Raw genomic sequence first — 50,767 nt, forward strand, 5'->3', positions numbered from 1 at the left:
TGTAACGACCCAGATCCACTGCTAGTAGATATTGTCTTTTTTGGGTTTTCCCTTCCGAGCTTCCCCTCAAGGCTTTAAAACGCGTCTGCTAGGGGAAGGTTTCCACGCTCTTATAAATGATGTTTTGTTCTCCTTCACAACCAATGTGGGACATCACAATCCACCCGCTTTGGGGCCCAGCATCCTCGCTAGCACTCTTTCCTTCCTCTAATCGATGTGGGACTGCCCCAAAATCTACCCCCTTCGGGATCCAGCGTCCTTACTGGCACACCGCCTCGTGTCTACCCCCTTCGGGGAAGAGCGAGAAAGCTAACACATAGTGAACTCTATTCAAGTTGCTACCCAAAAATAGAAGGTTTGGTTCGGTTCCATCTTGAACTCTATTCAAGTTGCTATGATTGTCAACCCAACTAACCCAAAATTTGACCTTTCATATTCTTTCTCATCTTATTTTATTTTGTTTATTATTTTTTTTTTTTGTTTTTCATAATTAAAACCCTTCAAATTCTCCTAAAAGCACTATAAAAAAAATTATATATATATAAATAGAAATAAAGGTAAAGGCTTTCCTACGATTCTATAAATTATTAATAATACCAATAACAGCTGGTTCCATTAAAATAAGGTTTTTAAAATCAAAATTAATAAAATCATATTTGTGTTCAACTTGTTAAAAGAAATACTAAATATATCAGCAATTTTGTGTTTTACAATATTGTCCAAGATCTAACCATTATTTATTATTTATTATTTGTATTTTTATTTCTTGTGCTTAGTTTGTGACATCTTTAGTACCATAAATAACACCAGCTTGATTGCTTCATTATTGCCTAAACAATTTTAGTCAATTGTTTGTTCAATAATGCCCAAAATGGCAAAGAAGCCATTCTTTAGTTACATTCTAAGGAAGGAAAGCATAAGGAATCAAATATAAAAAATAAAAGGATATTTCAATTATTTAGGTTCTAATTAGGTGGGTTCGTATGACTCAATTACATGACTAACATGGACTGTCCAATCCAAACTATAATTTTTTTTTTTCTATTCAATTTAGGTTGAGTTGAATTTTTGAAAAATCGAAAATTAGGGTTGATTTGTGGGTTTGACCAATTTGAAAATAGAGTTACAACCTAACCTACTTTTAAGAGTATTACAAAGATTATATATATATATATATATATATATATATATATATATATATATATATATATATATATATATATATCAAGATTCTACTCGTGCAAAGTCTCTAATGCTCGCATGAAATCTAACACATTGACCATCGTAAAATTTAGAGAATTGAACTTGAAATTGATGTCATGGGTTCATATAGGTTGACTTTGATACAAAGAAAAATATCGAACATTTATTAAGGATAAATTGGTGATACCAGTATAAGTTAATCAGGTAAATGACCTTGCTATCGGTTTGGTTAGAAGTTGATGTTTGTATGATGACACGTGTCCCGTGATTCTGCACGTGTTATATGTTTGATATATGTGAAGTGTTTACGAAACGATATGATCAGGATATGTTTATGAAATGAAATGACTATGATATGTTTACAAAACGACATGACTATGGTATATTATGTGAATGATATGATATATGTTATGGTATGATGCGTTTGACGAGATGTTTGAGATATGATATGCGAATGGATGTTATGGTACGATGCGTTTGACGAAATGATATGTTATGTGAATGATGTGATATATGTTATGGTATGATACGATACATATTGTGATATGTTTTATGATATGATATGTATATGGTATGACATGATATGTTGGGAGACAAGAATGTTTATGATATGATACACATAACATGATAAGATGTATGATATGCATGACATGCAATAAGACATGATATACAACCCTGAAATTACATGAAAAGTTATGATAACGATATGATATGAAGGAAAACGCTAGAAGGGTTGTCATAATGAAAAAGGAAAAAGGTTGGGATCTCATACATCATTATGTGTATATGCATTGGAGAATACCCCTTTTTACGATGGTACAGACTCGTACGTTACGAGGCAGAAAACGATCAATAAGGTTATCTGCGAGGACTAGGTAGGAAAACGATCCTTATATTTATCCTAATGCTGCGACGGTCGCTATTCCTAAACGGGTGTCCGACATCATAGCTACCAAAGAATGGTTGCCCGATAAGAAGGGGGCCTAGGAGGTGTGCGAACCGACTGACGGGTCCATACTCACACGTGTAGACCATGTGTAGAACAGTCAATACATATCCAATTAGCCCATTTAGGATAGTCGCCTAAGGAATATAGACTGATATGATAGGTATCACTCATGACTGTGTGTTTCCATCTAACCCAATAGTAGGTCCTCAGTATTTCTTAAAATATTTAAGTCATTTGCTACTTCTATTTGTGTGCAAAGAGAAGACATCCCTGTATATCTAATGACGACATTGCAAGTCAGACCATGACACATGCATAGATAGTTGTACTTATTTTCTTAGATTTAGGTCAGAACAGAGTGTTTTAAATTTTAACACTTATTTATTTCATTTAGTATTTTATTGTGTCGTTTTGAAGACGTTTTCTAATACGCAAGAACATGACAGTGATTTAAGATGAAATTTATGTTTTATGATAAAATTTAAACGCTTATTTCCGCATAAAATGATTACGTTATGATGACGGTAGCAACTCTCGGTAATTAGAAATCTAAGGTCGTTATAACTCTAACCAATCCATCATTACCTAACATTTTGAGTTGGTCCAAAAGATTTTTCTAATTCAACCCAACTGAACTGATGTACATTAGTAGTTCTAATCACTCACCTTATTCACATTCTAAGTTTTTTCATTATTAAATAATACTTTCTCAAGCGTTAGAACCTATTTATAAACCATACGTCTTTCTAACTTGATAACTAGTATCGTCTCTCACTTTTTTCATGATCAATTTCTTATCACAACCTTTTTGAACATTGAATTCGGCTCGATCAACTGGTTTTTTTCTTCTTCAAGAAATGGAAGTCAAAAGGAAGAATTTGGATAGAATTGAGAAACTATTTAGTTTAGTTAGTATTTTAAAAAGTTTGAGATAAGGAAATTTATATTATCTTTAAACATCCCAACTTGGAAATCTCAAGTATTTTTATTATAAAATTGAGAGGTATATCGACTTTCTTTATTTTTTAGAATTTTAATTTAATTTTTCTTTAGAAAGTTCAAATCCTAATATGAATTCCGGGTATTGGACGTTTATAAATGATCAATCAGTACTTCTCCTAGTAAGATATGGTTTGGGGACGAATGAAAGTGGAAGCTAGTAGGCATGTAACGCTCGAGTAAAGGAGGGATACAGGAATGAACCAAGACCATATCTGAATAAGAGCGATCCTACCGATAAAATGATTAATAAAGACTTATATGTCACTATTAAGAAGTGAAGAGTAGGTAACGTAATCATTTCGCAGGGGATGGACATGGGGCATTACAGAAGCCTAGAAATCAGGTCGCGCCGTCATCCGAGGATGTCAATTTTTATGAATTTTGTAATCTTTGTAATTGTTTTAATTTGTATCCGGAACCCTCTTCCCCATTTATAAATAACTTTGAATAGCACCCGTTTATAATTGATGCCGTTTTGTCTTTTAATTGTGGAGCTATTTGGTTTTAAATTATGCAAAATATTTATGTTTTCTTATATGTATTTTATTTGGGTTCGTTTTGTCTTTTTCGTCGATAAATTTTAATAAATGATAAATAAGTCACATTAAGGTATCAACTCGTACCCACTCCTAGATAATGAGGTTATTAATAATTTAAGCACTATTCATACTATAATGAATGAGTTGATGGCATAAGTTGGCACTATAAAAGACTCGCTAGTGTGGCTTTGGAGATATATTCATAGCACAAACCTATAGACAATGGAAACGATTAATGTTTGTGTCATTATTGGATTTGTTTTAGGGGTTTATATGTTTGTGAGGAAACTCAATGAAATATGGTATTTGGTTAAGTTGGGAAGAAAGGCTTACAAATCTCTTCCTCCTGGTGATATGGGATGGCCTCTTCTTGGCTCGTCCTTCTCCTTTTACAAAGCATTTACAGTCGGAGGTGATCCCGACTCTTTCATTAATCACCTTCTTTCCAGGTATGTTTCTTCATCTATCTTTATCACATCATGTGTGCTGTTATTATGTACATATCATGAAAGACTTCTCAAAACTAATTTAACTAGATTTTTTAAAGAACAAGCACAATTGGTTACAAAAAACGTCTTTGTCCTTGTCCTTACCTAGAAAAAAAAAATTAAGTTTTGGAAAAGGTTGATGGGTCGGAAAATTCAAATATATACATATATGATATATGATTATGACTCTCATGACTTATCGAACCTAAAATATGACATTTGACCTTGAACTCTACATAAGGATAAATAAAAAGTATATGTGCATTACCTTTCATGTTCTCGAGGCATGACGCAGCCGAAATGATCAAAAGAAAATAAATTGTTTCTCAAGTGGTATGTCAATTATATTAAAAGTGTTTGTAAATAATAATTTAACCAATCTTACCGACACCTAATTAAGAATTGTTAATATGTTTGATGAAATCGAGGATTATTATAATAGTCTAAAGTCATTGCTGGTAGATATTGTGTTTGCCTATTAAGTTTGGAGAGGTTTCAATACTCTTAATGCTTCGTTCCACTCTCCAACCGATATGGGATTTCACAATCCACTCTCCTTGGGGACCCAACGTCATTCTCCTCTCCAACCCTTATAAAGAATGCTTCTTTCCCCTCTTCAACCGATATGGGATCTCACAAAACACCCTCTTTGGGGACCTAGCGTCCTTCCCCTCTCCAACCCTTATAAAGAATGCTTCTTTCCCCTCTCCAATCGATATGAGATCTCACAAAACACCCTCCTTGGCAACCTAGCATCCTTCCCCTCTCCAACCAACGTGGGATCTCACAATCCCTCTCCGTGAACCTCCTTGGGGACCCATCATCCTTCCCCTCTCCAATTTTTATAAAGAATGCTTTGTTCCCCTCCCATATTGATATGATCTCTCACAATCCATCTTCCTTGGAGACCTAGCATCCTTCCCCACTCTCAAATTGATGTGGGATCTTACAATCCCTCCCTTGGAGACCCACCGTCCTTCCCCTCTCCAACCGATCTGGGATCTTACAATCCCTCCCTTGAGGACCTAACATCCTTCCCCTCTCCAACCCATGTGGGATCTCAAATTCCCTCCCTTGGGGATCCAACATCCTCGTTGGCACACCGTCTGATATCTAGCTCTAAAAGCATATATAATAACCCAAGCCCACTGTTAGTAGATATTATCCGCTTCGGCCCGTTACGTATCGCCTTCAACCTCGATTTTTAAAACGCGTTTGCTAAGAAGAGATTTTTAAAACGCGTTTGCTAAAGTTCCCTTCTCCAACTGATGTATGATCTCACTGTTATAAAAGATTATTGACTATGGGATATGCTTTGCTTCGACCATTGGAAGGAAAAAAAATTGAAAACAATAATTATGTCATATAATCCTTTCCTCTAAAGTTGGGGAATAATAATTGTGGGCATTCTTGCATAGGAACGGAAGAGTCGGGATGTATAAAAGTCATCTCTATGGAAGACCAACAATCATCGTAACAGATCTAGAGATATGTCGACGCATATACTTAGATGATGAAATCTTCAAACCAAATTATCCAAAGTCGGTGAAGATATTAGAAGTAAATGGTTTTTTCACAAGGGCTGATCACAAATCTGCATATAGAATCATGGCAGCTCCCATGAATGGCTATGAGGTATTGTCTCATTATGTGGACTTCATTGATCAAGTAATGGCAAAAGGCTTGGAGGAATGGAGCAGCATGAAAGAGCCCATTGAGTTGTTGGGTGAGATTGGAAGCCTCTTTTTTAAAGTAATTTCACGTATTTTCTTGGGGACTGACATTGGAGCATCTCGCATGGCTGAGCTTGAGACATTATATAAAGATTTGGGTCCTGCAATCTTGTCCATTCTTCCTTATGACGTGCCTGGACTCGTTTATCATCGGGCACTTAAGGTACTATTATTAGTGTGATAAGAGTTCATAGGTTCGTGCATTTATTTGATTCATAACCCTTCTGGTTCATTTTCTCATTTATTTGATTATCTTTCGTTTATTTGGTTCATAATTTTTTTGGTTCATTTTCTCATTTATTTGATAATCTCTTGTTTATTTGGTTCATAACCCTTTTGGTTCGTCTTCCAGTGTGACATTAATGTTTCTAATGCCTATATAAATAGTTGTCTAGAATGGTGACCTTTCGGAATAATTTTTTCAAGAGACTTTGTAGTGTGAGTATGAGATATATACTTAGTAAATACTTTGATTATTGAGATTGGTTGTTACCTGTGTATTTAGGAAAATTTCTTCTCTCCAAACTACGTAAATCTTTGTGTTTCTTCATTTAAATTTTGTTTGTGGGTGTGTGAATGCAATCGATCTTATTTCCACTTCCGTCCAACTGTTAGTTCATCTTGAATACTTATTCTTTTTCCGGGTGCATTATTGATTTAATTATGCTAATGGATGTGATTGGAAGATATTAAACATTATTTTGTACGCAACCAATTGGCAGGCAAGAAAAAAGATTGAAAATGTTCTAGAATGTGTGATAGAGGAGAAAAGAAGAGCCCTAGAAAAGAAGGAAACAAGAGAAGTGCATAGCCAAATGGACAAATTGATTATGGCAAGGGATGAGAATGGGATGAAATTATATGATAACAATGCCATTATAGACCTGCTTCTTGGATTGCTACATGGTGGCCATCATACCCCAGCTTATGCTGCTATGTGGGCTCTCGTACACATCTCTGAGAACCCTCATATCTTCTACGAGGCCAAGGTTAGTTCATTCTTTCAAAAATCACTTTTAGTTCCTTTTGTAATTGTTTTGAGTTATGTTTTACAGGAAGAGCAAGAGTCGATTCTAAAGCAAAGACCATCCACTCAAAAGGGATTAACTTTTCAAGAAATCAAGCAGATGAAATATCTTATGAAGGTATGTCGTTTTTTTTTTTTATAAATTTTCTTAGAAATCAAGCGAGTAAAAACAAAACATGCTAAAAGAACTTGAGTTAGTTTTGAAGGACATTTTTAATTTCGTAAATCGTTCAAGACAACTAAGGTATCGTGACTAGGTTGCACGAAAATGCAAAAGGGTTTACCTCCTACTAAAAAATTCTTCTACCAGGTACAAAGTAGGTTAATGAACACAGTTTAACAAGAACTTAGAGTCAGCCATCTCATTCCATGTAATGCTCCATACTCAAAATTTGGAATTCTAATTCGATACCTGTGTGCCTTGACGTTTTCCTGCATCTCCTGCAACATGGTCATATTACTTTTCACTTCTAAGAGTGAAAGCTATCCCAACAGACCAACACAGGTCCTTTCGTCATGTTTTATTCTCACTCATGAATTTTAAAAAAAATCACGAGGGTCCACTTCTAAGAGTGAAAGCTATCCCAACAGACCAACACAGGTACTTTCGTCATGTTTTATTCTCACTCATATGAATTTAAAAAAAAATCACGAGGGTCCACCCAACATATAATTACTTCAAGTAATTCATGCTTAAATTTGAAGTTTCTATGATGAAGTCACCCAAAATGAAAGAGCACTTTGTTAGTATGAGTATTTACTTTAAATTCTTTTAAGTTTTTCTTAGTCATTCTATCCTTAGCATCACTCTCATGCAAATGTTGTATTGGTTCATTTATGCATCCTTATCTTATTTGAGTGTCACATTCCATCCAAGTTTCGGTGATTTATTTTTTATTGTTTCAGTTTATTAACGAGCTGTTGAGAAGAAATACCATTGCCGTCGCAAGTTTCCGCAAAGCAAAAACAGATATAAACATCAATGGTGAGTTGTTGTATTATATTGTCAAATATATAACCACATGACCTTTATAATTCCTTTGTTGATCTTTTCGTATTTGTTTAGACTACACCATACCAAAGGGATGGAACGTACTAATTTGGACAAGAGCTATTCATATGGACCCTCACTTATATTCAAATCCACAAGAGTTTGATCCTTCGAGATGGGAGGTATGATTCATGATCCCAATCAATTCATTAACATGTTTATCATAAAGATATTAATATGTGTGGTGTTCATAAGCAGAATCATTCACCAAAGCCAGGAACATTCATCCCTTTTGGAATCGGAACTAGGTTTTGTCCTGGAAGTGAACTTACCAAGCTTGAGATTACAATTTTACTTCATCATTTTATCCTCAATTACAAGTAAATTCCCATCCAAATCTATTTTTTTTACTGTTTAATCAAGATAAAAATGCATAAGTGATGGAATTGTTTTGTTTGTGTTGTTGTAGAATGGAACGTGTCAATCCAAAATGCTACATCAGTCACTTGCCTGCTCCCAAGCTCGTAGACAATTGCCTTTGCACAATTACCAAGCTCCCATAGTCAGAGATGGTTCTAGTGTTTGGAAATAACAAAAAGTGATTCCCAATGAATTTATGTTGTCTCCTTATTATAATTCCCTCTCTTGGAAGAGTTGCATACCATTTATTCCAATAATTCTCACATAAATGGTAAGAATTTGTATTAGGATATGTAGTAAAACATTAATGTCACAACTCTTATTCGGGTAAGACGTGACTGATAGACTATACAATGCAACATGGGTGTATGGGCAAACAATAGAAAAACCTCCATAAAATTTCGCGCGATTTTAAACCATTGAACAACGTTTTCAAAATCAATTTAATAACATATACGGGTACAAATGTTCAGTTTGTTCATAAAAGAGAGAACGAGATTGAGATACAAAAGAAGTATACGATATGACATACTACAAAAATGTGTGGACAAGACAAATGCCCCTGGTCGACACCCCTCTGTGGCTACTAAGCTCCAAAACACCCATTCACTTCAACCAGCAGCATCATGCACCTGAAAAAGAGAAGGTAGAAAGAGTTGAGAATATAAATTGTACCTAATAAGCGACCTACTTATTGGCTCTCATCGCATTCTTGACCTAGCAGGTACTCACAGACTGTACTCGAATTAGATCAATAAACACACCAACTAGTCTTGAAAGTATACATCTTCTCTAGTTCAAATTACACAATTACTACACCATTATTTCACCATCTAGGTTGTAACACTCCGAGCCCCGACGAGAAACTTAAAACCAAATTTTTTCCCTTAAAGTCAAACTTTCGGGATCTTATTGAGGGTCTTAGAGACCGAATTTTGAGATAAGGTAGAAGAGAAAAATGCTTATAAATACTTCACTAACTCAAAGAAAAATATAAAAGAAAAATAATGAAAAATTAGAAAAATGGTCAAGTCAACTCGAGAGGGGCAATTTGGTCGAAAATAGTGGAAGAAGGTTCCAAAGAGAGAAGGAGAAGTAACCGCCACAAGGAGTCAGACTCCGGTCGAGATTTCTTCACAAATCCTTCACAGAACCTATAGAAAGCATTCTGGACTTTTGAATCGTCCAAAACCGTCAAGGAACAAAGAAAATTGGTAAGTAGGTTCTTGAACTTTTGCTTTCGAATTTTCTTCAGATTTGTGAGAAATATGAGGTGTTAGATTCTAAAATTTGAGTATGTTAATCTAGAGAGGATTTCACTCATAATCCATGAAGGAAGCCTTGATCGATTCTGATTGAAAATAGGAGTTCCGATTTCCAGGAGGTAGGTATTGATGTTTCTTGTCAACTTTAAACTAGCTTAATTATCTCTATAGTTAGAAATAAATTACAAAAAAAAGAAAAACTACTTGTAGATGAATATAAACTCTATAAATCTGGTAAAGGAATCGTGTTCATCCAAGTTATGTAGAAAGAAATTCGAAAATGCAAAGAAAATAGAAAATAATCGATTTTCCGAAAAATCAGTAAGCTGAGATGTAACACCCGAGCAACAACAATGAGAAACCTAAAACTTAACTTTTTCGCTTAGGTTGAAGTTACAAGATTTTGTCGAGGATCTTAGAGATCGAATTTTGAGATGAGATAGAAAGAAAAATGCTTATAAATATCTTAGGAACTCAAGAAAATTATAAAAAGAAAAAGGGTGGAAAAATTAGAAAAATGGTCAAAGTCAACTCTAGAGGGGTAATTTGGTCATTCTACCATCTTCTTCGTTAAGGACGTGAAGGGGAGGTTAGTAAAAGATAAATAAAATAAAAGAAAACAAAAAAGAAAGAAAAGAAAGGAAGGAGAGGAAAAGAAAAGAAAAACAAAATAGATAGAGAAAGAAGGTTGTAGAGAGAAGGAGAAGTAACCGACACTTCCGATCCGGCCATGAGGAGTCTGATTCCAGCCGAGATTTCTTCACAAATCCACCACATAGAATTCTGGATCCTTGCATCGTCCAAAACCGTCAAGGACTGAAGAAATTTCGTAGGTAAGTTTTTGACCTTTTGCTTTTGGATTTTCCTTAGATATGTGAGAAATATGAGGATTTAGACTCTGAAATTTGAGTACGTTAATCTAGAGAGGATTGCACTCATAATCCGTGAAGGAAGTCTTGATCGATTCAGATCAGAAATAGGAGTTTCGGAGCTCGCCAAAGAATGTAGGTATTAATGTTTCTCGATAACTTTAGACTAAGTTAATTATCACTGTGATTAGAAATAAATTACAAGAAAAATACCTACTTGTTGATGGATCTAAACTCTACAAATCTTGTCGTGTTAATGCTAGTGATGTAGAAAGAGATACGAAAATACAAAGAAAATAGAAAATTATCGGTTTTTTGGAAAATCGCAGGATCGAGGGACACGTGTCAGGCGTGTTATGCGCGGAGGAAAATAATGGAAATTCATGCGTTGGGTAGGATTTGAAGGTCGGCGCCCGCTACCAGACCCGTGAACTCGCGCGCAACCTGAACCCGTCTCCGCGTTCGCCACGCGTCAGCGTGGGAAAAATCATAGCTCGATTTGACTCTCGTTCATCGATGGGTTATTCATCCAGTCGTGGGCACGTGCATCGATGCGTGAGCCTCCTTTTTAGCTCGATTTGACTCTCGTTCGAATGTTCGTTCTGATTTGGATATGGACTTGAATTTAACTTGATTCAAGATCTACCAGCGAGCTTTCAAGAGATTTAGGGCTCCCAACTAATGGTAAAGCATGCTCTGAAGGGCACGCTTCAGTCCGATAAGTAACCACCTGAATTTTAGGCTATTAATACTTGTAGGGACCACTGGGACAAGCTAGCATGCGAACATGATTGATCTTAGATGGTTAGAATATGTAAATAGAACCGAAAATGAATAATTTTGGTGATTATGACATGTAAATAATGAGATTACGAAATTGCCCTTACAACAAGAGAATTGAGAAACATGCTTAGTAGAAATCTAGGGTCAGTTATAGGGTATTTCTTAAACTACTTAAGTCACGTGCTACTTCTATTTTAGGTAAAGACAAGACATCCTTGTATGGCTGACGACGACATCACAAGTCGAGACCATGACACATGCATATGATAGTTGTACTTATTCTCTTAGACTTAGGTTAGAATATGATATTTTTAATTTTAAAGATTTTTTTCTAATCTGTAAGTCCATGGTAGTGTTTTAAGATGACATTTATATTTTATGATAAAGTTAAAACGCTTATTTCCGCACAAAATGATTACGTTATGATGAGGGTAGCAACTCTAGGTAATTAGAAATCTAGAGGCGTTACAACTCTCATAACCAATCCATCATTACCTGACATTTTGAGTTGATCTAAAAGACTTTTTTAATTGAACCCAACTTAATCGATCTACCCACGTGTTTCTAATGATTCACATTATAAATCTTTTCATTATTAAATAATACTTTTTCAAAAGTGAGAACCTATTTATGAGCCATACGTCTTTCTAACATGATAACTAAATCCAATTTCTTATCACAACCTTTTTGACCATTGAATTGGGCTGGAGATAAAGATTGAGAGAGATCAACTGGTTTAAGGAAGAATTTGGATAGGGTTGAGAGAATGTTTAGTTTAGTTAGTTTATTAAAAAGTTTGAGATAAAGGACAATTTATATTATCTTAAAACTTCCGAAGTATCTTTATTAGGAAATTCAAAGGTGTACTTTAACTTTTGGTTAGAAAGTTCAAGTTTAATTTGGATGCATACATTCATAATTGTCAAGTTCTTCTAACAGTTAATTACTAAGTTAAAAATTAATTGATTCAATTTTGTGTTGGCTTTCGTCTGGTCTGCTACCATTTGAGATTTGAAGTTGTAACACCCGAATAAAGGAGGGTTACATGAATGAATTGGGACCACATTCGAAAAAGAGCACTCTGAGTATAAAATTACTAAGAAAGACTTAAAAAAGTGAAACAAGATGTACCTTCCGGTTCGGTGGCTTAAACATAGGAACACCATAATTCTGTGTGCTTTACTCGGAGTAATTCTGTGTTGGGCGACCTCGATACAGGAGGATGCCGAGACCATCAGGTGCCGAATTTAAACTTCGAATCCTAATCCGAATTCTAGGTATTGGACGTTTACAAATGGTATTAGAGTGGTACCTCTCCCAGTAAGATGTGGTTTGAGGACAAACGAAAATGAAAATTAGTGGACATGTACACCGAGTAAAGGACGGGTACATGAATGAACCAAGACCACATCCAAATGCTAATTATCTTGTATATAAGATGATTAAGAAAGACTTAAATATCAATATTAAAAAGCAAGGAGCAGGTAACATAACCATATCGTAGGGGATAAGCATGGGGCATTATAGAAGCCTTGAAATCAGAGAATTAGGGAGCGACATGGTTAAGTCAGAGCGTTAATTTCTGTAAATTTTGGAGTCTTTGTAATTATTTTAATTTGTATCCTGAATCTTATTCTCCGTTTTTAAATAACTTTGAATAGCACGAGCTTGTTATTCATTCTGTTTTAAATTACTCCAAATATTTATGTTTTCGTGTTTTTTTTTTTTTTTTTTTTTGGATAAATTTTAATAAATGTTAAAAGAGTCAAATTAAGGTATAAGCTCCTACCCACTCCCACAAAAAGTGATGTTATTAATAATTTAAGCAATGTTCATACTATAATGAATGAGTTGATGGCATAAGTTGGCACTATAAAAGACTCGCTAGTGTGGCTTTGGAGATATATTCATAGCACAAACCTATACACAATGGAAACGATTAATGTTTGTGTCATTATTGGATTTGTTTTAGGGGTTTATATGTTTGTGAGGAAACTCAATGAAATATGGTATTTGGTTAAGTTGGGAAGAAAGGCTTACAAATCTCTTCCTCCCGGTGATATGGGATGGCCTCTTCTTGGCTCGTCCTTCTCCTTTTACAAAGCATTTACAATCGGAGGTGATCCCGACTCTTTCATTAATCACCTTCTTTCCAGGTATGTTTCTTCATCTCTCTTTATTAGATCATGTGTGCTGTTATTATGTGCATATCATGAAAGACTTCTCAAAACTAGTTTAAATAGAAGTATTTAAAAGCTGACACGTTTTGAAAACGCCTTAGATTTATGTTTGAAATGCTAGAAAAAATTAAGATCTTATTGTCAAATAACCTAAAATCTAAAAATAAAAGTAAAAAGCTCGACCATGACTAACTATTTAATGATCGCTACAACAAGTACTATTGGCCACCGAAAAGGTCTTTATCCTTACCCAAAAAAATTCAGGTTTAGAAAAGATTGGTGGGTCGAAAGCTTTAAATATTTAGGTATATGATATATGATTATGACTATTTATGGGACCTAAAATTTGATATTGGGCTCCACTTATTATTTGGATAGAAAGTATATGTGTCTTATCTTCATGCTCTCGAGGCATGACGCAGCCGAAATGATCAAAAGAAAATAAATTATTTCTTACGTGGTATGTCAATTATCTAAAAAGTGTTTATAAATAATAATTTAATGAGACTTATTTATTTATTTATTTATTATTATTACAAACACCTCACATTAAGAATTTTTAATATGTTGGAACAAATCGAGGATTATTGTAATAGTCCAAATCGATCGTTAGTAGATATTGTCTGTATTTATCTGTTAGGTAGGGAGAGGTGTCCACACCTAGTAGATGTTCTCTCTGTTTGCCTGTTATTTAGGAAGAGGTTCCTACCGCTAGTAGATATTGTTTGTGTTTGCCCGTTATGTAAGAAGAGGTGTCCACTGCGAGTAGATATTGTATGTGTTTACCCGTTTTGTAGGAGAGATTTCTACACCCTTAATATTTTGTTGCCCTCTCCAACTGATATGAGATCTCACAATTCACCCTCCTTGGGGACTTAGCATCCTTCCCTCTCCAACCGATGTAGGATCTCACAATCCCTCCCTTGGTGACTCAACATTCTTCCTCTCTTTAACCTTTAGAAAGAATGTTTCGTTCACCTATCCTACCAATATGAGATCTCACAATCCACCCTCTTTAGGAACCTAGTGTCCTTCCCCTCTCCAATCGATGTACGATCTTACAACCCCTCCCTTGGGGACCCAGCGTCCTTCCCCTCTTCAATCGATGTGGGATCTAACATTCTCTCCCTTGGGGGTCTAACGTCCTCGCTGACACACTGCCCGATATCTAGCTCTAATACCATTTGTAATAGTCCAAACCCACCGTTAGTAGATATTATCCGCTCCGGCCCGTTATGTATCGCCTTTAGCTTCACAGTTTTTAAAACGCGTCTGCTAGGGAGAGGTTTCTACACACTTATAAAGAATGTTTCGTTCAATTCTCCAACTGATATAGGATCTCCCAATTATAAATGATTATTGACCACGTGATATGAAAATTAGAAGGAAAAAACTTGGAAAACAATAATTTATGTTATCATCCTTTCCTCTAAAGTTGGGAAATTAAAATTGAGGGCATTCTTGTACAGGGATGGAAGAATTGGGATGTATAAAAGTCACCTCTATGGAAGTCCAACCATCATCGTAACCGATCCAGAAATATGTCGACGCATATACTTAGATGATGAAATCTTCAAGCCAAATTATCCAAAATCGGTGAAGATATTAGAAGTAAATGGCCTTTTCTCAAGGATGGATCACAAATGTGCATATAGAATCATGGCAGCTCCCATAAATGGCTATAATGTATTATCTCATTATGTGGACTTCATTGATCAAATAATGGCAAAAGGCTTGGAGGAATGGAGCACCAAGAAAGAGCCCATTGAGTTGTTTGGTGAGATTGGAAGTCTCTTTTTTAGAGTAATTTCACGTATTTTCTTGGGGACTGACATTGGAGAATCTCGCATGGCTGAGCTTGAAACATTATATAAAGATTTGGGTCCTGCAATCTTGTCCATTCTTCCTTATGATTTGCCTGGACTCACTTTTCATCGCGCACTGAAGGTACCATTATTTGTGTTGTAAGTTATCATAAAAAATAAGTTCATGCATGTATTGACAATATTTGGTTGATAATTCTCATTTATTTGGATCGGCTCTCATTTATTTGGTTTATAACTCTCATTTATTTGGTTCATAACCGTTTTAGTTAGTAACTTTCATTTGTATGAATGACCTCTCATTTATTTGGTTTATAACCGTCTTGGTTCACATCTTTCAATTATTTGGTTCATAACCCGGGTTAGTTGATCTTTCATTTTGTATAACATTAATGTTTTATTGTCTATATAAAGGGTTGTCTAGGAAGATTGAGATATATTGAGTTTTAGTGTCTGTTGAGTGACATTTAGGAGGAACTTTATTGAGAAATTTTGTGGGTGAGATATACATTTTGTAAACACTTTGATTATTAAGATTGGTTGTTACTCGTGGATCTAGGGGAATTTCTTTTCTCTGAACCACGTAAATCTTTGTCTTTTCGTTTAATTTCGGTTTGTGGGTGTGTGAGTGTGATCGATCTTACTTCTACTTCCATCTTCGGTCCAAATATTACTTCATCTTGAACACTTTTTTTTTGCATTATTTATACTTATGCTAATGGATGTGCTTGGAGGATATTAAATGTTATTTTGTATACAACAATTGGCAGGCAAGAAAAAAGATAGAAAATATTCTACAATGTGTGATAGAGGAGAAACGAAGAGCCCTAGAAAAGCAAGAAAGAGAGGTGGAGAGCCAGATGGACAAATTGATTATGGCAAGGGATGAGAATGGGATGAAATTATATGATAACAATGCCATTATAGACTTGCTTCTTGGATTGCTACATGGTGGCCATCATACCCCAGCTTATGCTGCTATGTGGGCTCTTGTGCACATCTCTGAGACACCTCATATCTTCCACAAGGCCAAGGTTTGCTTATTCTTTCAAAAACCACTTTTAATTCTTTTTTAATTCCTTTTTATAATCGTTTTGAGCTACGTTTTATAGGAAGAGCAAGAGTCGATTCTAAAACAAAGACCATCAACTCAAAAAGGATTAACTTTTCAAGAAATCAAGCAAATGAAATATCTTATGAAGGTATGTTTTTTTTTTTCCTTTAATTTTCTTAGAAAGCAACCGAGTGAAAAAAAAAATGCTATAAGAACTTGAGTTAGTGTTGAAGAACATTTTTCGCTCTCGCAAGTTGTTTGATACTGTTAGCTCCTACTAAAAAATTCTTCCACCAAGCAAAAAGATTAGGTTAATGAACACAGTTTAACGAGAACTTAAAGTTAGTCATCTCATTCCATGTAATGCCCCGTACTCAAAATTCAGAATCCTATTTCGATACCTGTGTGCCTCGACATTCTCCTACATCCCTTGTAACATGGTCACATTACTTATTTCTCGCTTCTAAGAGTAAAAGCTATCCCAACAGACCAACATAGGTCCTTTCGTCATGTTTTGCTCTCACTTACATGCATCTAATGAAAATTCACCAAAGATCACTCAACATATAATTACTCCAAGTAAAACACACTTAACTTTGAAGTTCATATGATTGAGCTACCCAAAATAAAAGTGCATCTTGTTAGTATAGGTATTTACTTTCAATTCTTTTCCGTTTTTCTTAGTCATTCTATCCTCAAAATCTCTCATTCAAATGTGATATCAGTTCATTCATGTATCCTTCTTCCATCTCTATATTAGAAATAAAATAGAGAATATAAAGATAATTTAATTTATTTATTGTTTCAGTTTATTAACGAGCTATTGAGAAGAAATACCATCGCCGTTGCAAGTTTCCGCGAAGCAAAAACAGATATAAACATCAATGGTGAGTTATTCTATTATATTGTCTAATATATAATCACATGACATTCATAATTTTTTTTTTTTTTTTGATCTTTTCATATTTGTTTTAGACTACACCATACCAAAAGGATGGACCGTACTGATTTGGACAAGAGCTATTCATATGGACCCTCAATTATATTCAAATCCACAAGAGTTTGATCCTTCAAGATGGGAGGTATGATTTATGATCCCAATCAATTCATTAACATGTTTATCATAAAGATATTAATGTTGGTGGTGTTCATAAGCAGAATCATTCACCAAAGCCAGGAACATTCATACCTTTTGGAATCGGAACTAGATTTTGTCCTGGAAGTGAGCTTACCAAGCTAGAGCTTACAATTTTACTTCATCACTTTATCCTCAATTACAAGTAAATACCCATCCAAATCTATTTTTTTACTGTTTAATCAAGATAAAAATGCATAAGTGATGGAATTGTTTTGTTTGTGTTGTTGTAGAATGGAACGTGTCAATCCAAAATGCTGCATCACTCACTTGCCTGCCCCCAAGCTCCTAGACAATTGCCTTTGCACAATTACCAAGCTCCCATGATCAGAGATGGTTGTAGTTTGGAAACAACAAAAAGTGATGTCTCCTTACGATAGTGCACTCTGTCTAGGGATAAAGTTTAATGAATAATTTTATACATCTATCTCATTTCACAATTATACAATTATACTGATATGTATACCTATACCTAGTAAACAACCTAAAATTAAAGATCAGAGACATTGATGAAAAAATGAGTATTCCAATTTAGAGAAGAGGAATACTTATAAATTAATTCATGATCGTTAGACAAATTAGTTATTGTTAGTGAAAGAGAGGGTGATTGAATAGTTGATGAGAAGATTGTATTACGAAGAGCAAGAATGCTCTCTATATATACAGAGAATACAAAAAGATATTTAGAAAATCTACCTAAAAAATCAGCACAAAATCGGGTAACAAACCAGTAAACAAATCAAATCAAAATTAAATCAAATTAAAACTAAATCTAACTCCTAACGATTTAATCAAATACAACAATCTAAACAAATACAAATACGTGATCTTTAACACTCCTCCTTGTTTAGATGCTGTGAACTCCCAATTTTTTCCTGAACACCAATCTTACTCCAATTATCTTTCTGTTTAGAGGTCGATCAACCAACTCCCTGGTTTTGTTTTTCTCCATCACCGAAGTCTCCTCCTCTGACAGGTGCATCATCAACCAAAGCATCTTGTTGTTCATCTTCAGACTCTTTTAGTCGTTCATCTTCAGACTCTTCTAACATGCTACCAAAGATTAAATTGTTTGGTGCATTTGAAATTTGATTCACCTTCCATCAGTTCTTCTCAATTCTATTGTTCATTTCCAGCAAAATGAACATCTTGGCTCACAATAACAGGACTTGTGTGTGGTTGAAAAACTCTATAAGCTTTGGATATAGTGCTATACCCAACAAAGATGCCAGCTTCTGCCTTTTTGTCAAGCTTATCACGCTTGACCTGTGGAATATAAGTGAAGCAAAGACACCCAAATACTCTAAGGAACTTTAAAGAAGGTTTGTAACCATACCAAACTTCAAATGGTGTCAGGTCATTCACAGATTTTGTTGAAATTCGATTTTGCAAGCACACAGCAGTGTTTGCTGCTTTTCCCCAAAAACATTTTGGAAGATCCTTCTCATGAAGCATGCATCTCGTCATCTTCATTATGAATCTATTCCTCCTTTCACTAACATCATTCTGTTGAGGAGTGTATGGTGCTGTCAATTGATGTTCAATTCCAGCCTCTTCACAAAACCTGTTAAAAGTTTCTAAAGTGTACTCCTTGCCATTATCTGATCTTATAGTCTGAATCAAGCATGCACTTTCATTCTCAACTCTGCCTTTGAATTCCCGAAATATACCCACAACTTCTCACTTTTGCTTCAGCAAGAAGATCCACATTCTTGTTAGATCATCAATAAAACCAGTGTAATAAAGATTACCATGTAATGATGGTGTTCGCTGAGAACCACAAAGATCAGTATAAACCAGTTGCAGCTTTTTCGAGCCTCTCCATGCCTGTTTAGAAAAGGGTTGCCTATGTTGCTTCCCAAAATTACAAGTACGGCAAGGAGGCATGTCCTCATCAATGTCAGTGAGTTCTTCTACCAGCTTCTTTGATTGCATCTGAAGCAAACCTCGATGATGAAAGTGTCTAAGCCTTTTGTGTCAAATCTCAGTGGCACTAACTCTGGATATAAAGGTCGTCGGATTTAGAGCAAAGCTTTTTCCTTTCATTTTGACATTGAACAAGTCTTTGCCACTAGCATCTTTGATCAAGCACTGCTTATTCTCAAACAATACTTTATAGCCTTTATCAAGTAATTGACCAACGCTTAACAGATTTTGATCAATTTTAGGTACAAATAAAACATCTGGAATAAATTTTGTACCTTCATAGCTTGTTATAGCTACTGTGCCTTTTCCCTTGACTTCCAAGTGTTCACCATTGCCAATCCTCACTCTCTTGACTTCAGTGTCTCCTAATTCCTCAAAAAAAACAAAAAAAAAAAAATCCTTGTCATATGTCATGTGATTTGTGCACCCACTGTCAATCAACCAGCTCTCGCTTGATTCTTTGCCTGAGGAAGAAGTGACCATAAACAATTGATTTTCTTCTTCTTCTTGATCAACTACCTGTGCATCTACTTCTTTCCCCTGATCTTTGGCTTTGCAGATCACAGCTTCATGTCCAAGTTGATTGCATTTGGAGCAGAATGCATCAGGTCTTCTCCAACACTTGTATGGTGGATGAACTTTCTTCTCACAATGGCGGCAAGGTGGATAGAATTTTTTGAAACCTCCTCCTTTTGTCTTCTGATAATTGGCAGATGAATCTCCATACGTCAATTGATTTTTGAAATTTTTGTTGTTTTTATACCTGCTGCTGATGCTTAACAAGTAAGGCACCTTCAATCACCCCTTCTTGCCTCATAGACCTCCTTTGCTCTTGTGCTTGTAAAACATTCAAGAGTTCTATAAGAGAAATCTTTGACAGGTCTTTGGTGTTCTCTAGAGTAGTAATGGTGGCTTCAAACTTTTATCTTTGACAGGTCTTTGGTGTTCTCCAGAGTAGTAATGGTGGCTTCAAACTTCTCTGGAACAGTGACTAGCAGCTTTTCAACGATCCTGGAATCATTTAATACAGAACCAAGCAATCTCACCTTGTTGGCGATGCTGAGAAGTCTGCCAGAGTACTCTTTCACCGACTCTGACTCCTTTATCTTCTGCAACTCAAAATCCCTAATCAAATTCAGGACTTTCATTCCACGAATCCTCTCATCTCCTTTATATTCAGCCTTGAGATAATCCCAGATTTCCTTTGCTGTTTTGAGGGACATTATTCGCATGAAGATCATTTGAGATACAGCGGCAAATAGGCAAGCTTTCGCCTTTGATTTCCTTGTCTTCCTTACCTTCTGTAATTTGATTTGTGCTACAGTAGGATTTGCTGGAAGCGGAGGGACCTCGTAATCCTCTTCTATTGCTTCCCAAAGATCCAGGGCCTCCAGATAAGTCTCCATATGAACTGCCCACATTTGATAATTGTCTCCATCGAAGACTGGTGGTGCAACCGCTAAAAAACTGGATTCTCCTCTCATTTTGATCTCACAGATCCCTTAAGAAGATAGCTCTGATACCAATTGTTAGTGAAAGAGAGAGTGATTGAATAGTTGATGAGAAGATTGTATTACGAAGAGCAAGAATGCTCTCTATATATACAGAGAATGCAAAAAGATATTTAAAAAATCTACCTAAAAAATCTACATAAAATCTGGTAACAAACCAGTAAACAAATCAAAAACTAAATCAAATCAAAACTAAATCAAATCAAAATTAAATCAAATTAAAACTAAATCTAACTCCTTACGATTTAAACAGATACAGCAATCTAAGCAATCTAAACAAATACGTGATCTTTTAACAGTTATAAAATAAAAAGGATTGACTATTAGTGAAGGAAGACAATTCATGGATGTGAAAAGGATGCAACTCTCTTAGAAGAGTTGCATACCATTTATTGGAACGAGATCCCCACATAAATGGTAAGAATTTATATCAAGATAAGTAATAAAAATAGACTATGCAATGCAATATGAATGTATGAAAAAACAATAGAAAAACTATCATAAAATTTCGTGTCATTTTAAACCATTCAACTTTTGCAAATTATCATAAGTTTTTATTTAATTTAGTTATTACCTCTCATCGGATTAAATAGGAATATTATTAATTTGGTTATAAATTTTGTAACCATTTTAATATTAATCCTTATTTAATTCTATAATTTTGACAATTCAAACAATTGTTTCTATATAATGGATTTGTCTAGGAGGTTGATGATATCAGAATTTGTATCGAAATTTGATTGAGTTTTGTGTGTCACATTGTATTCTTGAGTGACATTTTGGTAGGAGTCTTTGTAGTGTAAGAGTGAGGTATTCAGTTGTAACACTTTGATTATTAGTGATTGGTTGCTACTCGTGGATGTAGGGGAACTTCTTCTCTCCAAACCACGTAAATATCTTGGTATCTATTTGTGTAATTCCGTTCATAGTGGTTGTGAGTACATTCGTTCCGCTTTTGTTACAACAATCGGTATCATAGTTTTGTAGTTGTAGCATTTGGCGCACAACATCAACAACGGTTCCAAAATCAATGTAATAACATATACATATACAAATGCTCAGTTTATTCATAAAAGAGAGAACAAAATCGGGATACAAAAATTGTATACGATATGACAGACTACAAAAATATATGGGCAAGGCAAACGCTCCGAGTCGACACCCCTTTGTAGCTACCGAGTTCTCGAGCACCCCTTCACCTCGACCAACAACATCATGCACTTGAAAAACGAAAATGTAGAAAGAGTTGAGTATATGAATATACCTAGTAAGCAACCTACTTCTTGGCTTCCATCGCATCCTTAACCTAGCAGGTAACCACAAACTTTGGCTCCATATAAATGATCTTGTTATTCACATGCTTGAGTAGCTAGCTTAGCCTACACAGTGATATTCGATACCTAAGGCTAATCTAATACCAAAGGTTACTACATAATCCCTTTCTTGGCTTATTGCAAGATATGATATCAGAAAAGGGTTAACTAGTTGTCCTGCCAAGCTACTAGCTTCATCGATCACTGTTTGGATAAAATTGTTAACTACCCTATGCTCTTTGTCTTTGTTCTTGCTCCGTTGATCTCAAGTTAAATCAGGTTAGAAATTTCAATCTAAATTTTTGTTTAAGGCTACATTCACATTCTAGTCGTCGAATTATCTTTCACACAATATTCGAAGTTTTGGGCCAAACTAACTTGACAAAGATTATTTTATGCATGTGTTTATAATGAGAATAATTGAGCAGACAATAAGCATTTTCATTTAAGTAAAAAAAAAATAATTACATAGGGAAAGAAATCATAGACACAAAACCTTCTTGGTTGCCCTCATTGTCGCTCAAATGGGAGAATGGGAGAAGAGAAGAAAGGAAATGAAAGGGTAGAAGAATGGGACCTATTATGAGACATACAATGCATTACAGACGTATGATCATTAGGCTTCAACAGAATTATTTTATTCCACTCCTTAGAAATTTACCATCTATTTATTGAAAACTTTTACCTCTTGAGCAGCATTTTTTTTGGAAAGTGGTATATTAAAAAGGTATAAAATGTCCTTTTTCTTGTAGTTTGTGTGAAAGTCGTTTTGTTTTCTTTTGGTGCATTAATGATTAACCTTGTGATAATGGATGTGATGGGAAGATATGACATGGCCGGCGGCTAATATTATTGGCAGACAAGAAAAAAGATAGAAAATATTCTACCACGTGTGATAGAGGTAAAAAAAAAAACAAAAAAAAAAAAAAAAAAAAAAAAAAGAAAAGAAAAGAAAAGAAAAAAAAGCTTGTAAACTTGATTATGGTAACCGATCCCAATGTGATGAAATTATATGATAACAATGTCACTATAAACTTGTTACTTGGACTGTTACATGCTGGCCATCATATCCCGGCTTATGCTACTATGTGGGCTCTTATACACATCTCGGACAAACCTCATATCTTCCGCAAGGCTAAGGTTAGCTCATTCTTTCAAAAGAAGAAACCACTTTAATTCCTTTTGTGATCCGTTTGAGTTTCATTTTACCGAAATAGTAAGAGCCGACTATAAAATAAAGATCATCTACTCAAAAGGAATTAACTTTTCAAGAAATCAAGCAAATGAAATATCTTTATAAGATTTGTCTTTTTTTCTTTTTTTTAATTTGGTTTAGAAAGTAAGTGGGTGAAAATAAAACAGGCTAAAAGAATTGGGTTGAGTCATTCAAGATAAGTAAGATGTTCGGGCTAAGTTGGATTCTAAATCTAAGGTTTAGGAGAGTTATCTCCTACTAAAAAAATCTTCACTCTTAAGAAGTATAGGAGTAAGTAACATGACCATGTCTCAGGGGATGCAAACTGATGTCGGGGCCATCATGTATCCCGAACCCTATTCCTCTTTTGTAAATAATTTTGAACAATACTATCGCTTGTAATTGATTTCATTTTTTGTTTTAAATTGCACAAAATATATATGTATCTTTCTTTTTTTTTTTTTTTTTTTTTTTTTTTTTTTTTTTTTTTTTTTTTTTGTCAATAACTTTTAATAAATGTTGAAAAGGTGAAAGGTATAGCTCTTACCCACTCCCACTTAGTAATGTCATTAATAATTTAAGCAATATTCTTACCATAATGAATGAGTTGATGGCATAAGTTGACACTATAAAAGACTCGCTAGTGTGGCTTTGGAGATATATTCATAGCACAAACCTATAGACAATGGAAACGATTAATGTTTGTGTTATTATTGGATTTGTTTTAGGGGTTTATATGTTTGTGAGGAAACTCAATGAAATATGGTATTTGGTTAAGTTGGGAAGAAAGGCTTACAAATCTCTTCCTCCTGGTGATATGGGATGGCCTCTTCTTGGCTCCTCCTTCTCCTTTTACAAAGCATTTACGGTCGGAGGTGATCCCGACTCTTTTATTTATCACCTTCTTACCAGGTATATCTCTTCATCTCTCTTTATCGGATTATGTATATCGTTATCACGTGCATGTCATGAAAGACTTCTCAAAATTAATTTAAATAGATTTCTCAAGAAACAAGCACCATTGGCCACCAAAAACGTCTTTATCCTTACCTAGAAAAACAATTAAGTTTTGGAAAAGGTTGCTTGGTTGGAAAATTCAAATATATACATATATGATATATGATTATGACTATCATGAACTAAACTTTGACATTTGAACTTGGACTCTCCTTATTATTGGGATAAATAAAAAGTATATGTGCCTTACCTTCTTCATGCTCTCGAGGCATGAGGCAGCCAAAATGATCAAAAGAAAATAAATTGTTTCTCAAGTGGTATGTCAATTATATCTGTGTATAAATAATAATTTAATGAGACCTTTTTTTTTTTCAACAAATTACTACTTGTTTCTTACCATCACCTAATTAAGAATTTTTAATAGATTTGATGAAATCGATGAGTACTATAATAGTTTAAGTCCACCGCTAGTAGATATTGTTTTTATTTCTCCGTTATGTAAGGAGAGGTGCTCACGACTAATAGATATTGTCTGTGTTTGGGTGTTAGGTATGAAGAGAGATGCTGATCATTAGTAGATATTGCCTGTGTTTAACTATTATGTCCATCGTACCCTTAATGCTTCTTTTCTCTCTCCCACCAATATGAGATCTCACAATCCACTCTTTTCGAGAAAACTACCCTTGTGACCCCATGTCTTCCTGTTATGTAGGGAGAGGTTTCCACACTATTAATGTTTCGTTCCCCTTTCCAACCGATATGAGATTTCACAGTCCACTCTTCTTGTAGAATCAATTGTCCTTGGGGACCCAGCGTCCTTCCCCTTCTCAACCCTTATAAATAATGTTTTGTTTCCCTCTCCAACCGACATAGGATCTCACAATCCACCCTCCTTAGAGACTTAGCGTCCTTCCCCTCTCCAACCGATGTGGGATCTCACATTCCCTTCCTTGGGGACTCAGAGTCCTTCCCCTCTACAATCTTTATAAAGAATATTTCATTCCCCTCTCTTACTAATATGGAATGTCAAAATTCACCCTCCTTGGAGACCTAACGTCCTTCCCCTCTCCAACCGATATGGGATCTTACAATTCCTCCCTTGAGGAATCAGCATCCTTCCCCTTTTAAACCGACGTGGGATCTCACATTCCCTCTCTTGGGGGTCTAGCGCCCTCGTTGGCACACCGCCCGATATTTAGCTCTAATATCATTTGTAATAACTCAAGCACACCATTAGTAGATTCTGCTTCAGCCTGTTACATATCGCCTTCAACCTCACGGTTTTTAAAACGTGTCGGCTAGGGAGAGGTTTCCACACCCTTATAAGAAATGCTTCGTTCCCTTCTCCAACTAATGTGAGACCTCACAATTATAAAAGACTTTTGACCGTGTGATATGTTTAGCGTGGAAAATTGGAGGGGAAAAACTTGAAATCAATAATTTGTCATATAATCCTTTCCTCTAAAGTTGGGAAATTATAATTGTGGGCATTCTTGCATAGGAATGGAAGAGTCGGGATGTATAAAAGTCACCTCTATGGAAAGCCAACAATCATCGTAACAGATCCAGAGATATGTCGACGCATCTACTTAGATGATGAAATCTTTAAGCCAAATTATCCAAAGTCAGTAAAGATATTAGAAGTAAATGGCCTTTTCTCAAGGATGGATCACAAATCTGCATATAGAATCATGGCAGCTCCCATGAATGGCTATGAGGTATTGTCTCATTATGTGGACTTCATTGATCAAGAAAGGAATTTCACGTATGTGCTCCCATGAATCTGCATATAGAATCATGGCAGAAGGCTTGGAGAAATGGAGCACCAAGAAAGAGCCCATTGAGTTGTTGGGTGAGATTGGAAGCCTCTTTTTTAAAGTAATTTCACGTATTTTCTTGGGACTGACATTGGTGCCTCTCGCATGGCTGAGCTTGAGACATTATATAAAGATTTGGGTCCTGCAATCTTGTCAATTCTTCCCTATGACTTGCCTGGATTCACTTTTCATCGCGCACTTAAGGTACTATCACACTTAAGGTACCATTATTTGTGTTCTAACTTGTGATGACAAATAGGTTCATGCATCTCGTGTGCATATATTGACATTTATTTAGTTCATAGTTATTGTTTATTTAGATCACTCTCACTTATTTACTTCATAACTTTCATTTATTTGATTTATTTCTTCTTTATTTGGTTTATTTCTCCTTTATTTGGTTTATCTTTCCTTTATTTAGTTCACTTTTTTTTTTTTTTTTTGTTCATCTTCCAATTTAATACCGGCTTGTGCTTATATAAAAGGTTGTCTAGAATGGTTGAGATATATAAAGTTTGATTGAGTTTGAGAGTCATTTTGTATTGTTGAATGACATTTGAGATGGTTGAGATATATAAAGTTTGATTGAGTTTGAGTGTTATTTTGTATAGTTGAGTGACATTTGCGAGGAACTTTGTTGAGAGACTTTGTAGTGGAAGAGTGTGAGATATACACTTTATAAATATTTTGATTATTGAGATTGGTAGCTACCCATAAATGTAGAAGAATTTCTTCGTTTCGAATTGCGTAAATCTTTAAATCTCTTCGTTTAATTCCTGTTTGTTCGTGGGTGAGTGCAATCGATCTTTCTTCCACTTTCATTTACACTTTCATCTTCGTTTAATTCCTGTTTTTTTTTTTTTTTTTATTCCTTTTTGGTGCATTATTGATTTACTTATGCCAATGGATGTGATTGGAAGATACTAAATGTTATTTTGTACACAACATATTGGCAGGCAAGAAAAAAGATAGAAAATATTCTACAATGTGTGATAGAGGAGAAAAGAAGAGCCCTAGAAAAGGAAGAAAGAGAAGTGGAGAGCCAAATGGACAAATTGATTATGGCAAGGGATGAGAATGGGATGAAATTATATGATAACAATGCCATTATAGACTTGCTTCTTGGATTGCTGCATGCTGGCCATCATACCCCATCCTATGTTGCTATGTGGGCTCTTGTGTACATCTCTCATAAACCTCATATCTTCCATTAGGCCAAGGTTTGCTCATTCTTTCCAAAAACCACTTTTAATTCCTTTTAGGATCGTTTTGACTTGCATTTTACAGGAAGAGCAAGAGTCGATTCTACAACAAAGACTATCTACCCAAAAGGGATTAACTTTTCAAGAAATCAAGCAAATGAAATATCTTATAAAGGTATGTCTTTTTTTTATCTAACCTGCATTTTAAAATCTTCTTAGAAAGTGAGCGAGTCGCTTAAGAGAAGTAAGATGTTGTGATTAGGTTGCAGGAAAGTGTTGAGGTTGTGTGTCGAATCTGAATTCTAAATCTAGGTTCTAGGAGAGTTCCTCTACTGAAAAAATCTTCTCCCAAGTAAAAAGATTAGGTTAATGAACACAATTTAACAACTTAAAGCTAGCCATCTCATTCCATGTAGTGTCCCATACCCAAGATTCGGAATCCTATTTCGATACGTGTGTGCCTCGACATTCCGTTGCATTCTTGTAACATGGTCACGTTAATTACTTCTCGCTTCTAAGAGTAAAAGTTATCCCAAACAATCAACACAAGTCCTTTCGTCGTGTTTTATTCTCACTCACATGCATTTTAAGAAAATTTTCAAGAGATCACCCAACATATAATTACTAAGTAAAACACACTTAACTTTGGAGTTCCCATGGTCACCCGAAATGAAAGTGCAACTTGTTAGTATAGATATTTACTTTCAATTCTTTTAAGTTTTTATGAGTCATTCTATTCTCGAGATCACTCTCATTTAAATGTGGTCGCGTTTTATTCATGTATCTCTCCTTTATTCAGTGTCATGAGTTTGATTTATTTATTGTTTCAGTTAATTAACGAGCTATTGAGAAGAAATACCATCGCCGTTGCAAGTTTCCGCAAAGCAAAAAAAGATGTAAACATCAATGGTCAGTTATTCTATCGTTCTATGATATATAATCACGTGACATTTATAATTTCTTTGTTGATCTTTTCGTATTTGTTTTAGACTACACCATACCAAAGGGATGGAACGTACTAATTTGGACCAGAGCTATTCATATGGACCCTCACTTATATTCAAATCCACAAGAGTTTGATCCTTCAAGATGGGAGGTATGATTTATGATACCTACCAATTCATTAACATGTTTATCATAAAGATATTAACGTGGGTGGTGTTTATAAGCAGAATTATTCACCAAAGCCAGGAACATTCATCCCTTTTGGAATCGGAACTAGGTTTTGTCCTGGAAGTGAGCTTACCAAGCTTGAGATTACAATTTTACTTCATCACTTTATCCTCAATTACAAGTAAATACCCATCCAAATCTATCTTTTTACTGTTTAATCAAAATAAAAATGCACAAGTGATGGAGTTGTTTTGTTTGTATTATTGTAGAATGGAACGTGTCAATCCAAAATGCTGCATCACTCACTTGCCTGCCCCCAAGCTCGTAGACAATTGCCTTTGCACAATTACCAAGCTCCCATGATCAGAGATGGTTGTAGTGTTTGGAAATAACAAATAGTGATTCCCAATGAATTTATGTTGTCTCCTTATGATAATTCACTCTATAAAGTGCTAGAGTTTAATGAATAATTTTATACAACATCTCATTTCACAAGATCTACATTGTAGATCATGGAGTAAACCAAATTTCCACAAATTTTGATCGTAAAAAAAGTGTTGGATGAAAAAATGAGTGTTCCAATTTAGAGAAGAAAAATATTTATAAACTAATAAATGACCCTTCGACAATTATGTCATTTATATATATTGTAATCTGTATATGTCTTATTTTGTATCTAAATTTCATATATCTAAGCTTCTAGGGTCTACTAGTTTACTCAAGCTCAACTTAAAGTTCTAATTCTATAACTTCATAGTTTTTCATTGTCTAGCCATGTCGAGACTCTTGTAGTTTCATCTCCTTGGAACTCATTTTTCTTTTTAAGAATATTCCAAAGTTTTAGGATAATTTGGTTAGCTCTTTTCTAGTCCATACATTTGTAGTCTACCTATATACAATATGTAGTCTACCCATATACAATAAGTACTCAATGAACACCCTCATAATAGTTTCAACAAATAAATTCAAAATAATATATATTGGGACCCCAATAAGTTCATAATATAATCATCATCAAGGAGGGAGGGACCCTCGTGCCTACCACCTATCATATATTCGCATGGTCCCTTGCCCTTATCCAAACTAGTTCACAATCAAGAAACAAATTCACCCTCATGCTTTGACGTCGCAATTTGGGTTAGGGCAAGACCTCGTTAGCATTGTAGCACCGACCGATTGATCAAAAAGGAGAAAGGCCACCAGAGAGTGAGGGAGTTGAGAGTCGAGAGAACATGACGAGAATGAGAAAAATCATAGATTATTTTTTCTTTAAAAGAACTTGAAATATATCTATATATATAACATACCCAACCTATAACCTAAACTCATTAGGAATTCATAATCTATTCAAATCGAAAGGTTTTTTGATTAGTTCATTACCTTGTCTTTCCCATCATTATTCTTTTAGAAACTCCGATTTTCTCCAATTACTTCATGCCTATAAAAATCTAAACGATAGCATACTATGTACGCTATTGAGTTCGAACGTGTACACTAATGGATCATATATAATCTTGAAAGTATAGATCTCCTCTAGTTCAAATTATACCATTATTTTTCCAACCTAGTTGTCTTTATTTCTAAATTTATTACACAATTATTTATTTCAATTATTATTGCATAATCTAATGGTAGAGTTGCAAGAGCCCCCACTCTAAAAGGAACTGAACTAATCTCAATGAGAAAACGTAAGCAAGAGAGCGTTGGACGAATGATCGGGCCACAATGAAGGCAGTGGTTGGGAACTAAAGCCTAAATTAAGAAGACATAGCTCATCATCGAGTACGTCCTCCTATGAAAATAAACTTTTGAGTGCATGGTAACAATTGACTATCAACATGATCAATGCCCAATCACATGATGGATCTACTGCGTAGGATAATCGATCAAATCACTGACTCACACGTCCTTAGTTAGTCTCACACTTAGCTCAACGGTATTGTACCAAAGTGGAAAGAAAAGTGTAAGTCCTCATACACCCGACCGACTAATAGGAATTAAATTGACCCCAAATTAACATACAACCACCATGATAAAATAGGAAAGTGAGAATTTGAGTGAATCTGTCCTTGTGTGATGGAGAATCCAACCACCACGATAAAGTAGTGTGTTTGCTAGAGGCTGAGCGTGAGAGGAAAATGAAAGAGGCAAGCATGCTAAAAGAACTTGGGTTGACATTTTTTGCTTTCGCATGTCGTTTAAGATAAGTAAGGTGTTGTGGCTAAGTTGTAGGAAAATGTTGAGACTGTGTACCAAATCTAGATTCTAAATCTACGGGATAGGAGCGTTATCTCCTATTAAAAAAAATCTTTAACTCTTAAAAAACGAGGGAATAGGTAACGTGACCATATCGTAGGGGATGTCGGGACCATCATCTATCCCAAACCCTATTCCCATTTTGTAAATAATTTGGAACAATAATATAATTTGTAATTGATTTCATTTTTTCTTAATTATGATGTTTAATTTTAATTGTGATGCTGTTTTGTATTTTATTTGCTTTCGTTTTGTCTTGTTCGTCGATAAATTTTAATAAACGTTAAAGAAGTCAAATTAAGATATCAGCTTCTACCCACTCCCACGTTTTTAATAATTTACGCAATATTCATACCATAATGAATAAGTTGATGGCATAAGTTGACACCATAAAAGACTCGCTAGTGTGGCTTTGGAGATACATTCATAGCACAAACCTATAGACAATGGAAACGATTAATGTTTGTGTTATTATTGGATTTGTTTTAGGGGTTTATATGTTTGTGAGGAAACTCAATGAAATATGGTATTTGGTTAAGTTGGGAAGAAAGGCTTACAAATCTCTTCCTCCTGGTGATATGGGATGGCCTCTTCTTGGCTCCTCCTTCTCCTTTTACAAAGCATTTACGGTCGGAGGTGATCCCGACTCTTTTATTTATCACCTTCTTACCAGGTATATCTCTTCATCTCTCTTTATCGGATTATGTATATCGTTATCACATGCATATCATGAAAGACTTCTCAAAACTAATTTGAATAGAGGTATCTGAAAGCTTAAACGTTTTAAAACTCCTTAGATTTATGTTTGGAATTCTAGAAAAAATCTTAAAATGATAAATGATACGCTTTAAACATCATAATCAAAATTTTAGTATTCATCAAAACATTAAAAATATTATTGTCAAATACCCTAACTAAAATCTAAAAATAAAAATAAAAAGGTGAACCATGACCACCAAAAACGTCCTTGTCCTTGTCCTTACCTAAAAAAAATTAAGTTTTGAAAATGGTGGTTGGATCAAAAAATTCAAACATATACAAATATGATTATGACCATCCTTACTTGTGGGACCTAAACGAACTCAACTTATTATGTTGATAAAAAGTATATGTGCATTACTTACATATACCTGATTCATATACATGCACATGAACTCGCTAGGCAAGCATTACCTTCATTCTCTCGAGGCATGACACCGCCGAAATGATCAAAGGAAAAGAATTTATTTCTTAAGTGGATTGTGAGATCTTTTTTTTTTTCTCGACAAATTACTATTTGTTTCTTACAAACACCTAATTGATCATTTTTAATAAGTTTGATGAAATCGAGAATTATTGTAATAGCTCAAGTCCACTGCTATTAGATATTGTCCGCTTTTGCCTGTTACATTATCATAGGGATAAGTTTCCCCACTCTTATAAAAAATGGTTCCCTTCATTCCATCAACTTCACGATATTTAAAACACGTCTACAAAGGAGAGATTTTCACACCCTTTTAAGGAATGGTTCCTTTTTTCGTTTCCCTCTCCAACCAATGTGAGATCTCACAATCTACCCCCTTGGGGGCCAATGTCCTCGTTGACACACTGTTCGGTATCAACCTCATGATTTTTAAAACCTCACAATCCACCCTCCTGGAAGCCAACGTCATTGCTGGCACACCGCCTAGTAAAATCTCACGATTTTTAAAACGCGTCTGCTAGAAAGAAATTTCTACACATTTATAGGGCGTTTGGTTCCCCTCTCCAATCGAAACGAGATCTCATTTATAAAAGATTATTGCATTCTTGCATAGGAATGGAAGAGTCGGGATGTATAAAAGTCACCTCTATGGAAGGCCAACAATCATCGTAACAGATCCAGAGATATGTCGACGCATATATTTAGATGATGAAATCTTCAAACCAAATTATCCAAAGTCGGTGAAGATATTAGAAGTAAATGGCCTTTTCTCAAGGATTGATCACAAATCTGTATATAGAATCATGGTAGCTCCCATGAATGGCTATGAGGTATTGTCTCATTATGTGGACTTCATTGATCAAGTAATGGCAAAAGGCTTGGAGGAATGGAGCAGCATGAAAGAGCCCATTGAGTTGTTGGGTGAGATTGGAAGCCTCTTTTTTAAAGTAATTTCACGTATTTTCTTGGGGACTGACATTGGAGCATCTCGCATGGCTGAACTTGAGACATTATATAAAGATTTGGGTCCTGCAATCTTGTCCATTCTTCCTTATGACTTGCCTGGACTCACTTTTCATCGCGCACTTAAGGTACCATTATTAGTGTTGTAAGTTGTGGTAAAGAATAAGTTCATGCATCTCCTATGTATGTATTGACATTTATTTGGTTCGTAATTTCATTTATTTGGATCACCTTTTATTTATTTGGTTCATAATTCTTTTGGTTCACATCTCTCATTTATTTGGTTCATCTCTCATTTATTTGGTTTATCTTCCATTTTGATACATGAATCATCTTGATTCATGTATGATAATAATGCTTCTATGCCTATATAAAGAGTTGTCTAGGATGATTGAGATATGTATAAAGTTTGTTTGAGTTGAAGTGTCATTTTGTATTTGTTGAATGACATTTGAGAAGAACTTTATTGAGAGACTTTGGGTGTGTGATATAGACTTTGTAAATACTTTGATTATTAAGATTGGTTGCTACCCATGGATGCAGGGGAATTTCTTCTCTCTGAACCATATAAATCTTTGTGTCTCTTCGTTTAATTTCTGTTTGTGGGTATGTGAGTGTGACCGATCTTACTTCTGCTTCCGTCTTCCGTCCAACAATTACATCATATTTAATACGTTTTTTGGTGCATTATTTAATTACTTATGCTAATGGATGTGATGGGAAGATATTAAATGTTATTTTGTATACAACATATTGGCAGGCAAGAAAAAAGATAGAAAATATTCTACAATGTGTGATAGAGGAGAAAAGAAGAGCCCTAGAAAAGGAAGAAAGAGAAGTGGAGAGCCAAATGGACAAATTGATTATGGCAAGGGATGAGAATGGGATGAAATTATATGATAACAATGCCATTATAGACTTGCTTCTTGGATTGCTGCATGCTGGCCATCATACCCCAGCTTATGCTGCTATGTGGGCTCTTGTCCACATCTCTGAGAAACCTCATGTCTTTCACAACGCTAAGGTTAGCTCATTCATTTAAAAACCACTTTCAATTTCTTTTGTAATCGTTTTGAGTTACGCTTTACAGGAAGAGCAAAAGTCGATTATAAAACAAAGACCATCTATTCAAAAGGGATTAACTTTTCAAGAAATCAAGCAGATGAAATATCTTATGAAGGTATGTCTTTTTTCTAGAAAAAAAAAATCGTAGAAAGTAAACAAGTGAAAACCAAACAAGCTATAAGAACCTGGATCAGTTTTAAAGGACATTTTTCGCTCACACAAGTCATTCGAGACATGTAAAGTGCTCTAACTAAGTTGTAGGAAAACGTCGAGGTTGTGTATCGAATCTGGATTCTAAATCTAGGGCTTAGGAGCGTTACCTCCTACTAAAAAAATCTTCTACCAAGTAGAAAAATTAGGTTAATGAACACATTCTAACAAGAACGTAGAGTCAGTCATCACATTTCAAGTAACACCTCATGTCCAAGATTCATAATCTTTTTTTTTATACCTGTGTGCCTTCTGCAACATGGTCACATTACTTACTTCTTGGTTCTAAAAGTGAAAACTATCCCAATAGATCAACACGAATTTTGTCGTCGTGTTTTATTCTCTCTCCCATGCATTTTAGGAAAATTCTCAAGAGATAACCAAACATATAATTACTCAAAGTTTCTATGATTGAGTCACCCAAAAAGAAAGTAAACATATAATTACTCAAAAGTATTAACTTTCCATTTTTTAAAAAAGTTTTTCATAGTCATTCTATCCTCACGATCACTCTCATTCAAATATAGTATCGGTTCATTCATGCATCCCTCCTTTATTCGGGTATCACATTTCATCGACATTAAAGATAAAATAGAGAATATAAAGTTTGAGTTTGATTAATTTATCGTTTCAGTTTATTAACGAGCTATTGAGAAGAAACACCATCGCCGTTGCAAGTTTCCGCAAAGCAAAAAAAGATGTAAACATCAATGGTAAATTATTCTATTAATGTTTTATATATAATTACATTACATTTATAATTTGTTTGTTGATGTTTTCGTATTTGTTTTAGACTACACCATACCAAAGGGATGGAACGTACTAATTTGGACAAGAGCTATTCATATGGACCCTCAATTATATTCAAATCCACAAGAGTTTGATCCTTCAAGATGGGAGGTATGATTTATGATCCTAATCAATTCATCAATTCATTAAGATTGTTGGATGTCCAACATCCGCTAATTTAGGAAATGATAAAAGAATACTATCTCTATTAGTAGGAGGCATTTTGGGGAAGCCCAAAGCAAAGCCATGAGAGTTTATGCTCAAAGTGGACAATATCATACCATTGTGGAGAGTCGTGTTCATCTAACATGGTATCAGAGTCATGCCCCAAACTTAGCCATGTCAATAGAATTCTCAAATGTCGAACAAAGGACTCCAAAAGAAAATGAGTCGAGCCTCAATTAAAGGGAGGTATACTTTGTTCGAGAGGAGGTGTAATTTAGGGAATGATCATGGGTTTATAAAAAAATATTATACTCAAAGTAGACAATATTATACTATTGTAGAGAGTCGTGTTCATTTAACAAAGATGATACTTTATCATTAAGATATTAACGTGGGTTGTGTTTATAAGCAGAATTATTCACCAAAGCCAGGAACATTCATCCCTTTTGGAATCGGAACTAGGTTTTGTCCTGGAAGTGAGCTTACCAAGCTTGAGCTTACAATTTTACTTCATCATTTTATCCTGAATTACAAGTAAATACCCATCCAAATCTATCTTTTTACTGTTTAATCAAAATAAAAATGCATAAGTGATGGAGTTGTTTTGTTTGTGTTGTTGTAGAATGGAACGAGTCAATCCAAAATGCTGCATCACTCACTTACCTGCCCCCAAGCTCGTAGACAACTGCCTTTGCACAATTACCAAGCTCCCATAGTGAATACTACTGCTTGAGTTATGAACTCGAGGAATTAGCATTCTCCTTAAGATCGAGTTTAATGAGTAATTGTCCTTAAGATCGAGTTTATTGAGTAATTGTCTTATATGATCGATCAGATTACCTTCATATGGATGTAATGTCTTGTTTAATAAGATTGTGGAGTAAACTGAACTTCAATAAATTTTAACTTAGGAAAAAATGGTCATGAAAAAAGTGAGTGTTCTAATATCACGGCCCGATTTTTTGAGTAGTCTAAAAATCGAACCATAATGAAAAGACGAAAGCGAAAACAAATACAAAAATATATGGTAAAATTTCGCACGAATTTAAAAATATACAACACCATTATCAAATCTTAAATGAAAATCCAAAACAATGCAAAACCGGTGTTGCTCAAGTTATTTACAAACCGAAAACAAGATACAAAATGTGCCAGAGAAAACATACATGTAATTAGCATAGGTACATAGTTCTAGCGATTTCAAGACCATTTTCAATGTAAAATTCGTAATTCTCGTTCTAAAATCAATATTTATCGTAATTATTTATTTATTCTAAAAATCATACTTACTACCAGCTTCATAAATCTCTACATAAATAAAAAATGGTTCTAGATTCTCAAATTAACAATGAAATATATCAAACATTTAAAAAAAAAAAAAATTTTGAGCTAAAAGATGAAGTTACTACAAATTTCATAAACAATTTCTAATCTCAATCATCTCTAAATTCCAACTTAACTATAGATTTCTCCTATAAATCATTGAGTAAAAATAAGCCACACATCAGATAATTTCGACAAGATCGTCTATTCATGTTATTACTCTAAGTAACATGCATGCATTGGTTTTCATACGTTCATCATTTGCATTGGTTTTCATACGTTCATCATCATTAACATTAATTAGGGTTATGTCCTACAAAAATATTAGTTATAATGTGTCATGGAATTTAATACATGTACATCATCTTAATATGAAATATCTTCATATTCAGATATTTCATCATCATACGTCTTACATCATCATGCATATTATCACATCATCGCATCATCATATAACATCATCACATCGTCATATAATGTTATCAAATCATCATATAACATAATCATGTTATCATATTCATAAAGCATAAATGCGTGCAAGGGCCACTGGGCACGTGTCGTCATACATAAGATAAGTCTTCCGATTGAGTCAATAGTAAAGTTACTTACTTGGTTGGCATTAGCCAAAGTTCTATCTAACTCCAAATTTGCTTAGTTTTATCCTTTGAATTCATTCTCACTTATATCAAGACTCCACCTATTTTAAATATTCACTTAGTTGCCTCGTTAAAAGTCAATTCCATGTTTTTATTCACTTAGTTGCCTCATTAAAAGTCAATTGTTTTTATTGTTTCTATTTTTTTTTTTTTTTCTTTTCTAATAGCATTTTCTTTAAATTGCTCTAAAGAAAACCAATTATATAGTATATTTCTTGTAGGATCCTCATTGACAAATCCACATTTTTATTGTTTTTAAAAAATATGAAGTGATTTCCTCCTGTTGAACAAAGGACGAATCGTGTCTATTTAACATGGTATCAGAGTCATGCCCTAGACTTAATCATGTCAATAGAATTCTCAAATGTTGAACAAAAAACTCCAAAAGAAAAAAATGAGTCAAGGCTCCTCGAAGACATAGTAAAAAATGACTAAGACTCCAAAAGAAAAAGAGTCGAACCTCAATTAAGGGGAGGCGTACTTTGTTTGAGACGAGGTGTTGGATGAAAGACCCAGATCGGCTCATTTAGGGAATGATCATGAGTTTATAATCAAATAATACTATCTCCATTTAGGTGAGGCCTTTTGGGGAAGTCTAAAGCAAAACCATGAGAGTTTATGCTTAAAGTGGACAATATCATACCATTGTGAGGAGTCATCTAATACCTCCCACTCATAAATAACTCAACGCCAAATAATTGCAATGAAATTATGATAAAAGAAACATAAAATCTAAAATATAACTTAATGTAACAAACTGAGACATTATGCTTAAAGACCATCCTCATTTTTCTTAAATCTCCCATTTTTGTTTTGTTTTGTCTTTTTTTCAAAAATCTTTGTCTGGTGTCTTTTAGGGAAGAGAGACGTTAGGGGAGAGATTGGGAATCTGTTACTATTAATCTTTTTTTTACATTGTTACGCCTCAATTCAAAAGTCAAATCCAAAAAATGTCAAAGCAGCTATTATGAAGACGAATTTAAAGAGTCAAAAACTTATGAAGAAGCATTACAAAATATGGCATTGCAAAAGACACTAGAGGAACAATTTATAGCCTTGAAGCAAAATCAAACTTGAAAACTAGTGTTGAGACTAGGAGATGTCAAACTCATCTCTTCAAAATGGGTTTACAAAATAAACTGTAACGACCCGAAATTTTCTCCTTCATTTAAGGTCGCTACTGTATATATACCATAAACATTGAATGCGGAAGACTTCATTTAAATTTCATAAAACATAACCTTTAACTTAAAAACACGGCCATGGACTTACGTGCTTCGAAAACATCTTTAAAACCACAACAAAAGACCCAAAATAAAATAAATAAGCGTTTAAGTTTAAAACATCCTATTCTATCCTAAGTCTAAGAAAATAAATACCACTATCCTATGCATGTGTCATGATCTCGAGTTGCGATGCCGTCGTCAGCCGTACAGGAATGCCTTGCCTTAACCTGAAAAATGTAGTAGCACATGGCTTGAGTATTTAAAGAAATACTTAGTAAGTGACCCCACTATTGGGGTTAAATGCAACAATCACATGCAATGAAATGATGGGACCTATCTTTCGTTTCGTTTCATTTCGCTTCGTTTCGTTTCGTTTTCCCTACGGTGTAATCCTAACAGGTAATCGTGGACGTGTACCATATACTCTACACGCAGCCCATACATGCGAGTATAGACTCACCAGCTAGTTCGCACACCGCTGGGCCCCTGTCCCTAGCCGGTGGGCATGCTCTGGGGGCCCACCGGGACCCGTTAAAACTAAAACCGTCACGGCAGCGCTATGCAGGGCATAACGATCGTTGTCCTGCCATTTGGATGTACGCGTCCATACCCTCGTGATGGGATAGGGGTATCCCCCCAAATGCATGATCACACAATATGCATGAGGTCCCACTAGTCCTACAGTCATCATTTAATGAACATAACCCCGTGTCACGTTTTCATGCTTACATGTCATTCTCATTCTCATTTCGTTACATATCATACATATTCCTAGCGGGGTTATGTATCATGCAATTTATCGTATTTCATGTCATACAATTCATTCAGTTACATTTCAATACTCATACAACAAGCCATAATCGTACAAGGGCCACACATCGTCACATGCATTCATATCACATCAACTAAGCAGCATAAATAACATACATTCACGTTCATATGATTTCGTACTTAAGCACAATAATCTAGCATACAATGTATCATATCATAACCAAGTCAATAACGTACACTTCATAGTCATATCGTTCTCTAACTTACCATAGCCTTAACGTTCTTATACCTATCACAGACATATCATTACGTGACGTACCTTAGTCATATCATCACAAGAACGTACCCTAATGCTATCGTTCTATCAATCTATCACAAACCTATCCCTTTCTACCCATAACCTAACCGTATTCTTTCATCGATCTCTCCTATCCATAGCACTCTGGTATGTAACCTAACTCTAACGTTTCATGAACATATCTTACTCCTATTATTACATTTCGTTTTGTGCATCCTTCTCGTACCCTATCTCAAACATATCCTTGAGCACATCGTACTATAATTATTATCATATAAACCACATATTATAACATAACATAACATATAGGAAGCATATCAATCCACAGACAATTCACACATATCAATATATATGACACGTGCAGAACCACAGGGCACGTGTCAACATCAAATATAACCACGCTGATAGTAAGGTCACTTACCTGGATAGCTTAAGTCGTTGTCACGTATATATCCTTACTGAAAGTTCGATTCCGTCCTTTGAAATCCAAGTCAACCTATGTGAGCCCATGACATTAGTTTCAAGTTTGAACTCTACAACATTATTTCTCTAATTTACATTAGTCCATTGTTAAAAGTCTGAAATGTTATATATCTATAATTATATTTTTATTAAAAATCTTATTTTTCCTACTGTTGTATAAGAAAGTAGATACAGCTTTATCAAGTTATTATGTGCTTTACTACTCTCTGTATTTACACTCTGTGTTTACCTTTTTCCCTCTATATTTAGTTTGTGGTTTTTAATTCCCTAATCTTATTTATTTATTTTTTTTTATCTATTTCCTTTTCATTATGTTGTCGTGCCTTCCAAATTTCCATGATCTCATTTTCCAAATCTTTCCTTATCTGAGTGTTTCCTATTCAAAAGTTTTCTTGGCCATTTTATCTTTAATCTATTCATTTGGCTACTGATAAAAATTAATCTAATATTACTAATCTGACGTGATTGACTAGAATTGTATAAATGATTGACATTTAGTTTCTAACTCAAACCTAGATCATTGTAATAATTCAATGAAGATCTAGTTGTGATTTCTAAAAAAAATAGGATAAAAGAAAATAAAGATTTAATATATACCTTGTTGATTAGATTTATCTTCAGGTAAATCTACGGTGAATCTCAACTGGGTAGAGGTCATTCTCATTTTTTTCTCAAGTAAATCGTAATTATTGATTTTTTTTCTTTTTTGTGGTAACTGCATAAGGATAGGTTGAGAAGAGATAATTGTGAGAAGGGATGAGAGGTTAGTGGAGAGGAGTGCAGAAGGTTTTTTTTTTTTTTTTTTTAATTTTTAAATTAATTAATTAATTTTTTTTAATTATTATTTTAACTATTTTTATAATTATGTTTATTCGTTTATTTCTTTATTTATTTTTGGGCTATTACACAGAGCGTGTCTCCAATGGATCAATCGATAGGTACATGGCTCGAATTGTAGCTCAATGAGTCTCAATAATATGGACTAAGCTGTGATAAAACTTATGTTTAGTGGCAAAGATCACTACCATACGAGTCCCACTAACACTTCGATAAGTAAAGATTGGAAATTATGGCAGATGGATGTGAAGAATGTTTTCTTACACAAAGTTGGACGGGAAGATCTACATGAACAAATAGAAAGAATTTAAGAATGCAATTGGAATCATGAGTCCGAACGTGAAAAGTCTGAAGCAACCTAACTTAGATGCGACTAGACAGATCCTGAGATATGTCAAAGATACAATCAACTACGATCTTTTGTACAAAAGAAGTGAAGACTGCAAGCTAGTTGTATACTGCAAGCTAGTCCTATTGCCATCTAATGGCATCCCTCTCACAACAATTAAACGAGTGGAAATTAATACTAATAACCATATAAACATGTTCAAAACACAACACCACAAACTATAAACTAAAGTTTACCATTAATAAAAAAAACACATGTTTACAACAAAGGAAAATCACATATTCACAATAGAAACGCTACTTCACCACTTTTTAGAACACTTAACTTATCAATGAAGGATTTGTAATTAGGATGGAGGGCTAGGAGCTCACTAGGGAGAAACTCGTATAGCCCCAAAACTTGTAAACGTCCTTATTTTCGTTGCACAACTTTATTTGCATCGGAAAATAAAGGGTAGAGTATTATTAAATATAAAAATATTCAGCAAGTAGTTTATGCTTTAATCATTTTTAAATCTTATGTCATTCATATATACTATAACATGAACAAGTATTAATGTTATATGAATTTTATGTATCTAAATCATAGGCCCTTTTAGACAAGCATCTACGTTCTACAAGTTAGAACAAGTTTACTCAAGTTTAACTTAAGATTCCAGTTCTATAACTTTATAGTTTCTCATCGTCTAACTTTGTCGGGGCTATTTTCCTGTTGGTTCTCATCATTCAACTCCGTGAAGTTCATCAATCATTTTAAGAATATCTCATAGTTCCAAGATAATTTGGTTAGCTCTTTACTAGTCCACGCATTTGCAATCGACCTATATATAATAGGTACTCAATAATAGGTACTCAATAGGCAACCTCATCCTAATTTAAACTCATAAACTCACAACAATATATGTTGGACTCCCAAATAAGTTCATAAATTCATATTTAAGCTTAACCCACCAAGATAAGCTTAATATATCTAAATTCATCCAATTCAATCATGTTCCAAGTTTATATTAGATATAAATTCAATAATTATTCATAAATGTGTTTATATTTTAGTGATGCTTAACTGATCCAAATAGCTACATACAATACTCAATATCAATTCAATCATACTTCAAACATTGGATCATGTTTCATCTATAAGTTTAGTTCGAATGAAAATTTCAAAAAGCTACTTGCCTCCTTCAAAGATTCATTTTCTAACGAAATTAGCCTATATTTTGATCTAAATTCTTTCAAACCTCTTAAATAAGTCATAAAATAAGAGAATGGATTAGCACATACGAAATCAGCTCAAAAAAATAAAGAAAATGAGATCGAACCGTGCTAAGTAAACAAAACTGGTTCAATTGGACCGAATCGAGTTGGCCAAAACATGTCTACTTCTTCTCGTTGTCAAGTTCATTATGTGGACTATCGAAATCAAGTACCACCGAGATCATTACATACCAATTGCTATCTCGTTGTCAAGTTCCACTGAGACTCCCTAAATGGCTATAAGGTAGTGTCTCATTGTGTGGACTTCATTGATCAAATAATGGCAAAAGGCTTGGAGGAATGGAGCACCAAGAAAGAGCCCATTGAGTTGTTTGGTGAGATTGGAAGTCTCTTTTTTAAAGTAATTTCAATTATTTTCTTGGGACAGACATGGGTGGCCCTCGCATAGCTGAGTTTGGGACAATGTATAAAGATGGTCCTCCACCAAAAAGAATTTGAGGAGAGAGATCTTTTTAAATAAATAGACCTTAAACACTTTGTGCTTTTTAATTATCGTTGTTGTTGTGAATAAAGCATACATTTGACGAGTATCTACGTACAAAAAGCATCAATAAATTTCCTAAACTTTCTTTCGAAATTAAAACTGTTAAAGATCACGTATTTGTTTAGATTGTTGTCAGTTAGTATCTGATTAAATCTCTTATAGTTAGGAGTTGATTTAGTTTTGATTTGATTTAGTTTTTTATTTGTTTACTGTTTGTTACCAGATTTTCAGATTTTTAGATAGATTTTTTAAATATCTTTTTGTATTCTTTGTGTATATACAGAGCATTCTTGCTCTTCATAACATAATTTTTTTATCAACTATTCAATCACTCACTCTTTCACAAACAATTGATATCAGAGCTATCTTCTTAAGGGATCTGTGAGATCAAAATGGGAGGCGAATCAAATTTTTCAGCGTTGCACCACCCGTCTTCGATGGAGACAATTATCAAATGTGGGCAGTTCGTATGGAGACTTATTTGGAAGCTTTGGATCTTTGGGAAGCAATAGAAGAGGATTACGAGGTCCCTCCACTTCCACCAAATCCTACCGTAGCACAAATCAAAGTACAGAAGGAAAAGAAGACAAGGAAATCAAAGGCAAAAGCTTGCCTATTGCCGCTGTATCTCAGATGATCTTCATGCGAATAATGTCCCTCAAAACAGCAAAGAAAATCTGAGATTATCTCAAGGCTGATTATGAAGGAGATGAGAGGATTCGTGGAATGAAAGTTCTGAATTTGATTAGGGATTTCGAGTTGCAGAAGATGAAGGAGTCGGTGAAAGAGTACTCTAACAGACTTCTCAACATTGCCAACAAGGTGAGATTGCTTGGTTCTGTGTTAAATGATTCCAGAATCGTTGAAAAGCTGCTAGTCACTGTTCCAGAGAAGTTTGAAGCCACCATTACTACTCTAGAGAATACCAAAGACCTGTCAAAAATTTCTCTTACATAGCTCTTGAATGCTTTACAAGCACAAGAGCAAAGGAGGTCTATGAGGCAAGAAGGAGTGATTGAAGATGCCTTACCTGTTAAGCATCAAGCAATAGTAGGTATAAAAACAAGAAAATTTTCAAAATTCAATCGACGAATGGAGATTCATCTGCCAATTATCAGAAGATAAAAGGAGGAGGTTTCAAAAAATTCTATCCACCTTGCCGCCATTGTGAGAAGAAAGGTCATCCACCATACAAGTGTTGGAGAAGACCTGACGCCAAATGCTTCAAATGCAATCAACTTGGACATGAAGCTGTGATCCGCAAAGTTAAAGGACAGGTGAAAGAAGTAGATGCATAGGTAGTTGATCAAGAAGAAGAAGATCAATTGGTTGTGGTCACTTGTTTCTCAGGCAAAGAATCAAGCGAGAGCTGGTTGATTGACAGTGGGTGCACAAACCATATGACATATGACAATGAGTTTTTTGAGGAATTAAGAGACATTGAAGTCAAGAGAGTGAGGATTGGCAATGGTGAACACTTGGAAGTCAAAAGAAAAGGCACAATAGCTATAACAAGTTATGAAGGTACAAAATTTATTTCAGATGTTTTATTTGTACCTAAAATTGATCAAAACCTCTTAAGTATTGGTCAGTTACTTGATAAAGGCTATAAAATGTTGTTTGAGAATAAGCAGTATTTGATCAAAGATGCTAGTGGCAAAGACTTGTTCAATGTCAAAATGAAAGGAAAAAGCTTTGCTCTAAATCCGATGGAGAAAGAGCAGATGACCTTTATATCCAGAGCTACTGCCACTGAGATTTGGCACAAAAGACTTGGACACTTTCATCATCGAGGTTTGCTTCAGATGCAGTCAAAGAAGTTGGTAGAAGGACTCGCTGACATTGATGATGACATGCCTCCTTGTCGTGCTTGTAATTTTGGGAAACAACATAGGCAACTCTTTCCTAAACAGGCATGGAGAGCCTCGAAAAAACTGCAACTGGTTCATACTTGATAAGATAAGGAAATCAACTACAAGAAGAGTAAGATTCGGATTACCTTGTTAATCGAATATCTCAAGGCAAGAACACTTGATTGAGATTCGAATCACTCCACAAGCAAGATCGATCATGTCTAGCTTGAATGATTCTTGTTGATCAAATATCTCAAATACTTGTTTGAGATTCGAATCACTCCACAAGCAAGATTGATCATGTCGAGCTTGAATGATTCTACATGCAACCTAAACTACATAGAATTGCAAAGAAATTTAGCCATTGGCTAAAGAAAAGCACAAATGCTTCTTTTACTATATTTTTCAAGTCTGCTTACAAATAACATATAAGGCTTTATATAACCTCAAAAATGAAACTGTTAAAGGTATTCCAAGAGTTGTAACATTCATATGGCCAAAATTAGTTAAGTGTAACCGAAATTAAATAAAAAGTCTTAAAATACAATAACTCTAAATTACTCTAAATTGTAACCCACCCAAAATTTACAACAATCAAACTTCATTCTTCTTCAATGTAGCATGAATTGAAACATCTTTTGATAATTTTGACAACCTTCTCTTCACATCTTCATTGAAGTATATTGTATGATTGATGTCTCTTGGTTCATATCAATACTGGTCTTTGTGGTCCTCAGTAAATACCATCGTTAAATGGTAATCTTTATTACATTATTTTTATTGATGATCTAACAAGAATGTGTTGGATCTTCTTTATGAAGCAAAAGTCAGAAGTTGCGGGTGTATTTTGGAAATTCAAAGCCAGAGTTGAGAATGAAAGTGCATGCTTGATTCAGACTGTAAGATAAGATAATGGCAAGGAGTACACTTCAGAAACTTTTAACAGGTTTTGTGAAGAGGCTGGAATTGAATATCAGTTGACAGCACCATACACTCCTCAACAAAATGGCGTCAGTGAATAGAGGAATAGATTTATAATGGAGATGACGAGATGCATACTTCTTGAGAAGGATCTTCCAAAACGTTTTTGGGGAAAAGCAGCAAACACTGTTGTGTGCTTGCAAAATCGAATTTCAATAAAAGTTGTAAGGGACCAGACACCATTTGAAGTTTGGTATGGTTACAAACGTTCTTTAAAGTTCCTTAAAGTATTTGGGTGTCTTTGCTTCACTTACATTCCACAGGTCAAGCGTGATAAGCTTGACAAAAAGGCAGAAGCCGACATATTTGTTGGATATAGCACTATACTTATAGGGTTTTTCAACCACACACTAGTCGCGTTATTGTGAGCCAAAATTTTCTTTTTGCTGGAAATGAGCAATGGAATTGGGAAGAACTGACGAAGGTGAATAAGATTTCTAATGCACCAAACAATTTAGTCTTTGGTAGCATGTTAGAAGAGTCTGAAGATGAACGACAAGAAGAGTAGATGCTTTGGTTGATGATGCACCTGTCAAAGGAGAAGCTTTCGGTGATCAAGAAAAACAAAACCTGGGAGTTGGTTGATCGACCTCTAAACAGAAAGATAATTGGAGTAAGATGGGTGTTTAGAAAAAAGCTTGGAGTTCACAGCATCTAAACGAGGAAAAGTGTTAAAGATTACGTATTTGTTTAGATTGCTGTTAGTTAGTATCTGATTAAATCTCTAGTTAGGAGTTAGTTTTGATTTGATTTAGTTTTTGATTTGTTTACTGGTTTGTTACCAGATTTTCGGCAGATTTTCTAAATATCTTCTGTATTCTTTTTATATATATAGCTCTTCATAATATAATTTTCTTATCAACCCTTCAATCACTCGCTCCTTCACTAACAAAAACCACTAACAATTCTCCTAAATAAAACACGGACTATTTCTTAACCTTATTTAAGTTAATAGCTATTTTTACCGAGTCAAGCTTAATGACTCACATTCTCCTCGATAAGTTTGACTTTGCTTGAGATTCTTGACTTCAAACAACTCCGACATATTTGCAAAGCTTAACCCTTGCGAGGTCCTTGGTGAAAATATTTGCATGTTGGTCTGTAGTGTCAGTGTTGCTTGGTTCCTAGCACACTCCATATTTTCATAAGAAATTTTAATTCCACAACATGCATTTTAATTCCACTACATGCAATTTGTCCCAATCTCTCTTTTGTGCACGTACTTCTTCATCGTGTAGCTTGCTCTTTTGTCTTCCAACCTTCTAACCTTCTTTCTAGACATGCCTCTAGCCTTCTTTGATTGGGAGGACAAGTTTGATGTCCCATCTTTCTTACGTCCTGGTGACCTTTTTTAATATGTTAACCATAGAGCATACTAAGAATTCCAAGAGATCAGACAATCTACGCAACGTCAATCTGATACCAGATTGTTGAAGAAAACGCTCACACTATTTATTAACACAAATCAAAGAAATTACAAGACACTATGTACCAATAGGGTAGAGAGTTATTTATATCAGGAGAATCTATTACTAGAATATTTAAATTTTTTTTCATAAAATATCGGGATATTTTTGTTTTAAAATACCTAAATCATTTTACTAAAATAAATATAAGTTTCGACATACAAATTAACAAAGAAGCATTTTATTGTTTTTAAATAAGTTAATATTATTCCTAGGTAATATTATGTTTATATAGTTATATTTTGTTGATATTTTTTTTATACTTATTAAATTGTTTTAAGAAAATATAAATTCAAAATGAATGATTGAAATTATACGATTTTACAATAGGCTCAACTTTAGTATAGCTAGGATTACCGGCGGGTCATTATCAGGCCATAACTCTTCAGATGATGATATGGAAGAAAAAGAAAAAAATGGAGCAAAAAGCAGTTTTTAGATGAGGCAGTCACTGCCCACCATCCATCGAAGATAAAGCAATGTCATCGTCTTTTAATCTTTGCTGGTAGCAGAGGCAAAGCAAAACAGAGGAGCAAGAAGAAGAAAACAGAGGAAGTTAAACAAAGAAAACTATGGCGCTTAGAATGTGGGCTTCTTCTACTGCTAATGCACTCAGACTTTCATCTGCATCTAAAACCCATCTCTCTTCTCCATTCTCTCTCTCCAGATGCTTTTCCACCGGTAATTTTTGCTCTTTTCTTCTTTGCCTGCAAACTGTTTGTGGAAATGCCTGTATGAAGTTGGATTTTGTTTTTTTTGCTGTTGGATCTCGTTTCCGTTCTGTAGTGTTGTTTGGTTGTTGAGTATGTTTAATTTGTTATCTGGGTATGATAAAAGAGGGGAGTTTTTTGTTCTTAGTTGAATTTAAAGTATGTTGGTTGGGTTTGCAGTTTTGGATGGACTGAAGTATGCTTCTTCTCATGAGTGGGTGAAGCATGAGGGTGAGGTTGCTACTGTTGGCATCACTGACCATGCTCAGGTACTTTCTCTTTTTTCCATCACTGAACGTCCATTAATGACGATCATCCTTTAAATTTTGTCTAATAGGTTTATGTTGTTAACTCCACTACTTTAATGCTGACATGATATGCTTTTACTATGAGGGTTGCATTGGTAATAGGTCAAATAATACACAATTTGTGTGAGATTCCACCTCGGTTGGGGAGGAGAACAAAGCATTTTTTATAAAGGTGTGGAGACGGTCACGAGGCGGTGTGCTAGTAAGGACGCTGGGCTCCGAAGGGGGTGAATTGGAGAAGGGAACGAGTGTCAGCGAGGACGCTAGGCCCCGAAGGGGAGTGGATTGTAAGATCCCACGTCGGTTGGGGAGGAGAACAAATCATTCTTTATAAAGGTGTGGAAACCTCCCCTAACAGACACGTTTTAAAAACCTTAAAGGGAGACCTGAGAGGGAAAGCCCAAAGAGAACAATATCTGCTAGCGGTGGACTTTGGATCTTACTATCAGCGTGTCTTGTTATCGTTAGACGAGTTAGTTGTTGGACCTTATTAGAACAAGATTGAAAAATTTGAGACCTATTAGAAACTTTCTCAAGACTAAATAGACACAATCCTAAAAGATTATGTCAGAGGAACTAAGCTTCTAATTGTATGTAAATTTTATTTGTGAGGTCCCAAATCGGTTGGAGAGGAGAACGAAACATTCTTTATAAGGGTGTAGAAACTTCTCCCGCTGGGCTTCGAAGGGGGGTGAATTGCGAGATCGCACATCGGTTGGGGAGGTGAACGAAACATTCTTTATAAGGGTGTGGAAACCTCTCCCTAGCAAATACGTTTTAAAAACCTTGAAGGCAACCCCGAAAAGGAAAGCCGAAAAAGGACAATATCTACTGACGGGGGCTTGAGCCGTTACATTATTACTTGGGATGATGTTTAGATAAGAATCTTGATAGTTACCATTCCTTTTGCTGCTACACACCCATGGAAACTGATTCAATCTTCTATTTTAGTAACTTTTACATTAATCCATTCTAGAAATTATGCATTTATCTTGATATTCAAACATGGGTTGGAAGCGTTTTGTTTGATGCATCTTCACAGGACCATCTGGGAGAAGTGGTGTTTGTGGATCTGCCAGAATCAGGTGGTTCAGTTTCTCAAGGTAAGAGCTTTGGAGCAGTGGAAAGTGTAAAAGCAACAAGTGATATCAACTCCCCAATCTCTGGTGAAATTGTTGAAGTTAACCCACAGCTTAAGGATTCTCCTGGTTTGGTAATTCCAAATCCCAAACTCTTTTTGCCAATTCTTTGGACTTTGCATTTGATCGGTTCGATTCTTAGATACTCGTGTTTCATTTTGGTTCATGTGCTTCTTTCGACGGTACTTAATCTAGTCTTTGTACGTCTGTTATTGTACAACGGGATATTTAACATCGGGATTAGGTTATTGCATTCATAAAATTATATGTTAGGAATCACGAACCTCCACGATGGTATGACATTGTCCACTTTGAGCATAAGCTCACATGGTTTTGTTCTCGGGCTTCCCCAAAAGGCCTCATACCAATGGAGATGTATTCCTAACTTATAAACCCATGATCATTCCCTAAATTAGCCAATGTCGGACTCCCTCCCAACAATTCTCAACAATCCTCCCATCGAACAAAGTACACTATAAAGCTTCCCCTAAGGCCTATGGAGCCCTCGAACAAACAGTCTTCTCTTAATCAAGGCTCGACTCCTTTTTTCTGGAGTCCTCGAACAAAGTACACCCTTTGTTGTACTTTGTTCGACACTTGAGTCACTTTTGACTACACCCCTTCGAGGCTCACAACTTCTTTGTTCGATATTTGAGGATTCTATTGACATGGCTAAGTTAAGGGCATGGCTCTGATACCATGTTAGGAATCATGAACCTCCACAACAGTATGATATTGTCCGCTTTGAGCATAAGCTCTCGTGGTTTTGTTTTTTGGCTTCCCCAAAAGGTCTCATACCAATGGAGATGTATTCCTTATTTATAAACTCATGATCACTCCCAACAATCCTCAACATTATAGAGACTAAAACGGACAGAAAAAGTGTAGAAATGGTGATTTTAGCGTAAAGTTCGTATAGTATTGATTTGTTTACTTCCATGTTCATGAAATGAAGATCAATTCAAGTCCATATGAAGGGGGATGGATGATAAAAGTGAAGCCAAGCAATCCAGCTGAATTGGATTCGTTGTTTGGTCCAAAGGAGTATACAAAGCATTGTGAGGAAGAAGATGCAGCCCACTAGAGCTGATGAGCAACAAGAGGTTAAGTTAATTCCTTTTCAAGCTGCTTGAATCATTGACATATCAGAAGCTATTTCTTGTGAGTTGAAATGTGTCCAAGCATCTGAACTACATTCATGTTCTTCAATGTTTATCCCACTTGCAATTACTTGTATTTCTATTCCATAAATTTAGTTATTAGTTCTTGAATTTGCTGAATTTTATTGAATTAATAAGCCTTCCATCTCTAAACCCTTTAACAAATCGACCCCTCGTTTGTATCATCAAATTGGTCATTTTGAGCCTCGTTTTCTATCTAGGTAGAAGGTTGTAGATCATTATTGTGTTCTGTAACCGATCAAGTCCACCGTTAGCAGATATTGTTTGCTTTAGCTCGTTACTTATCACTATTAATCTCATGG

General features: G+C 34.9%; 6 protein-coding genes across 7 annotated transcripts; all 6 read left to right on the plus strand.

Annotated features, from left to right (window-relative positions):
• Positions 1–3,857: 3,857 nt before the first annotated feature.
• On the plus strand, positions 3,858–8,501 carry LOC111776392 (beta-amyrin 11-oxidase-like). The gene is made up of 8 exons (XM_087118147.1): positions 3,858–4,142; positions 5,600–6,077; positions 6,637–6,903; positions 6,970–7,059; positions 7,848–7,926; positions 8,008–8,114; positions 8,191–8,312; positions 8,402–8,501. Exons 1-8 carry the CDS (start codon positions 3,916–3,918, stop codon positions 8,493–8,495), a joined length of 1,464 nt encoding a protein of 487 aa, XP_086974273.1. The 5' UTR covers positions 3,858–3,915; the 3' UTR covers positions 8,496–8,501.
• A 4,694-nt stretch (positions 8,502–13,195) lies between these two features.
• Positions 13,196–17,920, plus strand: LOC111776393 (beta-amyrin 11-oxidase-like). 2 transcript variants are annotated; one of them, XM_023655831.2, is made up of 8 exons: positions 13,196–13,425; positions 14,919–15,396; positions 16,043–16,306; positions 16,385–16,474; positions 17,135–17,213; positions 17,302–17,408; positions 17,485–17,606; positions 17,695–17,920. In XM_023655831.2, the coding sequence occupies exons 1-8, from the start codon at positions 13,199–13,201 to the stop codon at positions 17,786–17,788; spliced, it is 1,461 nt and encodes a 486-aa protein (XP_023511599.2). In that variant the 5' UTR covers positions 13,196–13,198; the 3' UTR covers positions 17,789–17,920. The 2 variants fall into 2 exon arrangements, with proteins under 2 accessions (XP_023511599.2, XP_086974274.1); XM_087118148.1 differs by lacking the exon at positions 13,196–13,425 and having other exon boundaries at positions 14,928–15,396; positions 17,135–17,231; positions 17,293–17,408; positions 17,695–17,918.
• A 6,171-nt stretch (positions 17,921–24,091) lies between these two features.
• On the plus strand, positions 24,092–27,394 carry LOC147789251 (beta-amyrin 11-oxidase-like). Its single transcript, XM_087118257.1, has 3 exons — positions 24,092–24,318; positions 25,865–26,081; positions 27,137–27,394. The coding sequence occupies exons 1-3, from the start codon at positions 24,092–24,094 to the stop codon at positions 27,392–27,394; spliced, it is 702 nt and encodes a 233-aa protein (XP_086974383.1).
• An 818-nt stretch (positions 27,395–28,212) lies between these two features.
• Positions 28,213–28,875, plus strand: LOC111776394 (7,8-epoxymelianol synthase CYP88A154-like). The gene is made up of 4 exons (XM_087118214.1): positions 28,213–28,291; positions 28,372–28,478; positions 28,555–28,676; positions 28,765–28,875. The coding sequence occupies exons 2-4, from the start codon at positions 28,425–28,427 to the stop codon at positions 28,856–28,858; spliced, it is 270 nt and encodes an 89-aa protein (XP_086974340.1). The 5' UTR covers positions 28,213–28,291; positions 28,372–28,424; the 3' UTR covers positions 28,859–28,875.
• Positions 28,876–31,186: 2,311 nt separating this feature from the next.
• On the plus strand, positions 31,187–35,947 carry LOC111776430 (beta-amyrin 11-oxidase-like). The gene is made up of 8 exons (XM_087118191.1): positions 31,187–31,424; positions 32,548–33,025; positions 33,658–33,921; positions 33,988–34,077; positions 34,807–34,885; positions 34,966–35,072; positions 35,539–35,660; positions 35,749–35,947. Exons 1-8 carry the CDS (start codon positions 31,198–31,200, stop codon positions 35,840–35,842), a joined length of 1,461 nt encoding a protein of 486 aa, XP_086974317.1. The 5' UTR covers positions 31,187–31,197; the 3' UTR covers positions 35,843–35,947.
• An 11,615-nt stretch (positions 35,948–47,562) lies between these two features.
• LOC111811162 (glycine cleavage system H protein, mitochondrial) lies at positions 47,563–50,555 on the plus strand. Its single transcript, XM_023697912.2, has 4 exons — positions 47,563–47,808; positions 48,018–48,106; positions 49,188–49,358; positions 50,240–50,555. Exons 1-4 carry the CDS (start codon positions 47,700–47,702, stop codon positions 50,366–50,368), a joined length of 498 nt encoding a protein of 165 aa, XP_023553680.1. The 5' UTR covers positions 47,563–47,699; the 3' UTR covers positions 50,369–50,555.
• Positions 50,556–50,767: the final 212 nt, after the last annotated feature.

The sequence above is a fragment of the Cucurbita pepo genome, chromosome 15 (assembly GCF_057944985.1).
Source record: "Cucurbita pepo subsp. pepo isolate OVF chromosome 15, ASM5794498v1, whole genome shotgun sequence".
Classification (NCBI taxonomy): domain Eukaryota; kingdom Viridiplantae; phylum Streptophyta; class Magnoliopsida; order Cucurbitales; family Cucurbitaceae; genus Cucurbita; species Cucurbita pepo.

Bases quoted from the DNA above. Each gene is read 5' to 3' on its own strand.
- LOC111776392 (XM_087118147.1), top strand. From the start codon at position 3,916: ATGGAAACGATTAATGTTTGTGTCATTATTGGATTTGTTTTAGGGGTT. The intron at 6,078-6,636 runs GTACTATTATTA...ACCAATTGGCAG, and splicing joins TTTATCATCGGGCACTTAAG to GCAAGAAAAAAGATTGAAAA. The intron at 7,927-8,007 runs GTGAGTTGTTGT...GTATTTGTTTAG, and splicing joins AACAGATATAAACATCAATG to ACTACACCATACCAAAGGGA.
- LOC111776393 (XM_023655831.2), top strand. From the start codon at position 13,199: ATGGAAACGATTAATGTTTGTGTCATTATTGGATTTGTTTTAGGGGTT. The intron at 15,397-16,042 runs GTACCATTATTT...AACAATTGGCAG, and splicing joins CTTTTCATCGCGCACTGAAG to GCAAGAAAAAAGATAGAAAA. The intron at 17,409-17,484 runs GTATGATTTATG...GTTCATAAGCAG, and splicing joins TTGATCCTTCAAGATGGGAG to AATCATTCACCAAAGCCAGG.
- LOC147789251 (XM_087118257.1), top strand. From the start codon at position 24,092: ATGGAAACGATTAATGTTTGTGTTATTATTGGATTTGTTTTAGGGGTT. The intron at 24,319-25,864 runs GTATATCTCTTC...ATTCTTGCATAG, and splicing joins ATTTATCACCTTCTTACCAG to GAATGGAAGAGTCGGGATGT. The intron at 26,082-27,136 runs GTATTGTCTCAT...ACATATTGGCAG, and splicing joins CTCCCATGAATGGCTATGAG to GCAAGAAAAAAGATAGAAAA.
- LOC111776394 (XM_087118214.1), top strand. From the start codon at position 28,425: ATGGACCCTCACTTATATTCAAATCCACAAGAGTTTGATCCTTCAAGA. The intron at 28,479-28,554 runs GTATGATTTATG...GTTTATAAGCAG, and splicing joins TTGATCCTTCAAGATGGGAG to AATTATTCACCAAAGCCAGG. The intron at 28,677-28,764 runs GTAAATACCCAT...GTATTATTGTAG, and splicing joins CACTTTATCCTCAATTACAA to AATGGAACGTGTCAATCCAA.
- LOC111776430 (XM_087118191.1), top strand. From the start codon at position 31,198: ATGGAAACGATTAATGTTTGTGTTATTATTGGATTTGTTTTAGGGGTT. The intron at 31,425-32,547 runs GTATATCTCTTC...ATTCTTGCATAG, and splicing joins ATTTATCACCTTCTTACCAG to GAATGGAAGAGTCGGGATGT. The intron at 35,073-35,538 runs GTATGATTTATG...GTTTATAAGCAG, and splicing joins TTGATCCTTCAAGATGGGAG to AATTATTCACCAAAGCCAGG.
- LOC111811162 (XM_023697912.2), top strand. From the start codon at position 47,700: ATGGCGCTTAGAATGTGGGCTTCTTCTACTGCTAATGCACTCAGACTT. The intron at 48,107-49,187 runs GTACTTTCTCTT...GCATCTTCACAG, and splicing joins GCATCACTGACCATGCTCAG to GACCATCTGGGAGAAGTGGT. The intron at 49,359-50,239 runs GTAATTCCAAAT...CATGAAATGAAG, and splicing joins TTAAGGATTCTCCTGGTTTG to ATCAATTCAAGTCCATATGA.